General features: G+C 44.7%; 2 protein-coding genes and 1 long non-coding RNA gene across 3 annotated transcripts; 1 reads left to right on the top strand and 2 right to left on the bottom strand.

Moving 5' to 3' along the window:
* Positions 1-2,076: 2,076 nt before the first annotated feature.
* Positions 2,077-8,403, bottom strand: LOC121274123 (sialic acid-binding Ig-like lectin 13). Its single transcript, XM_041181298.1, has 6 exons — positions 8,292-8,403; positions 7,803-7,884; positions 6,513-6,881; positions 4,901-5,197; positions 3,145-3,306; positions 2,077-2,438 (listed from the first exon to the last, which is right to left on the bottom strand). Exons 2-5 carry the CDS (start codon positions 7,840-7,842, stop codon positions 3,167-3,169), a joined length of 846 nt encoding a protein of 281 aa, XP_041037232.1. The 5' UTR covers positions 7,843-7,884; positions 8,292-8,403; the 3' UTR covers positions 2,077-2,438; positions 3,145-3,166.
* Positions 8,404-26,193: 17,790 nt separating this feature from the next.
* LOC121274128 lies at positions 26,194-41,179 on the bottom strand. The gene is made up of 3 exons (XR_005942172.1): positions 41,067-41,179; positions 39,706-39,802; positions 26,194-26,250 (listed from the first exon to the last, which is right to left on the bottom strand). It is a non-coding gene; the product is annotated as an uncharacterized LOC121274128 (long non-coding RNA).
* A 9,742-nt stretch (positions 41,180-50,921) lies between these two features.
* LOC121274132 (sialic acid-binding Ig-like lectin 10) lies at positions 50,922-68,196 on the top strand. Its single transcript, XM_041181305.1, has 11 exons — positions 50,922-50,966; positions 51,374-51,455; positions 54,060-54,356; positions 58,615-58,896; positions 60,127-60,402; positions 61,396-61,689; positions 62,574-62,670; positions 63,392-63,473; positions 64,973-65,205; positions 66,371-66,452; positions 67,942-68,196. The coding sequence occupies exons 2-11, from the start codon at positions 51,416-51,418 to the stop codon at positions 68,194-68,196; spliced, it is 1,938 nt and encodes a 645-aa protein (XP_041037239.1). The 5' UTR covers positions 50,922-50,966; positions 51,374-51,415.
* Positions 68,197-72,089: the final 3,893 nt, after the last annotated feature.

The raw sequence follows: 72,089 nt of genomic DNA, 5'->3' as shown, positions 1-72,089 counted from the left end.
TCTCTCTACACTGACTGGTTTGAGCGTCGGTTTAACTTTCAGTTATTTTACTTCCATATTGTGGTTGCTATGGTGAAACTGTACAGGAAGTGTGAAGCTGGACTCTCTGTCTATTCTCACTGCAGCTGTGATGTGGTCGTGGTGATTCTCAGTAAAATGAAACCCTCTGATCTCCTCCATCCCCGAGGTTTAGGGAGTGAATTCCAGAGCTCAGGCCCCAGGCAGCTGAAGGCCCGGCCGCCAGTATTGGAGTGATGGGAATCGGGGGATGGTCAAGAGGCCGGAATTGGAGTAACACAGAGATCTGGGACGTTGGTTGGGAGAGAAGCAGGAGGTTACAGAGATAAGGAGGCAGTGTGAGGCAATGGAGGCATTTGAACAAAGAGATCTGAATTTTAAGTTTGAGATGTTGTAGGACCAAGAGTCAGAGAGCTTAGTGGTGATTGGTAAATGGGACTTAGTGTGAGTTCATACACTGGCTCACTGCTGAATCGGTTCCCAATCACAGCTCAATAAGAATGATCTTTTACAAAGACTATTAACCATAAATCTGTCCGAGCTGACGATGATATTACCTTGGAGAAGTGACAGGAGGAAGTACGATTTCCTGATCATTATCCACTCCCAGATATTTCATCAGATTCTCACTCTCAAGCTCTAAAAGAGAAAGGAGTTAATGAGACCTCACCTCTTGTCCAACAGCTCTCGAGAGATCAGAACTGCTTTTAGACAATGTCTTCACTGACTAATTTAATTCTCTGTGGGATGATAGGTGCTCTGCAGAGAGTTACAAGGCTTTAAGAAAGAAGAACAATGAAGGATTTGCATTTCTATAGCATCTTTCACCAGCTCAGGATGTCCCAAAGCTCATGTCCCTGTACTTCCCTCATCCCTTGAGCTAGAAAGCTGTTCAGTACAACACACTTGAGCCTCACACCCAGGTCTCAATAATCAGTAGAAATCTTTCAAAGGCATCAATCATTGGAATCTGTCTTTATAAAGTAACAACATCAACAGAGGACGGTGTTGGTCGTGGAAGTGAATTCCAATCGTTCCTTGTGCTGAATGACCTCTTCCTGTGCTTCTGCCTCTGTGTATTTAATTAGAAAGGGTTGATGTGTCACTGTGAGACAAAATGAGGAAGTAGCAAACGAGTGAGTAAACAGGCAGTAGGAATGAGTGCGCAATACCACAATGCGTTACAACAGAATCAAACTGTTGGCCAATTCATCACGACTCTGTGATGTTTCTTTTCTGTTGTTTGCTGTTTGTTAACTTCAAATTTCTACCATGGCTCTGAGGGTTTATATTTAAAAATGCTGTTGGAGGATAAATCCTGAGCATGGGCTGCACTGTCAGAGGGTCAGTACTGAGGGAGTGCTACCCTGCCAGAGGTTCAGTACTGAGGGTGTGCTGCACTGTTGGAGCGTCAGTATTGAGGGAGTGCTACACTATCGGAGGATCAGTATTGAGGGTGTGCTGCACTGTTGGAGGATAAGCAGCGAGGGAGTGCTGCACTGTTTGAGGAACAGCACTGACGGAGTTCTGCACTGTCAGAGTGTTGGCACTGAGGGAGTGCTGCACTGTCGCCCGGTCAGAACTGAGGGAGACCTGCACTGTTGGAGGTTTGAAACTGAGGGATTGCTGCACTGTTGGAGGGTCTGAACTAAGGGAGTGCTGCACTGTTGGTGGGTTTAAACTGAGGGAGTGCTCCACTGTCGTAGGATCTGCACAGAGGGAGTGCAGCACTGTCTAAAATACATTGCACAAATTGCACAAAATTGCATCTGACGTCTGTGTCTGATGCACACATGAAGTTCATGCACACAACAGGAATATTTCTCTCCCTTTCTGAGCAGCAAGACAGCCTTCATATCGCACCATCCACTGGCAAGTGTGTGCAGCTACAATGTGACATGTTCACCTTAGAAATTTACATTATAAAGATGGGCACAGGAATTCATCTGATTGGAAAATGTGACAATATGAAGCTATGTCTTTGAGCCAAGAATTTGGCTGCAAAATAAGAATTTTAATCTATAAATATCTACAGAACAGGCTGAGCATTTTAATCACTTGTGTTAATCAATGTAATTTTATTCATAACCCAAATGCTTCTTACAATCTATCGCAGCATGAGAAAGGTGCAGCATTCAGAAAGCACATTCCAATCAGAGGACAGAGTTTAGCAACATCACATTTCTGTTGATTCCTATTCGACCATGTTGGCCGCACACAGCCAGACAATGCCGTGGTTATGATGTGTCCACACAGCAGGATTGGGGAGCACCAGGTATAAGGAAAAGTTTCAGCTTGCTGAGGAGAAGAAGGAGAATCTCTCGTTCCAGGTTTCTCTCCGTACATTAAGAAGCAGGCATGCCGATGTTTCATTGCACTCTGTCTGCTGATGGGAGTCCGCTTGGAAATTGCTGTTTGTGCTGATGGAAAGAATAAGCTTTTCATAAATCGAGGGATTGAGTACAAACACAGGGAGGTTATGCTGAACATTTATAAAGCTCTGGTTAGTTCACAACTAGAGTATTGTGGCCAATTCTGGTCTCCTCACTTTGGGAAGGTAGTGAGGGTCCTTGAGAAGGTGGGGAGGAGATTGAGCAGAATGGGTCCAGGGATGAGCGATTTTACCTACAAAGTTGGGTTGGAGAAGCTGGTGTTGTTCTCCTTGGAGCAAAGGAGATTGAGGGGGGATCTGATCGAGGTGTACAAGATGATGACGGGTTTAGATAAGGTAGACAAAGAGAAGCTGTTGCCATTAGCTGATGGTACAAGGACTGGGGGACACAGATTGAAGGTTTTGGGCAGAGGGGGTATGTGAGGAGGAACTTTTTTACACAGCGAGTGGTAATGAGCTGGAACTCGCTGTCTACGAGGATGGTGGAAGTGGAACGATGAACGATTTCAAAAGGAAATTGGATGGACACTTGAGGGGAAATAAACTTGCAGGGACACGGGGAAATGGGACTGAGTGGATTGCTCTACAGAGAGTCAGCATAGACTCAATGGGCTGAATGGGCTCCCACTGTGCTGGAATGCCTCTCTGATACGAAAGTGATTCTAACCAGGACATTGACCAGTTTCATTACAACTTAACCCAACATCGCACGTTATTTGTCTGCACTGACTGACCAGATTGTTGCTGTACAAAGCTTCAAACAGTCTGTCGACTTCCTTTCACTGTTTGTCCCTCCCAGACACAGACTCCAGCGATAGTGATAACCACAGCCACAAGGAATATCACAGCTCGTATTCCCAGGATCTGGATCACGTGCAGAATCTCTCCGCCACTGTCTAGAGAACACATAGAAAGAAATCATCACTGACTCTCCGCTTTCAATCTCTCACTCTGGCTGAACAATCAAGCTTCATATCACTGCAAAATTTGCTGTAATATTAACCCATCCACTGGGATTCAATGTGGAATGAATGTTTTCATTGTAAACACTCTAAGAGTGGACAATCTGAACTTTCCCCTTAGCGTGGAACATTGGTGAGAATGGATCATTGTGCTGTTTGACTCCCTGTCCAATGTTTCTCTCCATCGCTGTGTACAGGATTGTGCTGTAGAAAATTCTGGAAATGTTTAATGCAGGATGGAAATCCATCTCGGACACGTGTGCAAATAGGGCAGGATCGAGATGGACTCCCTCACGGACTTACACGCCCCGCTTAATTAACAGTTCCAATCTTTACCCAGAGAGATGGGAGAATGTGGAACTCGCTCCCACAGGGATTGGTCGAGGTGAGTAGTAGCAAATTGGGAAGTGAAATTGCTTGAAAAGCTGGGAGATGCAAGGGTTAAGTCCAACAGTGCCACCACTGGTGGGAGACTGTAACTACAGCGTGATGTTGACATAGGCAATCCCCATTATGAACAAGGACATTGGACATCATGTGAAATATGTGCACTGGAAAGGTGAGAACATGATGTAAGCTTTTCACCAACAGGAATTCCCTTCCTAAACCTCTCACCCTCTCTCTTACTCTCAGATACGCAAACAAAATTTCACACAGATTCACAGAAGGAGGAGTTGGGACAGGTGCCTGGTCAAAGGGTTTGGTTTGAGGAAGATTCTTCAAGGGAGAGAGAGGGTTGGAGAGGCAGAGAGTATCTGCGAGTATCTCTGTGCATCTGAGTATCTAATAGACTTTGCAATTTTCATGTTCTTCCAGAAATATGAATGGGAACACAAATCCCAGGATCTAAGTCAACTCTCCGGTGCAGCACTGATGGAGGTCAGGTAACCCACGGGGGAGAATGTTTTACTGTGTTTGTTTGTGAGTGTGTCTTTGCGTGTGCTCATACATGTGGGATTGTGTGTCTACAGGTGTCTATTTAGGTCTGTATATTTGTGTGCATTTGTGTCATGTTTCAATCTGAGAGAGATGTTGAAGTCTGTGTACACTCAAGTTCCACAGTGATGGTTATGAACCCCTCCACTGCTCCATTTTCATTCTCTGAACACACTGATAGTCTCCAGTGTCCTCGGATATAACGTGAGGAATCACCAACCACAGCTCATTGTTGGAACTTGTTCTGTTCATTGTGATATTCAGATGTTAGGGCTGGACTCAACAAGACAGATCGCAGTTTTACAAACAAAAAGTGAACAACAATTTATACTTGATGGGAAGAGAGTGCTGATTGGTTGGTAAGTGGTCTCTGATTGGAGGAGGTGTTGCCATGGAAAATAATGTGTGCGAGATGTAAAGGTTAGACAGCTTGTCTCTTCATTCAGCAATAATCAAATAAAGATCAGTTAACTTCTATCGACTGTGAAGCACTTTGAGAGGCCTGAGAATGTGGATACTGAGAACGGGATGCACTGTCAGAGGGTCAGCGCTGAGGGAGTGCTGATGTAGAATGAAGCATATCATAACTTACCTTGCATAGTTAGTACGAGGGACCGCTCCGATGAAACAGATGGATATCTCACTCTGCAGCTGAGAGTGTGTCCGTGGTGTTTGAGTGATGGGATCAGGGTCAGAACAGAAGTATAGGTCAGAGTGACACCATGCTGAGTTACAGTGTTTGAGACTGATCCAGGTACGTCAGTGGGAGTGTCCCAGGTTAAGACAGGTGCTGCTGTTCCATTGCACGTTGTGTTGAAGGTGCAGCTTACATCCACACGCTTTCCTGCAATAATTTCAGCAGGAAATATCGTGGGTTTATCTGTGAAATCTAACACACAGAGAATGGATCCTTTTAGAGAAATATAGCGTGAAGCATCAGTTCAAATAGAAACCACAGTCCCACAAGAGAAAGCACTTTTACAAGGATGATATCAGAACTGAGAGGTTACAATGATCATTTTAGAATTGTCTATTTTTACACTTGTTTTATCTCTGTCACTCAGCTTAATACATTTTCACTCAGTGACCCTTGATTTGACCAGACTGGGTGAGGGTGGAGGAACAGCTCACAGATCGGGGAGAACAGACTCAGCATTTGGAAAAGGATATAGAGACACTGGAGAGGGTGGTGAAAAGCTTCACAAGGATGATCTCAGCAATGTGAGGCTTTACCTATCAGGAGAGGATGTACAGTCTGGGTCTCGGTTCTCTTGAACAGAGAAGGTTGAGGGGTGACCTCATTTGATCTTTGAAGTAATGAAAGGTTTTGATCGAGTAGACATGGAGAGAGTGTTTCCACTCCTCACAATGAACAAAACCAGAGGCTGACAATATAAGATTGTCACTAATAAATCCAATGGGGAATTCAGGAGAAACTTCTTTACCCAGAGAGTGGGGAGAATGTGTGCTTCAAGAATCACTTCATTGGCTGTGAATCGATTTAGGATCGTCCTGAGGTGGTGAAAGGCGCTATAGAAATGCGAGACTTGCTTTTGTATTTTGAAAGCAGGTTTCCAAGGATGAGATGGGAACTGAGAGGTTACAACAATCAGCAGCAACTTTCCTATTTTCAAACTTGGTGGGGAATTTGTCACTGAGCTGAATACACTTTCACTCCCAGACCCTTGAATTGCCAACACTGGGGTGTGGGTGATGGAGCAGCCCACAGCTCATGGAACCCTGGCTCATCATTCTCTCAGAGATCTGGGTCACTGATCCCATTGCTCTCTGTGGGAGATTCCTGTGCACAAACTCACTGCCACGTTAGACAGTGACTATACTTCAAGAATTTCTTCATTGTCTGTGAAGTGATTTGAAGTTTGTTGAGGTGGTGAAAGGCGCTATAGGAATGCAAGTCCTTCTTTTGTCAAATTGTTAGACTTTTAAACAGGATTAGGGAGATTGATGGGAGTGGATAACCTGATAAAATTGATGGACACAGTCAATACATTTAATCATTAATATTAAAGTGAATATTAGAGGTTGCTTTAGGACTGAACTGGAAGCTATCACCAGGTTATTGAGAATCAGACAGTGTGTTATAATAAGCTGTGTTTTGTGTTAATATGTAAATGTCACAGTTTGTGTTATTTCCCATTGAGTGTTGAATGTGAATTGTTGAGTAATTATAACACAGCACTTACCAGAAACGTGAAGCTGGGTTACAGGGTAATAGTTATGGCTCGGACCATTGTCAAATTCTATCCTGAAAAAATAAGGTCCTGCATCTTCCCGTCTGATGTTGTTTATAATCAGGGAACAGTCGCCATTTTTCAGGTCTCCAGACAGCCGGGTCCGATGGTGGAACCGTGGTAACTCGTGACTGTGATCCTTGGAGTGAAAGGCTATGGGAGCCCGCAATTTGTATTTCCCCTTATTTAACCAGATTCCGACTCGTCGTTTGTTTTCAAAATGTGCTGGATAACTGTAATGACACGGAATCTGTACACACGAACCTTCCTGCGTTGTCACCTCTCGTGGAGTGTTACCTTTCCACTCTTGTGACAGTCCAACTGGAGAGAGAAATACCAATATTTAACCCTGGATCCTCATTGTCTAAGGAATCTCTTTGGATCCTCATTGTCTGAGGAGTCTCTTTGGATCCTCATTGTCTAAAGGATTATTTCTGATCTAAACCCCATATTGTTGTATTGTTGATTCCGATGCAGCATTGTAGACTGACTTGTCCCCAATCTCAGCACTGACCCTACTCCAGCAGGCACTGTGAAACACAATAACAAAGCGCCTCCAGCCTGAGCTCTGCATGTGTCAAGAGCAAAGACAAATATGCAAACTGAATACTGACACCTTTACACACGGACAGCTTTGTCTTCCTTCTCTCTTTCAGTTATCTTGCTCCCTTATTGAATTTTCTAGCATGGTGAGAATGGACAGCAAGTGTGAGGTTGAACAGCCTGTCTATTCTCGGAGCTGCTGTGTTGTCTTCATGGGAAATTCGATTAAAATCAGCAAACGACACTAATTTCAGGCCATTGCTGTCAGAATCCTAGCCACAAGATAGATTTCATCCCCTGAATTTTGTGTCCGATTTTCTACTCAAACTTTCACCTCCCCACAGCCGCACCCACACCCCACAAGTCACTCGCTGACCTACACTGGCTCCCAGTCCAACAACAACTCTATTTGATTATTTTCACATTTGATATCCAATCCCTCCATCACTCTGCTCCACTCACTATCTCTGCAAACTCCTCCTAATCTACAACCCTCTGAGATCTCTGCTCTCCTCCAATTCTGCTGTCAGACAGGGAGTCAGTGAATATCAGTGAGCACAGGGGTGATGGGTGAACGGGACTTGGTGTGAGTTTGTACACTGGATCACTGCTGAATCAGTTACCAATTATAGCTCAATAAGAATGATCTTTTACAAAGACTATTAACCATAAATCAGTCCAAGCTGATGGTGATATTACCTTGGAGAAGTGACAGGAGGAAGTAAGATTTCCCGATCATTGTCCACTCCAAGATATTCCATTCAGTTCTCACTCTCAAACTCTGAAAGAGAAAGGAGTTAATGAGACCTCACCTCTTGTCCAAAGCTCTCGAGAGATCACAACAGCTTGTAGACAATGTCTTCAAAGACTAATTTGATTCCCTGTGGGATGATAGGTGCTCTGCAGAGAGTTACAAGGCTTTCAGAAAGAAAAACAATGAAGGACTTGCATTTCTATAGCACCTTTCACCCTCTCAGAATATCCCTAATCTCATGTCTCTGCACTTCCCTCATCCCTTGAGCTAGAAAGCTGTTCTGTACAACAGACTTGAGCCTCACACCCAGATCTCAATAATCAGTGGAAATCTTTCAAAGGCATCAATCATTGGAATCTGCCTTTAAAAAGTCAAAACTTCAACAAAGGACGGTGTTGGTTGTGGAAGTGAATTCCAATCGTTCCGTTACTTACCCAGGACCTGTCCGACTGCTCGCCTGGGGAGGAATTGCCCACACGCTCTACTTGGGCTGAATGACCTCTTCCTGTGCTGCTCCCTCTGTGTATTTAATGAGAAAGGGCTGATGTGTCTCTGTGAGACAAAATGAGGAAGAAGCAAAGGAGTGAGTAAACAGGCAGTAGGAATGAGTGCGTAATACCACAATGTGTTACAACATAATCAAAAGTTTGACCTATTTATCGTGACTCTGTGATGTTTCTCTTCTGTTGTTTGCTGTTTGGTAAAGTCAGTTTTCTACCATGGCTCCGAGGGTTAATATTTAAATGTGCTGTTGAAGGGTAAATACTGAGCAAGTGCGGCCCCATCAGAGGGTCAGTACTGAGGGAGTGCTGCACTGTCAGAGGATCAGTACTGAGGGAGTGCTGCACTTTCAGAAGGTCTGTACTGAGAGAGTGCTGAACTATTGGAGATTCAGTACTGAGGGAGTGCTGCACTGTCAGAGGGTCAATACTGTGGGAGTGCTGCACTGTCAGAGGGTCAGTACTGAGGGAGTGCTGCACTTTCAGAAGGTCTGTACTGACAGAGTGCTGTACGTTTGGAGAGTGAGTACTGAGGCAGTGCTGTACTGTTGGAGAGTCAGTACTGAGGGAGTGCTGCACTGTTGGAGGGTCAGTACTGAGGGAGTGCTGTACTGTTGGAGAGTCAGTACTGAGGGAGTGCTGCACTGTCAGAGGGTCAGTACTGAGGGAGTGCTGCACTGTCAGAGGGTCAGTACCGAAGTAGTGCTGCACTGTCAGAGGGTCAGTACTGAGGTAGTGCTGCACTCTTGGATGGTCTGTACTGAGGGAGTTCTGCACTGTCAGAGGGTCAGTACTGAGGGAGTGCTGCACTTTCAGAAGGTCTGTACTGAGACAGTGCTGCACTGTCAGAAGGTCAGTACTGGTGTAGTGCTGCACTGTCAGAGGGTAAGTACTGAGGTAGTGCTGCACTGTCAGAGGCTCAGTACTGAGGTAGTGCTGCACTCTTGGATGGTCTGTACTGAGGGAGTGCTGCACTGTCAGAGGGTCAGTACTGAGGGAGTGCTGCACTGTCAGAGGGTCAGTACTGAGGGAGTGCTGCACTGTCAGAGGGTCAGTACTGAGGGAGTGCTGCAGTTTCAGAAGGTCTGTACTGAGTGAGTGCTGCACTGTTGGAGAGTCAGTACTGAGAGAGTGCTGTACTGTTGGAGAGTCAGTACTGAGGGAGTGCTGCACTGTCAGAGGGTCAGTACTGAGGGAGTGCTGCACTGTCAGAGGGTCAGTACCGAGGTAGTGCTGCACTGTCAGAGGGTCAATACTGTGGGAGTGCTGCACTGTCAGAGGGTCAGTACTGAGGGAGTGCTGCACTTTCAGAAGGTCTGTACTGACAGAGTGCTGTACGTTTGGAGAGTGAGTACTGAGGCAGTGCTGTACTGTTGGAGAGTCAGTACTGAGGGAGTGCTGCACTGACAGAGGGTCAGTACCGAAGTAGTGCTGCACTGTCAGAGGGTCAGTACTGAGGTAGTGCTGCACTCTTGGATGGTCTGTACTGAGGGAGTTCTGCACTGTCAGAGGGTCAGTACTGAGGGATTGCTGCACTGTCAGAAGGTCAGTACTGGTGTAGTGCTGCACTGTCAGAGGGTAAGTACTGAGGTAGTGCTGCACTGTCAGAGGCTCAGTACTGAGGTAGTGCTGCACTCTTGGATGGTCTGTACTGAGGGAGTGCTGCACTGTCAGAGGGTCAGTACTGAGGGAGTGTTGCACTGTCCGAGGGTCAGTACTGAGGGAGTGCTGCACTGTCAGAGGGTCAGTACTGAGGGAGTGCTGCAGTTTCAGAAGGTCTGTACTGAGTGAGTGCTGCACTGTTGGAGAGTCAGTACTGAGAGAGTGCTGTACTGTTGGAGTGTCAGTACTGAGAGAGTGCTATATATTGGAGAGTCAGTACTGAGGGAGTGCTGTACTGTTGGAGGGTCAGTACTGAGGGAGTGCTGTACTGTTGGAGAGTCAGTACTGAGGGAGTGCTGCACTGTCAGAGGGTCAGTACTGAGGGAGTGCTGCACTGTCAGAGGATCAGTACTGAGGTAGTGCTGCACTGTCAGAGGGTCAGTACTGAGGAAGTGTTGCACTCTTGGAGGGTCAGTACTGAGGGAGTGCTGCACTGTCAGAGGGTCAGTGCTGAGAGAATGCTGCACTGTCAGAGGGTCAGTACTGAGCGTGTACTGCACTGTCAGAGGGTCAGTACTGAGGGAGTGCTGCACTGTCAGAGGGTCAGTACTGAGGGAGTGCTGCACTGTCAGAGGGTCCGTACTGAGGGAGTGCTGCACTTTCAGAAGGTCTGTACTGAGAGAGTGCTGTACTGTTGGAGAGTCAGTACTGAGAGAGTGCGGTACTATTGGAGAGTCAGTACTCTGGGAGTGCTGCACTGTCGGAGAGTCAGTACTGAGGGAGTGCTGTACTGTTGGAGAGTCAGTACTGAGAGAGTGCGGTACTATTGGAGAGTCAGTACTCTGGGAGTGCTGCACTGTTGGAGAGTCAGTACTGAGGGAATGCTGCACTTTCAAAGGTTTGTACTGAGAAAGTGCTGCACTGTCAGAAGGTCAGTACTAAGGTAGTGCTGCCCTCTTGGAGGCTCAGTACTGAGGGAGTGCTGCACTGTCAGAAGGTCAGTACTGAGGGAGTGCTGCACTGTCAGAGGGTCAGTACTGAGGGAGTGCTGCACTGTCAGAGGATCAGTACTGAGGTAGTGCTGCACTCCCAGAGGGTCAGTACTGAGGGAGTGCTGCACTGTCAGAGGGTCAATACTGAGGGAGTGCTGCACTCCCAGAGTGTCAGTACTGAGGGAGTGCTGCACTCCCAGACGTTCAGTACTGAGGGAGTGCTGTACTGTCAGTGGGTCAGTACTGAGGGAGTGCTGCACTGTCAGAGTGTCAGTACTGAGGGAGTGCTGTACTTTCAGAGTGTCAGTACTGAGGGAGTGCTGCACTATCTAAAGAACATTGTACAAGATTCACAAAATTGCATCTACTGCCTTTGTCTCACTAACTTCGTGTGTACAACAGGAATATTTCTCACTGTTTCTGAGCATCAAGGCAAATTTGATATCACACCACCCAATGGCAGGAGTGACTAATTACAATGTGACATGTTTACATGGGAAGTTGCCATTATAAAGATGGGCACAATGATTCATATGATTGGAAAATCGTCACAACATGTAGTAATGTCGTTGAGCCCAGCATTTGCAGCAAAATGAGAATATTAATCTATAAATATCTACAGAACAGGCTGAGCATTTTAATCACTTGTGTTAATCGAAGTAATTATATTCACAACCCAAATGCTTCTTACAATCTATCGCAGCATGAAAAAGGTGCAGCATTCAGAAAGCACATTCCAATCAGAGAACAGAGTTTAGCAAAGTCACATTTCTGTTCATTCCTATTCGACCATGTTGGCTGCACACAGCCAGACAATGCCGTGGTTATGATGTGTCCACACAGCAGGACTGGGGAGAACCAGGTATAAGGAAACGTTTCAGCTTGCTGAGGAGAAGAAGGAGAATCTCTCGCTCCAGGTTTCTCTCCGTACATTAAGAAGCAGGCATGCCGATGTTTCATTGCACTGTCTGCTGATGGGAGTCCGCTTGGAAATTGCTGTTTGTGCTGATGGAAAGAATAAGCTTTTCATAAATCGAGGGATTGAGTACAAACACAGGGAGGTTATGCTGAACATTTATAAAGCTCTGGTTAGGTCACAACTAGAGTATTGTGTCCAGTTCTGGTCTCCTCACTTTGGGAAGGAAGTGAGGGTCCTTGAGAGGGTGGGGAGGAGATTGAGCAGAATGGGTCCAGGGATGAGGGATTTTAGCTACAAGGTTGGGTTGGAGAAGCTGGGGTTGTTCTCCTTGGAGCAAAGGAGATTGAAGGGGGATCTGATCGAGGTGTACAAGATGATGATGGGTTTAGATAAGGTAGACAAAGAGAAGCTGTTGCCATTAGCTGATGGTACAAGGACTGGGGGACACAGATTGAAGGTTTTGGACATGGGGGAGATGTGAGGAGGAACTTTTTTACACAGCGAGTGGTAATGAGCTGGAACTCGCTGCCTACGAGGATGGTGGAAGTGGAGATGATGAACGATTTCAAAAGGAAATTGGATGGACACGTGGAAATAAATTTGCAGGGATACAGGGATTGAGTGGAGGAATAGGACTGAGTGGATTGCTCTACAGAGAGACAGCATGGACTCAATGGGCTGAATGGGCTCCCACTGTGCTGGAATGCCTCTCTGATACGAAGTTGATTCTAACCAGGACACTGACCAGTTTCATTACAACTTAACCCAACATCGCACGTTATTTGTCTGCACTGACTGACCAGATTGTTGCTGTACAAATGCTTTAAACAGTCTGTCGACTTCCTTTCACTGTTTGTCCCTCCCAGACACAGACTCCAGCAATAGTGATAACCACAGCCACAAGGAATATCACAGCTCGTATTCCCAGGATCTGGATCACGTGCAGAATCTCTCCTCCACTGTCTAGAGAACACATAGAAAGAAATCATCACTGACTCTCCGCTTTCAATCTCTCACTCTGGCTGAACAATCAAGCTTCATATCACTGCAACATTTGCTGTAATATTGACCCATCCACTGGGATTCAATGTGGAATGAATGTTTTCATTGTAAACACTCTAAGAGTGGACAATCTGAACTTTCCCCTTAGCGTGGAACATTGGTGAGAATGGATCATTGTGCTGTTTGACTCCCTGTCCAATGTTTCTCTCCATCGCTGTGTACAGGATTGTGCTGTAGAAAATTCTGGAAACGTTTAGTGCAGGATGGAAATCCATCTCAGACGCTTTTGCGAATCAGGCAGGATCGAGATGGACTCCCCCACGGACTTACACCCCCCGCTTAATAAACAGTTCCAATCTTTACCCAGAGGGAGGGGAGAATGTGGAACTCGCTCCCACAGGGAGTGGATGAGGTGAACAGTATCGATGTATTTAAGCGGCAGGTGGGTCGGTAACCAGAGGGACACAGATTGACGAACCGGAGGGGGAGATGAGGAGAATTTGTTTCGACAGAGCGAGTTGTTGTGATCTGGAAGGTGCTGCCTGAAAGGGCGGTAGAAACAGATTCAATAGGAACTTTCAAAAGGGCAATTGGATAAACACTTGAAGGAGGAAGATGGGGGCAAAGTGGAGTGGTGGTTAATGGATCTGATTGGATAGATCATTGAAAGACCTGGCACAGGCACAATGGGCTGAATGGCCTCCTCCTGTGCTGTATCATTCTCCGCTTCCATGATCTCTCCCCCAGTCAGTAACCACTCCAGATCCCTCTTGAAGGCGACAGAGAATCAGCAACCACCACACCCACTGACAGCACATTCCCGAGGATCCCTACTCTCTGGGAAAAGATGAACTCCCCAACATCCAGCCTATTCCTGCTTCCCGGAGAGTGTAAACCCTTCAGGGAGGCACTGAGGAAGTTTTCAATAAAATGACATCAAATCTACCGTTTGAGAAATAATTTTATTCTGATGAACTCACAGCTTGTGTAGCAAACTGGGAAGTGGAGTTGCTTGAAAAGCTGGGAAACACAAGGATTAAGTGCTACAATGCCACCACTGGTGGGAGGCTGTAACTACAGCGTGACGTTTACATAGGCAGTCATCATTATAAACAGGGGCATTGGACATACTGGGAAATATGTGCACTGGAAAGGTGAGAACAAGATGTAAGCTTTTCACCAGCAGGAATTCTCTTCCTAAACCTCTCCACCTCTCTCTTACTCTCAGATACACAAAGAAAATCATACAGAATCAGATAAGGAGGAGTTGGGACTGGTTATTCGTCAAAGGCTTAAGTTTCAGGTAGCTCCTTAAAGGGAGAGAGAGAGTTGGAGAAGCAGAGAGTACCTATGAGTTGCTCCATGCATCTGAGTGTTTGTAATAGTAATTTCCATATTCTTCCATAAATATGAATGGAAACACAAATACCAGAATTCAGGCCAACTCTCCAGTGCAGTACTGAGGGAGGTCACATAACCAATGAGGGAGTCTTGTGCTAGTGTGTTTGTTTGTGAGTGTGTCTTTGTGTGTGGTCATATATGTGTGTCTGCATGTGTCTATTGAGGTCTGCATGTTTGAGGGTGTTTGTGTAGTGTTCGGATCTGAGAGAGTTGTTGAAGTCTGTGTCCACTCACGTTCCACAGTGATGATTATTAATCCCTTCACTGCTCCATGTTCATTCTCTGCCACACACTGATAGTCTCCAGTTTCCCTGGATGTAACGTGAGGAATTACCAACCACAGCTCATTGTTGGAACTTGTTCTGTTCACTGAGACATTAAGATGTCAGGGCAGGAATCAAGAACCCCGTTCGCAGGATTACCAACAGAAAGTGAACAACAATTTATACTTAATGGGAAGAGAGTGCTGATTGGTTGGCAAGTGGTCTCTGATAGGTGGAGGTGTTGCCATGGACAATGCTGTGTGCGAGTTGTAAAGTTTAGAAAGCTTGTCTTTTCATTCAGCAATAATCAAATAAATATCAATTAACTTCCATTGACTGTGAAGACGTTTGAGAGACCTGAGAATGTGGACACTGAGAATGGGCTGCACTGTTAGAGGGTCAGCACTGACGGAATGCTGATGTAGAATGTAGGGTGTCAGTACTTACCTTGCACAGTAAGTATGAGGGTCCGCTCCAATGAAACAGATGGATATCTCACTCTGCAGCTGAGAGTGTGTCCGTGGTGTTTGAGTGATGGGATCAGGGTCAGAACAGAAATATAGGTCAGAGTGACACCATGCTGAGTTACAGTGTTTGAGACTGATCCAGGTACGTCAGTGGGAGTGTCCCAGGTTAAGACAGGTGCTGCTGTTCCATTGCACGTTGTGTTGAAGGTGCAGCTTACATGCACACGCTTTCCTGCAATAATTTCAGCAGGGAATATCGTGGGTTTATCTGTGAAATCTAACACACAGAGAATGGATCCTTTTAGAGAAATATAACGTGAAGCATCAGTTCAAATAGAAACCACAGTCCCACAAGAGAAAGCACTTTTACAAGGATGATATCAGAACTGAGAGGTTACAATGATCAGTAAAGAATTTCCTGCTTTGAGACTTTGGTGTTTCTGTCTCTCAGCTTAATACATGTTCACTCCGAGACACTTGAACTGATAATAATGGGTGAGGGTGGAGGAGCAGACCAGAGTTTGGAGTGCACAACCCCATCATTCACTCAGTGATGTGGGCCATTTATTACTTTGCAATTTGTGGGAGCCTGCTGTGCGCAAATTGGCTGCTGTGTTTCCCACATTACAACAGTAACTACAATTCAGGAATCAGCTCATTGGCTGTGAAGTGATCTGGTCCATGCTGAGGTGGTGAAAGGTGCTATAGAAATGTGAATCTTTCTGCTGTCAATATGTCAGACTTCGAGACAGGATTAGAGAGATTGGTGGGAGTGGATAACCTGATAACATTGATGGACACAGTCAATACATTTAATCATTGATAATAAAGTGAGTATTAGAGGTTGCTTTAGGACTGAACTGGAAGCTATCACGAGGTTATTGAGAATCAGACAGTGTGCGATAATAAGCTGTGTTTTGTGTTAATATGTAAACGTCACAGTTTGTGTTATTTCCCATTGAGTGTTGGATGTGAATTGTTGAGTAATTATAACACAGCACTTACCAGAAACGTGAAGCTGGGTTACAGGGTAATAGTTATGGCTCGGACCATTGTCAAATTCTATTCTGAAAAAATAAGGTCCTGCATCTTCCCGTCTGATGTTGTTTATAATCAGGGAACAGTCGCCATCTTTCAGGTCTCCAGACAGCCGGGTCCGATGGTGGAACCGTGGTAACTCGTGATTGTGATCCTTGGAGTGAAAGGCAATGGGAGCCCAGGGAATCTGTTCCTCATTATTAAACCTGACTCCACCTCGTGGTTGGTTTTCCAGACACGATGGATAACTGTAATGACATGGAATCTGTACACAGGAACCTTCCTGCGCTGTCACCTCTCGTGGAGTGTCACCTTTCCACTCTTGTGACAGTCCAACTGTGGAGAGAAATCTCAATATTTAACACTGGATAGTTTGTGGATCCACTGAACCCAATATTTACAGATGAGGCTGAATTGGGGGGATGGTCAATACTGAGGAGGACTGCAACAAATTATTTTGGCAGGAAGAATAGAAAAACAGAATATTATTTAAATGGAGACAGGCTGCAGAATGCAGTACAGAGGGATCTGGGTGTCCTTGTACATGAATCACAGAACGTCAGCGTTCAGGAGCACCTCGGAATGAGGAAGGCAAGTGGAATGTTGGCCTTTATTGCAAAGGGATGGAGTATAAAAGGAGGGAAGTCTTGCAACAGCTGCACAGGGTGAGATTGTATCAGGAGCACTGTGAACAGTTCTGGTCTCCTTACTTAGGGAGGGAGAGACTTGCATTGGAGGCAGTTCAGAGCAGGCCATGACCCCTGTGCAGAGCCCCTCCAGCGCTGCAGCCTCTGTACAAACCCCTCATGCGCTTGTGGAGAGACACAAACAAGGCTGCACATTACCGAGGAGAGTCCCCTCTACGGACTAAGGGGCTGACTCATCACCTTAAACTCAGCAAATGAGGAGGCTCTCGCTCGGTATCGGGGCTTGGCATTCGCTCAATAAAAATAATCAAATTACATTTTGGACAGAAATCTAAGGAGGTTGTACATTCCCTCAAAAATAAGACTCGAGCTGGGGTCGAGGATCAAAGGGCAACAACTTATATTTACACAACTTTAACATGACAAATCACCCCAAGGTGCTACACAGGAGCGTCATAAAACAAAGTATGTCACCCAGACACATGTGGAGATATTAGCGGCCGCTGACCAGAAGAGGTCGGTGTTATGGAGAATCTTAAAAGAGGGATGAAATGGATAGTGAGAGAGAGAGAGAGATAGAGAGAGTGAGAGAGAGGGATGGAGAGGGTTTGAGGGAGGGTATTACAGAGCTCGGTCCCCAGGCAGCTGAAGGCGATGTTGGAGTGATGGGATCAGGGGATGGTCAAGAGGCTGGAATTTTAGGAGCACAGAGACCTCAGAGGATTGGAGGGGATGGAGGAGGTTACAGAGATAGGGAGGGTTGTAGGGGTTGGAGGAGGTTACAGAGATAGGGAGGGTTGTAGGGGCTGGAGGAGGTTACAGAGATAGGGAGATTTGTAGGGGTTGGAAAAGTGAATAGAGATTGGGAGAGTGTAGGGTCTGGAGGAGTTTGCAGAGGTAGGGAGGGTTGTAGTGACTGGGGCAGGTTACAAAGGCAGGGAAAGTTGTCGGGACTGGAACAGGCTACAGAGATAGGGAAGCTTTAAGGGGCAGGAGGAAGTTACAGAAATAGGGTGGTTTGTAGTGGCTGGAGGAGGTTGCAGAGATTGGTAGCTTTGTTGGGCAGGATGAATTTACAGATATAGGGAAGCGGTAGAGGCTTGAAGAGGTTACAGAGAATGGGATGGTTGTAGTTACTGGAGGAGGACGAGGAGATTACAGAGATAGTGAGGAAACAAAGATGAAAATTTTGACATTGAGACTTTGCTTGACCAGGAGCCAGTCTCGGTCATCGAGCAGAGTGGGTGATAAGGGAATGGGACTTGGTGTGAGTAAGGACCTGGTCAGCAGTTTTGGATGGCCTCAAGTTTATGGAGTGTAGAGCGTGTGTTGGAACAGTCGAGTCTGGAGGTAACGAAGGCGTGGATGAGGGTTTCAGCAGCAGATGAGCTGAGACAGGGTGAAGTCGTGCGATGTTACGGAGGTGGAAATAGACGGTGTTAGTGAGGGCGCAGATATGAGGCCGGAAGCTCATCTCAGGATCAAATGGGACAACAAAGCTGTGAACAGATTGGCTTCAATCTCAGAGAGCTGCCAGGGAGAGGAATGGAGTTGGTAGCGAGGGAACAGAGTTTGGAGCAGGGAATGAAGACCATGGCTTCAGTCTTTCCAATATTTAATTGGAGGGAATTTCTGCCCATCCAGTACTGGATGTCGGATAAGCAGCCTGATAATTTAGCAGCAGTGGAGGAGTCGAGAGAGGTGGTGGTGAGGTAGAGCTGGGGATCCTCAGTGGACAGGTGAAAACTAACACTGTTCAGATGATGCTGCAAAGCCATTGCAAGTGATTCTCTGGCTACGATGAGATGGATAAGAATGGATCCAGGGGAGAGCAGTCCCACCCAGCTGGACGACAGTGGAGAGGTGTTGGAGGAGGATGGTGTGGTCGAGCGTGTCAAAGGCTGCAGACAGATCGAGAAGGAGGAGGAGGGAAAGTTTACCTTTGTCACAGTCACACAGGATGCCATTTGTGACCTTGATAAGAGCTGTTTCAGCACAGTGGCTGGGGTGGGAACCTGATTGGAGGGATTCAAACATGGAGTTCCGGGAAAGATGGGAACGGATTCGGGAGATGGAAACACGTTGAAGGACTTTGGAGGGGAAAGAGAGGCTGGAGATGGGATGGGGTTTTACACGGACAGTGTGAGGGGTGGAAGGTGTAGTGGGGAGGAGACACTTCACTCAGGGGGGAGGCGTCATCACCCCTCAGCTCGGTTTACGTTACAGCTATGATGTGGATTCAATCACACACAATAAGCTCATGGATCTGGGAGCAGAAATAGACAAATCATTAAAAATAGTGACGCTGGTTAACACGGCCAAAAAACAAGCAAATCAAACACTATTATTTCCCATTGAGTGTTGAATGTGAATTGTTGAGTAATTATAACACAGCACTTACCAGAAACTTGAAGCTGGGTTTCAGGATAATAGTTATGGCTCGGACCATTGTCAAATTCTATTCTGAAAGAAAAAAAAATCCTGCATCTCCCCATCTGATGCTGTTTATAATCAGGGATCAGTCGCCATCTTTTAGGTCTCCAGACAGCTGGGTCCGATTCTGGAACCGTGGTAACTCGTGATTGTGATCCTTGGAGTGAAAGGCTATAGATGATGTATTCCAATTGTCCCTTCTCATATTCCAGATTCCGACACATGTTTTCTCTGACAAATGTAATGGATAATTGTAATGACTTGGAATCTGTACACACGAACATTTCTGTGCTGTCACCTCTCGTGGAGTGTTACTTTCCCATTCTTGTGACAGTCCAACTAGGGAGAGAAATATCAATATTTAATTCTGGATGTTTTGTTGATCCACTAGACTCGATATCCAACCCCTCCATCACTGGGGCACAGTGGCTGCAGTGTGGACCATCTACAGGACACACATGGAACTCCACAATGTTTCACAATGGATGGAAGAGAATCCTGGACACAAGAGTTGACAAGGTCATTCTACACTGGTTCATGTTCCTCAGGACCCTGTTTGTGGACAAGCCTGCTCTCCAACTGAACAGACGTTGGGGAAATTCCATTTGGAATTCCACTGTCCAGGGCATTGGGTTAACTTGCTGAGTTTTGTTTTAAAACTAACATCTAATTTTGGTCTGTTGCCTTAAAGGGAGTGTAACTGGGAGACAGGTTAATAAGGAATTTTAGGAGTTATTATATCAGTAATTGTAATCTTTGGTATTTGCTTGAAATCTTTTATTTTGATGACAAATATTTTAATTTATTTTTTTAAATCTCTAAAGTTCTTGGAGGACTTATTGCTTCTGAATTTAGTGCACACATCTCATAATAAATACAAATTGCAAAATCATTGTGATTGTGTGACCATCTTTCTCTCATGGACTTGGTCTGCCTGGCACACATCACCTGCCAAGTGATAACACTGTTGTAATATGCCTTTCAGGGATAGCAGCATGACATCACTGGAGGGGAAGTGTGTCATGTGATTTTTAGGAACTGCGGTTGGCTTATGTCAGTTCTATGTGTCTATTTCTCTGTTAGGCATAAAGTCTATCTTTAAGTTCAAGTTTAGTTTGTATTTCTGTATTTGAGTGTTTAGAAAAGAGGGAATTTGAAATTTAAAGAAGCCAGCATTCCATTGAGGTTTTATGACTGTTGAAGGGAAGTCAAAACAAACACAAGGTGTAAGAAACTGTGCTGTTGCCTAGCAACAGTGATCCTGAGGGAAGGACCCACAGAGACAGAGAAAAACAGAAAAGTACTTTCAGTTCTGTTGAAAGGAGTTGCCAGGAGAAGCAGCAAAGGAGTGGGACAGATAGTCAGTCCCAAAGTAAAGATGAAGCCAAAACCATCGAGTGGAACAGGAGAAAGGACCCAAGAATATATTCTAGTCAAATCTGGAAAAGGCCCTGTTAAGTGAAGTTAAGAGTGAGGAGCAGAAGAAGGCTTCAAGCATAAAGGAAGAAAGCAGCAGGACACAGGCCTAAAGCAAAATAGGCTTGCGAGAAGCCAGAAGATCCTAGGAGACACCACAGGTTGGTGACTCATTACTCCGGCCATGTGAATCCTGGTGTGCCATTGACACGCCTGAGCATTGGAGAGACAGGGCGTGGAAGGAAGGCTGAATGCACGTGGCGATCCAGGGGGCAGCAACATGGGAAGGAGAGTTTGAAATAGTGAAAGTGGCCCCTTGTGGAAGGTGTCTGAGTGAAAGTGTCATGTTGGAGAAGATTCCAAAGTGAGTTCTTGGAGAGTGGAGATTGGAAACCCTCATATGGATATCTCAGTTCAGTGAGACTGGTTGCCTCACAGTGTAACAAGCGTCTGGGGTCAGATGAGGAGGGAGCCACAGCATTTGTTTCAAGTGGGTTCTGTCAATTTCTTTCAGAATGTGGTGTCCCTGACCACAGGTCGCCTATTGGTTTACATGGACTGTGTACTTAGTGTGAACATGAGAGTATAAGATAATTATTGTAACTTGCGTTATCTTTATGAATCTGTATTTATCTGTAAAGGTATAGGTCTGGGTGAAGGAGTAATGTAATATAGTTTGTCTTTCCTAGTTTAATAAATGTTTTATTCTTTTGTTAGAAGTTCATCAGATGACTCCTATGACTCTGTTCAGTAGCCGCACTCCACATTCCTAAATAAAAAATAAAAGTTAGGACCTATCAAGCTGAGTCCCACCCTGGGATCTGACTTGCCCAGTAGTAACATCAGCTGGGATGATAACACCATCCAGTCCAAGTTTCACTTTGGCCTGTGAGCAGAACACAGCTCACACAGTTTGGCTGCAGGTGTCTCCCAGCTTTCTATCCTTGTATATCTGTTCTCATGTCCCTATTCTAAATAACTGAACCCACAATGTGTTTACCCAATTCTGTATCAGTGGCTGGTGCCTTTATATCATTATAAAAACACAACATGGTGATCAGCGGTGGCCAAACATTCTGGCAGCAAGATTCAGTACAGCTATGACGTGGTGAACAGCCTTAGATCGAGCTACATGACATGAGATGACCCTCGAAGCTTTGGTCAGACCACAACAGAGACACAGCATCAGAGAGGGTTAAAATCGCAGTGTACTGAATGCTCAGGAAACCTTTGAAGACACAGTGATGGGAAAGAGCTCAAGTAAAGAGCTGGGGAGCAGACGGATCCCTCGTGGTGAGATCTGCTAGATAAGACCAAAACCTATAGCATTGAAGAGCCACTCAAGGATGGACATATATACAAAGTGATCCTCGCAGGTTAAAGAAGCTTACAGGTCCTCAGTACAACATCAAATGTTGACACACTCACTAGAACATCCAAACCTAGTGAGATGTGTGGAAGGTGTGGCCTTCTGCAGGCATCAAGGAAATGCCCAGCTTTCCACCAATCCTGCAAGGCTTGTGGCAGAAAAGGCCATTGACAGCGGCAGGGCACTAGAGCAAAGGCTGATGCAGCTACAAAGAGCCGTGCGCTGATCCAAACAGACCCTACACAATGGGAAACCTTCAAGCAATAAGAATGAGCATCCGCTATCCCATCAGGAACATAGACATGTGGTGACTGACAAACCAGGAAATAGCGATGATGTACACGTTGAGATGAGGAGCGGTGATCGATGTTCCACCTCTCACACATATCCTGACGTGGCTTGCCAATAAATTGTGGATTGTTGTCTTTAAAGATCTCTCTGGGCACATCAAATAAACTGAAAATGTCCCATAGGGGTGGGATTTTCTGGCCCCACCCACTGCCAGGATTGTCCGGTCCGACCGAAAGCCACTGGATTTATGTTTGTCCCAATCTCCCATGGCAGGTCCCACCATGACTGGGCTGGAAAACCCCAGCCTAGAGTTTGTGCAATAGTTGTGCTCAACGTATTGTACAATTGTTGAACAATTTCACACCTTTCACACCATCAATCTCACGGAGAACAGATGCTGTCACATCACCTGCACTATTGGCCAAGATTCCAATTATCTGCCCTGAGAAAGTTGCAACCTCCCCTTTATTGGCCAAGATTGACACAGGGGCAAGTGCCAACATTCCCCTCCCCCAGCCCATCCCAACAAATTTTCAAAGACATGTATCCAAGGACATGGGAGGACATGGGGAAACCTACTGCTGTGTACAACACTTCACCAACTACATGCGCAGAATCCATAGTCCTGGGGTGCAAGTACAATCAATCCTCCTGGGTGTGACAGATGTTCTACATTGTGGAGACTCAAGGCTGAGCAATTGCAAGTCTACCGGCATGCGGTGACCTCACACTAGTGACAATCCATGGAATCTGTCAGACCTCACATGGGTCAACCTCAGAAACTACCCCGTCAACTCAGTTCATGGACATAACATTGAAATATGTCGAAAGTTTCAACAGCATTGGCAGTTTCAAGGGAGCTGCAACATTACACCTGCAGGAGAATGCAGGTCTGTCAATTGATCCAGTACATTTGGCACAACAGAAATGCCAGCAGCTACAAGAGGGAACAGTGAAAAATTCTACAGGAACTGTGGAAATATCATTGAAAGGGTGGCCTGATTCAACTTGACCTCATTGGGATAAGCGAGGCATCTCCCAGGGAGCCATTTTTAATGGCAGGCATCGCATCATACCGGAACCTTTGTGATCATATATTCTTCAACAACTTCATCCCTCACATATGGGCACAGATCAGACAAGGAGACTCACAAGAGATATAGTCCCTGGCCAGGTACGAACAATGACCATGAAGTCGTTGTAGGGAAGTACTAGGCTTGTCAAGAGGATGAGCCAAGTCAACACAAAGAACCACTGATTCCACAGGAAATTCCTGCCCATTCTTAGTCCAAAATCACATCTGAATCCTTTCATGTCCATGTCACCGACTTCATCGTCATCGTCGACAGCTTTACCAGATATCCCGTTATTCAAAAATAGCACAACACACCAAGCACAACTGGTGCACACACTCTAAGCACTATTTTCAGTTTATTTGGTGAACCTAGGGACATGATTACAGATAATCTGGAATATCAATCACACTACTTCTTCTCCTCATTACCCCAGATCTAACAGCCTAGCTGAATGAATGATTCACACAGTGAAATCCCTGATTCTCAAATGTAGACAGGCCAAGCAAGATCCACACATTGCAATGTTACATCCGAGATCAACACCTACAACTGCAACTTTGTTAAATTCATTCATGGGATGTGGGAGTCACTGGCCAGGCCAGGATTTATTACCCATCCCTAATGTAAGAGTCAACCACATTGATGTGGAGTCTGGAGTCACATGTCGGCCAGACAATTTTGTTCCCTAAAGGGCACTGATGAACCAGGTGGGATTTCCAACAATGGTTTTGTGGTCATCACTAGACTTTGAATTTCATATTTTTATTAAATTCAAATTCCATCATCTATTATGACAGGATTTGAACCCATATTCTCAGGACATTACCCTGGGTCTCTGAATAACTCGTCCAGCAACAATACCACTACACCATCACCTCACCTTATTCCATCACTGACAGAGATCATGTTTGGTGGGCCAGTAGTGACCAATTTCGCTACTCTTACCCATTCTACTCTCTCAGAAACCAGAGGGCAACTTTTAAAACTACAAGAGAAGATAAGGAATGTTCATGATAAAAATGGAGGTGCAGAGTTGCCAAGTTTACAGTTGGGACAAGTTCACATCCAGGATCCCACAGAAGGTTCATGACCACCAGCCGAGGTGACAAGGATTTGTTCAGAACCAAGGGCCTATGGAGTCAAACACACAAGGGCACAGCAGTGAGGCGGAACCGAGGATAAATCAGATCCATTCCCGCTCCTATTCCATCGAGGAGAAGATCCCACATGAAATCAGGAACAACATCCAAGGGTGACAATCCCACAGATCACTGTGAGCAGTTAAAGACACCTCCAGACAAAAAACCATCACAAGATCTGGGTGTACCAGAAGGTTAAATCCACACTTTAGAGACTCAAATATTCAACAGTTCCATACACTTATGTAATTGTCAATAAATATGAACATATTATGAGAAACCTCTTGTTCCCTGTCCTTCTCAAAGATCCATTCCTGCAGCAGGAGCCTGAAGAGTTATTGAAAAGGGACTTAATTTATCGGATTGTAGAATGATCCGGAACAGAAGGAAGCCATTTGGCCCATCGAGCCTGTGCTGTGCCTTTGAAAGATCTGTCCAATAAGCCCCACTCTCACCTCTGCTGTCTCCTCCACAGCCCTGCAAAATGTCCCCTTCAAGTATTTATCCAGTTCCCCTTCTGAAATTTCCTGTTGAATCTGCTTCCACCGCCCTTTCAGGCAGTGAGTCAATGGTCTCTCTCTGAGTTGCAAAGTGATAAGATTCAATGAAATATAAACTCTGCAGCAGATCAGAAACAATCATGATAACTCAGAATATTTGACAGTTTTACATACAGACAGCTTTGCCTCCCTTCTCTCTATCAGTTATCTTGATATCTTATTTTCTAGCATGGTGAGAAGGGACAAGAAGTGTGACGCTGAACTGCCTGTCTAATCTAAGAGCTTCTGTGTTGTCTTCATGGGAAATTCTGACTAAAATCAGCAAGAGAGAAAAATTTCAGGGCATTGATATCGGAGTGCTTGCATCAGGATAGACTTCATCCCCCAGTTTTTATCCCTGCTTCTCTATTCAGCCGATCGCTCCCCTGTCACTCGCTGACCTACACTGGCTCCCAGTCCAGCAATGCCTCAATTTTCAAAATCTCTTCATTGATTACTTATCCCTCCATCCTCCCTCTCTACTCCCTATCACTGTCACCTCCTCCTGCCCTGAAACCCTTTGAGGTCTCTGCTGTCCTGCAGTTCTGCTGTCAGACAGGGAGTCAGTGTGTATCAGTGAGCACAGGGGTGATGGGTGAATGGGACTTGGTGTGAGTTTGTACACTGGCTCACTGCTGAATCGGTTCCCTTTCAGAGCTCAATAAGAATTTTCTTTTACAAAGACTATTAACCATAAATCTGTCCGAGCTGACGATGATATTACCTTGGAGAAGTGACAGGAGGAACTAAGATTTCCCAAACATTGTCCACTCCCAGATATTCCGTTAGCTTCTCACTCTCAAGCTGTGAAAGAGAAAGGTGTTAATGAGACCTCACCTCTTGTCCGACAGCTCTCAAGAGATCAGAACTGCTTTTAGATAATGTCTTCACAGACTAATTTGGTTCTCTGTGGGATGATAGGTGCTCTGCAGAGAATTAAAAAGCTTTAAAAAAATAAATCAATGAAGTACTTGCATTTCTATATCACCTTTCACCACCTCAGGATGTCCCAAAGCTCATGTCTCTGTACTTCCCTCATCCCTTGAGCTAGAAAGATGTTCTGTACAACAGACTTGAGACTCACACCCAGATCTCAATAATGAGTAGAAATCTTTCAAAGGCATCAATCATTGGAATCTGATTTTATAAAGTCACAACATCAACAAAGGACGGTGTTGGACGTGGAAGTGAATTCCAATCGTTCCGTTACTTACCCAGTACCTGTCCGAATGCTCGCCTGGGGAGGAACTGCCCACACGCTCTGCTTGGGCTGAATGACCTCTTCCTGTGCTGCTCCCTCTGTGTATTTAATTAGAAATGGTTGATGTGTCACTGTGAACTAAAATAGGAAGTGGTTAGTACCAAGTGAGAAAGCAGCTCTTTGCCTCGCACTGTTAGAAAACTGTTAACCCTTTGCTTGCCAATAATGTGGCTGAAGGGCCATCGACTGTTCACATGCAACAAACTCGAGGGGGTTCAACGGGCCTCCTCCTGTTCCTGTGTAACAGGCTCAAGGGGCTGAATGGGCCTCCTCCTGTTCCTGTGTAACAGACTCGAGGGGGCTGAATGGGCCTCCTCCTGTTCCTGTGTAACAGGCTCGATGGGCTGAATGGGCCTCCTCCTGTCCCAGTGTGACATGCTGGAGTGTCTGAATATGCCTCACCATGTTCCTGTGTAACAGGCTTTGGAGGGGCTGAATGTGCCTCCTCCTGTTCCTGTGTAATAGGCTCCAGGGGCCTAATGGGCCTCCCCCTGTCCTTATGTAACATGCTTGAGAGTCTGAATGTGCCTCCTCCTGTTATTGTGAAACAGGCTCACGAGGCTGAATGGATCTCCTCCTGTTCCTCTGTTACAGGTTAGAGGGGCTGAATGGGCCTCCTCCTGTTCCTCTGTTACAGGTAAGAGGGGCTGAATGAGCCTCCTCCTGTTCCAGTGTAACAGGCTCAAGGGGTTGAATGGGCCTCCTTCATATCTTGTGTGAGAGGCTCTTGGGCCTGAATGTGCCTCCTCCTGTTCCTGTGTAACAGGCTCAAGGGAGCTGAATAGCCTAGTCCTCTTGATGTCTAACAGGCTCATGGGGCTGAATGGGACTCCTCCAGTTCCTGTGTAACAGGCTTGAGGGGCTGAAAGGACCTCCTCCTGTTCTTGTGTAACAGCCTTGAGTGGCTGAATGGCCTCCTCCTGTCCCTGTCTAACAGTCGAAAGGGGGCTGAATGGGCCTCCTCCTGTTCCGGTGTTACAGGCTCATAGGGCCGAATCGGTCTTCTCCTTTCCTTTGTAACAGGCTCGAGGGGTCTGAATGGGCCTCCTCCTGTTCCTGCATAACAGTCTTGAGTGGCTGTATTGGCCTCCTCCTATTCCTGTCATACAGGCTTGATGGGCTGAATGGACCTCCTCTTGTCCTTGTGTAACAGGCTCGAGGGTGCTGAATGTGCCTCCTCCTGTTCTTGTGTAACAGGCGCAAGGGACTGAATGGGCCTCCCGTTCTCCCTGTGTAACAGGCTCGAGAGGCTGAATGGACCTCCTCTTGTTCTTGTGTAACAGCCTTGAGTGGATGAATGTGCCTCCTCCTGTTCCTTTGCAACAGGCTTGAGGGACTGGATGGGCCTCCTCCTGTTCCTGTGTGACAGTCTCAGTGGGGCTGAATGGCCTCCTCCTGTTCCTGTGTAACAGGCTCGAGGGGGCTGAATGGGCCTCCTCTTGTTCCTGCATAACAGTCTTGAGTGGCTGTATTGGCCTCTTCCTATTCCTGTCTAACAGGCTTGAAGGGGCTGAATGGAGCTCTTCATGTTCCTGTGTAACAGGCTCGTTTAGCTGAATGGGCCTCCTCCTGTTCCTGTGTAACAGGCTCCAGGGGCTGAATGGGCCTCTTCCTATTCCTGTGTAACAAGTTGAGGGGGCTGAATGGATCTCCTGTTCCTGTGTAACAGGCTCAAGGGAACTGGTTGGGTCTCCTCCTGTTCCTGTGTTACAGGCTCATGGGACTGAATCGCCTTCTCCTGTTCTTCTGTAAAATGCTCAAGGGACTGAATGGGCCTCTTCGTGTTCCTGAGTAACAGGCTCAGGTGCTGTATGGGCCTCCTGCTGTTCCTGTGTAACAGGCCCAAGGGACTGAATGGCCTCCTCTCATTAAAAATAAATACTGCAGATGCTGTAAATCTGAAATAAAAACAGAAAATGCTGCATTAACTCAGCAGGTCTGGCAGCAGATGTGGAGAGAGAAACAGAGTTTTGGCTTTGAGACTGTGAAGAAGGGTCATACGGACTCGAAATGTTAATTCTGTTTATCTCTGCACAGATGCTGCCAGACCTACTCAGTTTCTCCAGCATTTTCTGTTTTAATTTCAGGTGCCATCTTGTTCCTGTGTAGCAGGCTCGAGGGGGCTGAATGGCCTCCTCCTGTTCCTATTCAATGAGCAGTCAAAGCATGTGTCTGATTTTGGACCTCGAAACCAAATCTGTCCTCACCTCATTAACAGAGAAAATGACCAGTTACAGATCAATGCAGGAAGATTATTTATTTTCCCAATCTTTGATCCAAGCATCTCATCAAACACAGAGCGGAACCAGGATCGAGGATGTTTGTCTCTGTAATCTGTAACACATCGCACAGTTCACCCATCCACTCAGCCTTCAGGATGGATGCTAATTGTACTCTCCAAGAATGAAAGACTAAAATGGTGGTTTATTGCAGTTATATCTCATTCTGTTATCAAAGCTGTCTCATCCATCCATGACATACTGAAGAAGATAAACCTGCAACCAATTTTTCACATCATAATTTCCTATGTTCATTGGCAACATCAATGTAAACATGTCACGCTGAAATGATGTCCTCCCACCAGTGGTGGCACTGTAGCACATCTGTTATCCTCCAAACTGCAGGGAATTTCTCAAATCTCCAATCAAATTGTTTCCCTGTTTCCCAGATTGTTGTTCGTTTCGCTGTTTAACGATGAAGTGTAAAATCCAAATAAATATCTGAAAATACATTTGACTGTAAAATGGTGAGTAAATTATCCCGATGTCCTCTGCTGCAATTATCCACCGATCCTGCATTTCCTGAAGTCTACACTGGCTGATGAATATTCTGTAAACACTGACAGACAGGAAGGTGAATAACAGAATGAAAATTAACTCATAATCACAGACACGGGATTTAATTTGTCCGTCCTGTCCTGGTACATCATCGAACAATATCTAAAGACATTTACAATCAGAATGGAGAGAAGGATGTTTCCAACAGTGAGGGACAATTTTGAAGGAGGATGTTCAAATTGAAACCCACAGACAACCAACCTGGATAGATCATTCCGAAGAAATTCCATCAGATTGTAACAAGAGGTTTAAATCTATTTCCTGGGAGTGAGTTCCTGTGGATATTAGGAAGGTAAATTGGAGTTTTGAATGATTCTCCCGTTCTGTATTCTCCCCACACTGTGTGTGTCTCATTCTTGCTCAGTTTATAAATTCCCATAAACAGAATCCTCGGCAAAATCACAGTTTGCGTAAAGATCATCATCTGTATCAGGATTGACTCCGCGGTTAGATTTCATTTCCAGAACCTTCTCATCTTTCTTCTGTAATAGAAACAGAAATGATCAGATTGACAATCAGAGTGATCAGTGTTTAGTATTATTGATCCAAATCAAAAATTCCACCCACAATAGATACATTAATTATTGACACTGAACGGTGTTTGATTATTGATACTGAACGGGGTTTGATTATTGATACTGAACAGGGTTTGATTATTGATTCTGAACTGGGATTGATTATTGATTCTGAACAGGGTTTGATTATTGATTCTGAATGGGGTTTGATTATTGATACTGAACAGGGTTTGATTATTGATTCTGAACTGGGATTGATTATTGATTCTGAACAGGGTTTGATTATTGATATTGAACGGGGTTTGATTATTGATACTGAACGGGGTTTGATTATTGATACTGAACAGGGTTTGATTATTGATTCTGAACTGGGATTGATTATTGATTCTGAACAGGGTTTGATTATTGATTCTGAATGGGGTTTGATTATTGATTCTGAATGGGGTTTGATTATTGATACTGAATGGGGTTTGATTATTGATACTGAACGGGGTTTGATTATTGATACTGAACGGGGTTTGATTATTGATTCTGAATGGGGTTTGATTATTGATACTGAACGGGGTTTGATTATTGATTCTGAACGGGGTTTGATTATTGATACTGAACAGGGTTTGATTATTGATTCTGAACTGGGATTGATTATTGATTCTGAACAGGGTTTGATTATTGATTCTGAATGGGGTTTGATTATTGATTCTGAATGGGGTTTGATTATTGATACTGAATGGGGTTTGATTATTGATTCTGAACGGGGTTTGATTATTGATTCTGAATGGGGTTTGATTATTGATACTGAACGGGGTTTGATTATTGATTCTGAACGGGGTTTGATTATTGATACTGAACAGGGTTTGATTATTGATTCTGAACTGGGATTGATTATTGATTCTGAACAGGGTTTGATTATTGATTCTGAATGGGGTTTGATTATTGATTCTGAATGGGGTTTGATTATTGATACTGAATGGGGTTTGATTATTGATACTGAACGGGGTTTGATTATTGATACTGAACGGGGTTTGATTATTGATTCTGAACGGGGTTTGATTATTGATTCTGAACGGGGTTTGATTATTGATACTGAACAGGGTTTGATTATTGACACTGAACGGGGTTTGATTATTGATACTGAACGGGGTTTGATTATTGATTCTGAACGGGGTGTGATTATTGATACTGAACGGGGTTTGATTATTGATACTGAACAGGGTTTGATTATTGATTCTGAACGGAGTTTGATTATTGATTCTGAACGGGGTTTGATTATTGATTCTGAACGGGGTTTGATTATTGATTCTGAACGGGGTTTGATTATTGATACTGAACGGGGTTTGATTATTGATACTGAACAGGGTTTGATTATTTAATACTGAACGGGGTTTGATTATTGATACTGAATGGGGTTTGATTATTGATACTGAATGGGGTTTGATTATTGATACTGAATGGGGTTTGATTATTGATACTGAACAGGGTTTGATTATTGATTCTGAACTGGGATTGATTATTGATTCTGAACAGGGTTTGATTATTGATTCTGAATGGGGTTTGATTATTGATACTGAATGGGGTTTGATTATTGATACTGAACGGGGTTTGATTATTGATACTGAACGGGGTTTGATTATTGATACTGAATGGGGTTTGATTATTGATACTGAACGGGGTTTGATTATTGATACTGAACGGGGTTTGATTATTGATTCTGAACGGGGTGTGATTATTGATTCTGAACGGGGTTTGATTATTGATACTGAACGGGGTTTGATTATTGATTCTGAACGGGGTGTGATTATTGATTCTGAACGGGGTGTGATTATTGATTCTGAACGGGGTTTGATTATTGATACTGAACGGGGTGTGATTATTGATTCTGAACAGGGTTTGATTATTGATTCTGAACGGGGTTTGATTATTGATACTGAACGGGGTTTGATTATTGATTCTGAACAGGGTTTGATTATTGATTCTGAACGGGGTTTGATTATTGATTCTGAACGGGGTGTGATTATTGATACTGAACGGGGTTTGATTATTGATTCTGAAAGGGGTGTGATTATTGATTCTGAACGGGGTTTGATTATTGATACTGAACGGGGTGTGATTATTGATACTGAACAGGGTTTGATTATTGATACTGAACGGGGTTTGATTATTGATGCTGAACGGGGTTTGATTATTGATTCTGAACGGGGTGTGATTATTGATTCTGAACGGGGTTTGATTATTGATACTGAACAGGGTTTGATTATTGATATTGAACGGGGTTTGATTATTGATACTGAACGGGGTTTGATTATTGATACTGAACGGGGTTTGATTATTGATACTGAACGGGGTTTGATTATTGATTCTGAACGGGGTTTGATTATTGATTCTGAACGGGGTTTGATTATTGATACTGAACGGGGTTTGATTATTGATACTGAACGGGGTTTGATTATTGATTCTGAACGGGGTTTGATTATTGATTCTGAACGGGGTTTGATTATTGATACTGAACGGGGTTTGATTATTGATTCTGAACGGGGTTTGATTATTGATACTGAACAGGGTGTGATTATTGATACTGAACGGGGTTTGATTATTGATTCTGAAAGGGGTTTGATTATTGACACTGAACGGGGTTTGATTATTGATACTGAACGGGGTTTGATTATTGATTCTGAACGGGGTTTGATTATTGATACTGAACGGGGTTTGATTATTGATTCTGAAAGGGGTTTGATTATTGACACTGAACGGGGTTTGATTATTGATACTGAACGGGGTTTGATTATTGATTCTGAACGGGGTTTGATTATTGATTCTGAACGGGGTTTGATTATTGATACTGAACGGGGTTTGATTATTGATACTGAACGGGGTTTGATTATTGATTCTGAAAGGGGTTTGATTATTGACACTGAACGGGGTTTGATTATTGATACTGAACGGGGTTTGATTATTGATACTGAACGGGGTTTGATTATTGATTCTGAACGGGGTTTGATTATTGATTCTCAACGGGGTTTGATTATTGATGCTGAACGGGGTTTGATTATTGATTCTGAACGGGGTTTGATTATTGATTCTGAACGGGGTTTGATTATTGATACTGAACGGGGTTTGATTATTGATACTGAACGGGGTTTGATTATTGATACTGAACGGGGTTTGATTATTGATACTGAACGGGGTTTGATTATTGATACTGAACGGGGTGTGATTATTGATTCTGAACGGGGTGTGATTATTGATTCTGAACGGGGTTTGATTATTGATTCTGAACGGGGTGTGATTATTGATTCTGAACGGGGTTTGATTATTGATTCTGAACGGGGTGTGATTATTGATACTGAACGGGGTGTGATTATTGATACTGAACGGGGTTTGATTATTGATTCTGAACGGGGTGTGATTATTGATTCTGAACGGGGTTTGATTATTGATACTGAACGGGGTTTGATTATTGATTCTGAACGGGGTGTGATTATTGATTCTGAACGGGGTTTGATTATTGATTCTGAACGGGGTGTGATTATTGATTCTGAACGGGGTTTGATTATTGATACTGAACGGGGTGTGATTATTGATACTGAACGGGGTGTGATTATTGATACTGAACGGGGTTTGATTATTGATACTGAACGGGGTGTGATTATTGATACTGAACGGGGTTTGATTATTGATACTGAACGGGGTTTGATTATTGATACTGAACGGGGTTTGATTATTGATACTGAACGGGGTTTGATTATTGATACTGAACGGGGTTTGATTATTGATACTGAACGGGGTTTGATTATTGATACTGAACGGGGTTTGATTATTGATACTGAACGGGGTTTGATTATTGATTCTGAACGGGGTTTGATTATTGATACTGAACGGGGTGTGATTATTGATACTGAACGGGGTTTGATTATTGATACTGAACGGGGTTTGATTATTGATACTGAACGGGGTTTGATTATTGATACTGAACGGGGTTTGATTATTGATTCTGAACGGGGTGTGATTATTGATTCTGAACGGCGTTTGATTATTGATACTGAACGGGGTTTGATTATTGATTCTGAACGGGGTGTGATTATTGATTCTGAACGGGGTTTGATTATTGACACTGAACGGGGTTTGATTATTGATACTGAACGGGGTTTGATTATTGATACTGAACGGGGTTTGATTATTGATACTGAACGGGGTTTGATTATTGATTCTGAACGGGGTTTGATTATTGATTCTGAACGGGGTTTGATTATTGATACTGAACGGGGTTTGATTATTGATACTGAACGGGGTTTGATTATTGATACTGAACGGGGTGTGATTATTGATACTGAACGGGGTGTGATTATTGATACTGAACGGGGTTTGATTATTGATACTGAACGGGGTGTGATTATTGATACTGAACGGGGTGTGATTATTGATACTGAACGGGGTTTGATTATTGATACTGAACGGGGTGTGATTATTGATACTGAACGGGGTTTGATTATTGATACTGAACGGGGTTTGATTATTGATACTGAACGGGGTGTGATTATTGATACTGAACGGGGTTTGATTATTGATACTGAACGGGGTTTGATTATTGATACTGAACGGGGTTTGATTATTGATACTGAACGGGGTTTGATTATTGATACTGAACGGGGTTTGATTATTGATACTGAACGGGGTTTGATTATTGATACTGAACGGGGTTTGATTATTGATTCTGAACGGGGTTTGATTATTGATTCTGAACGGGGTTTGATTATTGATTCTGAACGGGGTTTGATTATTGATTCTGAACGGGGTTTGATTATTGATACTGAACGGGGTTTGATTATTGATACTGAACGGGGTTTGATTATTGATTCTGAACGGGGTTTGATTATTGATACTGAACGGGGTTTGATTATTGATTCTGAACGGGGTTTGATTATTGATACTGAACGGGGTTTGATTATTGATACTGAACGGGGTTTGATTATTGATACTGAACGGGGTTTGATTATTGATACTGAACGGGGTTTGATTATTGATACTGAACGGGGTTTGATTATTGATTCTGAACGGGGTTTGATTATTGATACTGAACGGGGTTTGATTATTGATACTGAACGGGGTTTGATTATTGATACTGAACGGGGTTTGATTATTGATACTGAACGGGGTTTGATTATTGATACTGAACGGGGTTTGATTATTGATACTGAACGGGGTTTGATTATTGATACTGAACGGGGTTTGATTATTGATACTGAACGGGGTTTGATTATTGATACTGAACGGGGTTTGATTATTGATTCTGAACAGGGTTTGATTATTGATACTGAACGGGGTTTGATTATTGATACTGAACGGTGTTTGATTATTGATACTGAACGGGGTGTGATTATTGATACTAAACGGGGTTTGATTATTGATTCTGAACGGGATTTGATTATTGATACTGAACGGGGTTTGATTATTGATTCTGAACGGGGTTTGATTATTGATACTGAACGGGGTTTGATTATTGATTCTGAACGGGGTGTGATTATTGATACTGAACAGGGTTTGATTATTGATTCTGAACGGGGTATGATTATTGATACTGAACAGGGTTTGATTATTGATACTGAACAGGGTTTGATTATTGATACTGAACGGGGTTTGATTATTGATACTGAACAGGGTTTGATTATTGATACTGAACGGGGTTTGATTATTGATACTGAACAGGGTTTGATTATTGATACTGAACAGGGTTTGATTATTGATACTGAACGGGGTTTGATTATTGATACTGAACGGTGTTTGATTATTGATACTGAACGGGGTTTGATTATTGATACTGAACGGGGTTTGATTATTGATACTGAACGGGGTTTGATTATTGATACTGAACGGGGTTTGATTATTGATTCTGAACGGGGTTTGATTATTGATACTGAACGTGGTTTGATTATTGATTCTGAACGGGGTGTGATTATTGATACTGAACGGGGTTTGATTATTGATACTGAACGAGGTTTGATTATTGATACTGAACGGGGTTTGATTATTGATACTGAACGGTGTTTGATTATTGATACTGAACGGGGTGTGATTATTGATTCTGAACGGGGTGTGATTATTGATACTGAACGGGGTTTGATTATTGATACTCAACGGGGTTTGATTATTGATACTGAACGGGGTTTGATTATTGATCCTGAACGGGGTGTGATTATTGATTCTGAACGGGGTTTGATTATTGATTCTGAACGGGGTTTGATTATTGATACTGAACGGGGTTTGATTATTGATACTGAACGGGGTTTGATTATTGATTCTGAACGGGGTTTGATTATTGATACTGAACAGGGTTTGATTATTGACACTGAACGGGGTTTGATTATTGATACTGAACGGGGTTTGATTATTGATTCTGAACGGGGTTTGATTATTGATACTGAACGGGGTTTGATTATTGATACTGAACGGGGTGTGATTATTGATACTGAACGGGGTTTGATTATTGATACTGAACGGGGTTTGATTATTGATACTGAACGGGGTGTGATTATTGATACTGAACGGGGTTTGATTATTGATACTGAACGGGGTGTGATTATTGATGCTGAACGGGGTGTGATTATTGATACTGAACGGGGTTTGATTATTGATCCTGAACGGGGTGTGATTATTGATACTGAACGGGGTTTGATTATTGATTCTGAACGGGGTGTGATTATTGATACTGAACGGGGTTTGATTATTGATTCTGAACGGGGTGTGATTATTGATACTGAACGGGGTTTGATTATTGATACTGAACGGGGTTTGATTATTGATTCTGAACGGGGTTTGATTATTGATTCTGAACGGGGTGTGATCATTGATACTGAACGGGGTTTGATTATTGATTCTGAACGGGGTGTGATTATTGATACTGAACAGGGTTTGATTATTGATCCTGAACGGGGTATGATTATTGATACTGAACGGGGTTTGATTATTGATTCTGAACGGGATTTGATTATTGATACTGAACGGGGTTTGATTATTGATTCTGAACGGGGTTTGATTATTGATCCTGAACGGGGTTTGATTATTGATACTGAACGGGGTTTGATTATTGATACTGAACAGGGTTTGATTATTGATACTGAACGGGGTTTGATTATTGATACTGAACAGGGTTTGATTATTGATACTGAACAGGGTTTGATTATTGATACTGAACGGGGTTTGATTATTGATACTGAACGGGGTTTGATTATTGATACTGAACGGGGTTTGATTATTGATACTGAACGGGGTTTGATTATTGATTCTGAACGGGGTTTGATTATTGATACTGAACGTGGTTTGATTATTGATTCTGAACGGGGTGTGATTATTGATACTGAACGGGGTTTGATTATTGATACTGAACGGGGTGTGATTATTGATTCTGAACGGGGTGTGATTATTGATACTGAACGGGGTTTGATTATTGATACTGAACGGGGTTTGATTATTGATACTGAACGGGGTTTGATTATTGATCCTGAACGGGGTGTGATTATTGATTCTGAACGGGGTTTGATTATTGATTCTGAACGGGGTTTGATTATTGATACTGAACGGGGTTTGATTATTGATACTGAACGGGGTTTGATTATTGATTCTGAACGGGGTGTGATTATTGATACTGAACGGGGTTTGATTATTGATCCTGAACGGGGTTTGATTATTGATACTGAACGGGGTGTGATTATTGATACTGAACGGGGTTTGATTATTGATACTGAACGGGGTTTGATTATTGATACTGAACGGGGTTTGATTATTGATACTGAACGGGGTTTGATTATTGATACTGAACGGGGTTTGATTATTGATACTGAACGGGGTTTGATTATTGATACTGAACGGGGTTTGATTATTGATACTGAACGGGGTTTGATTATTGATACTGAACGGGGTTTGATTATTGATACTGAACGGGGTTTGATTATTGATACTGAACGGGGTGTGATTATTGATACTGAACGGGGTTTGATTATTGATACTGAACGGGGTTTGATTATTGATACTGAACGGGGTGTGATTATTGATACTGAACGGGGTTTGATTATTGATACTGAACGGGGTGTGATTATTGATGCTGAACGGGGTGTGATTATTGATACTGAACGGGGTTTGATTATTGATCCTGAACGGGGTGTGATTATTGATTCTGAATGGGGTGTGATTATTGATACTGAACGGGGTGTGATTATTGATCCTGAACGGGGTGTGATTATTGATACTGAACGGGGTGTGATTATTGATACTGAACGGTGTTTGATTATTGATTCTGAACGGGGTTTGATTATTGATTCTGAACGGGGTTTGATTATTGATACTGAACGGGGTTTGATTATTGATACTGAACGGGGTTTGATTATTGATTCTGAATGGGGTGTGATTATTGATACTGAACGGGGTGTGATTATTGATCCTGAACGGGGTGTGATTATTGATACTGAACGGGGTTTGATTATTGATACTGAACGGGGTGTGATTATTGATACTGAATGGGGTTTGATTATTGATACTGAACGGGGTGTGATTATTGATCCTGAACGGGGTGTGATTATTGATCCTGAATGGGGTGTGATTATTGATACTGAACGGTGTTGGGTGTGAGTTTGGTTGGGTTTGGGAGTGACTGTATAAAACATTGCAGATACAGGACTGGAGCAGCCATATCAATAACCAGGCTACTGGAGCAGCTGAGAGGCTGGGGATCCTGTGGTGTGTGACTCACCTGATTCCTCAAAGCCCAACCACGCTCACAGTTTTCATAAACAGGACCTCGATATTCATCAACACGATGGTTCGATTTGATTCCTGCTTTCCCCTCGCCTCTCTTCTGTAATAGAGATGGAAATGGACAGAGGGACAATCAACATGATGTGTATTTGGTGTTGGGTTTGATTATTGGGGAGAGAGTTCCAGATTTCCACTCCCCTTTGTGTGAAGAAGTGCTTCCTGACATCACCCCTGAACGGCCTGGCTCCAATCTGAACTTCCAGCCCCCTTGTTCTGGACTCCACCCGACCCCCACCACCCACCCCCACCCGAGAAAGTAGCTTCTCTCTATCGACCCTATCGAGCGTTTAATCATTTTGAACCCCTCAATTAGATCACTCCTTAATCTTCTAGACCCGAGGGAATATAATCGTAGACTGTGTATAACCTGTCTGCATAATTTAACCAGAAAGATGTTCTGTACAACAGACTTGAGCCTCACACCCAGACCTCAATAATCAGTAGAAATCTTTCAAAGTCATCAATCATTGGAATGTGCCTTTATAAAGTCACAATAAAGGACGGTGTTGGTCGTGGAAGTGAATTCCAATCGTTCCGTTACTTACCCAGGACCTGTCCGAAAGCTCGCCTGGGGAGGAACTGCCCACACGCTCTGCTTGGGCTGAATGACCTCTTCCTGTGTTGCTCCCTCTGTGTATTTAATGAGAAAGGGTTGATGTGTCTCTGTGAGTCAAATCAGGAATCGGGGAACAATTGTGAAAACCCTTTCAATGAAACGTAGGGCCTTAGTGTTGTGTTGTAACAAACTGTTAACCCTTTGTGTCCTGACTCTGTGACATGATTCCTGTGTAAAGCTGAGCAGTCGTTGAGCGAGTTTCAATTCACTGCTCACTCCAGGTGTTGAGGTGGATCTTCTGAAGGAGCAGATGTTGCTCAGCGCTACTTTAAAATGTGAGAGACTGAACAACGTGTAAGAGCAAGAGAGAAAGAATGAGAAGGAGAGCATTTTAGTGGAGTTAAGAGAGAGAGCGAATGAGAGAGAGAGAATGAGAAGGAGAGCAGAAGTGGAGCTAAGAGAGAGTGTGAATTAGACAGTGAAAATGGAAAGAGATTGCATTCACTAACAAAAGAAATGTCTTCATTTATATATCCCCTTTCACATCCTCAGGAAGTCACAAGGTATTTTATGGTCCAGGTCAACACTGCCTTTTACAGGACTGAGTTGTGAAACATTGAGTGTTGGATGAGATGTTAAACAGTGAGTTAACATCAAAGCTCTTCAGGGGTTGTGAAGGGTTTTGGGTTGTGAAAGGTGCTATAGAAATGCAAGTTCTTTCTATAAGGAGAGAAGGATTAAGAAAATATGTTCAAAGACAACCAATTAAACCTTCACACTTACTTTCTCACACACATGAAGATGAAGAATCCACTCAGTCCAACACTCAAACAGATTCCAGCTCCAAGCAATCCTGCTTTCCATTCATTGGAATCTCGCCCTGTAAAATCAGCCAATGAATGACTCCGGTACAGTTTGAGAATGGTTCCCTATGTACATGTAGTAATTCTGAACTTGTGAAGTGATATTGTCTATGCATGAAAGGTCTATTCAAATAACATTTATCTATGTAATATTTATTGATAATATCCATGTACATGCAGGTTTCTATAAGGAGGATTCACATATAACAGAGGTGCCAAGCTGCTGAGGTGACACACAGGACTACATACACGCCAAACAGCGGAAACAACATGCTATAGACAGAGCAAAGCGATCCCACAACCAACGGGTCAGATCTAAGCTCTGCAGTCCTGCCACATCCAGTCATGAATGGTGATGGACTATTAAAGATCTAACAGGACGAGGATGTTCCACAAATATCCCCATCCTTAATGATGGGGGAGCTCAGCACATCAGTGCAAACGACAAGGCTGAAGCATTGGCAACCATGTTCAGCCAGAAGTGCTGAGTGGATGATCCATCTCGGCCTCCTCCAGAGGGTCCCAGCATCACAGATGTCAGCTTTCAGACAATTCGATTGACTCCACGTGACATCAGGAATCAGCTGATGATACTGGATGCAGCAAAGGCTATTGGCCCTGGCAACAACCCGGCAACAGGAAATAATTTGGCTACAAGAGCGGGTCAGAGGCTGGGAACTCTGCGGTGAGTAACTCACCTCCTGACTCCCCAAAGCCTGTCCCCCATTGACAAGGCACGAGTCAGGAGTGTGATGGAATAATCTCCAATTGGCTGGATAAGTGCAGCTCCAACAACACTCAAGAAGCTCGACAGCATCCAGGAGCAGCTTGTTTGATCGACAGCCCATCCACCAGCATAAACATTCATACCCTCCACCACTGGCACACAATGGCAGCAATGTGCACCATCTACAAGATGCACTGCAGCAACTCACCAAGGCTCCTTCGACAGCACCTTCCAAACCCTTAACCTCTTCCGCCAAGACTGTTCCAAGTCAGTGAGGTGTGTGACTTGGAGCCGAAATTGAGGTGGTGGTCTGCCCTGTGACTTGGAACTATATCGGCCATTCCTTCACCGTGACTGGGACAAAATTCTGGAACTCCCTCCCTAACAGCATTGTGGGTGCACCTACACCACATGGAGTGCAGTGGTTAAAGAAGGCAGCTCACTACCACCTGCTCAAGGGACAGTTACAGATGGGCAATAATTTCTGGCCTTGTCAACAATGCCCACATCCCATGAGCTAATAACAAGAGAATGTAGAATTCTGTGTAACTCACGTTCCACAGTGATGGTTATGAACCCCTCCACTGCTCCATGTTCATTCTCTGCCACACACTGATAGTCTCCAGTGTCCCTGGATGTAACATGAGGAATCACCAACCACAGCTCATTGTTGGAACTTGTTCTGTTCATTGGGACATTAAGATGTCGCCACGTCAGGTTAGAAGCTGGGAGGCTCTCGACAGAGCAGATTATCATTGCAGAATTCCCCTCAATTATGTTGATCGATGAAGCGTTAATCATATCAAACAAAGTAATTGAGAGGTTCTGTGGGGCATCTAAAAACATATAAAGATTTTAATGTGAGCAAGCACAGTGCACAGCAAGACTCCATGTATCATCTCTTTGTACCTGATGTCTGAATACAATTCCAGGCACCTTTCCTCAGCATGAGTTCTTCTGTCACATTTATAATGGACACTGCCTATGTAAACTGTCACACTGCAATTGCATTCCCCCACCAGTTGAGGTGCTGTCAATCTAGAATGAAAGAAACTTCCATTCTCATCCTCAGGATTTCGCCAAGGGCATGACAGACAATGAATTGTATTTGATCGATGGAGCACAGAGGGGTAAATCTACAATTCTCTGTTCAGGAGGTTGTTCATCCAATTCAGGTTCTTGTTGATCTGGAGTTTACCTTCCTTCAACACAGAATCAGAGCTGATACCGAGACTCCAGTGCAGTGAGTGTTTGTGTGTGCGTGTGGGAGTGCATTTGTGTATACGTGTTCTAATCTGAGAGAGAAGTTGAAGTCTGTGTACACTCACATTCCACAGTGATGGTTATGAACCTCTCCACTGCTCCATGTTGATTCTCTGCCACACACTGATAGTCTCCAGTGTCCCTGGATGTAACGTGAGGAATCACCAACCACAGCTCATTGTTGGAACTTGTTCTGTTCATTGGGACATTAAGATGTCGCCACATCAGGTTAGAAGCTGGGAAACTCTCGACAGAGCAGATTATCACTGCAGAATTCCCCTCAATTATATTGATCCATGAAGCATTAATCATATCAAGAGAAGTAATTGAGAGATTCTGTGGTGTGTCTGAAAACAAATAAAGATCAGTTACTTACATTGTCTGTGAAGCACTTTGAGAGACCCTGAGAATGTGAAAGGTATGATATCAATGTAGGTTCCTGCACCACAAAGCACTTAATTCAGGCAGACACTACAGCTCAGTGCTGAGGGAGTGCTGTACTGTCGGAGGGTCAGTACTGAGGGAGTGCTGCACTGTTGGAGGGTGGGTACTGTGAAAGCTGCACTGCCGCATAGTCAGTACTGAGTGAGTACTTCACTGTCGGAGAATCAGTACTGAGGGAGTGCTGCACAGTTGGATGGTCAGTACCGAGGGAGTGCCACACTGTCAGAGGGTCAGTACTGAGGGAGTGCTGCACTGTTGGATGGTCAGTACTGAGGGAGTGCTGCACTGTCGGAGGATCAGTACTGAGAGAGTGCTGCATTGTCAGAGGGTCAGTACTGAGGGCGTGCTGCACTGTCGGAGGGTCAGTACTGAGAGTGTGCTGCACTGTCAGAGGGTCATTACTGAGGGAGTGCAGCACTGTTGGATGGTCAGTACTGAGGGAGTGCTGCACTGTCAGAGGGTCAGTACTGAAGGAGTGCTGCACTGTTGGATGGTCAGTACTGAGGGAGTGATGCACTGTCGGAGGGTCAGTACTGAGGGAGTGCTGCACTGTCGGAGGGTCAGTACTGGAAGAATGCTGCACTGTCGGAGGGTCAGTACTGGAAGAGTGCTGCACTGTCAGATGTTCAGTACTGAGGGAGTGCTGCTCTGTCGGATGGTCAGTACTGAGGGAGTGCTGCATTGTCAGAGGGTCAGTACTCGAAGAGTGCTGCACTGTCGGATGGTCAGTACTGAGGGAGTGCTGCTCTGTCGGAGGGTCAGTACTGAGGGAGTGCTGCACTGTCGGATGGTCAGTACTGAGGGAGTGCTGCACTATCGGAGGGTCAGTACTGAGGGAGTGCTACACTGTCGGAGGATCAGTAATTAGGGAGATCTGCACTGTTGGAGGGTGATAAGACCATAAGACCACAAGACGTCAGTTCAGAAGGAGGCCATTCAACCAATCAACTCTGTTCCGTCATTCAATGAGACCATGTCTGATGTGACAATCCTCAACTCCACTTTCCTGCCTCTTCCCCATAGCCTTTGATTCCCTGACTGATTAAAAAACTGTGTATCTCAGCCTTGAATATAATTAATGACCCAGCCTCTGCAGCTCTCTGCAGTAAAGAATTCCACACATTCACTACCCTCTGAGAGAAGAAACTCCTCCTCATCTCTGTCTTAAATGGGTGACCCCTTACTCTGAGATTATGCCCTCTGGTCCTAGACTCTCCCACAAGGGGAAACAACCTCTCAGCATCTACCCTGTCAAGCGCCATAAGAATCTTATATGTTTCAATAAGGTCAGCTCTCATTCTCCTAAACTCCAATGAGTACAGGCTCAACCTACTCAACCTCTCCTCATATGAAAATCCCTCCATTACTCGGATCAACCTAGTGAATCTTCTCTGGACTGCCTCTAATGCCAGTACATCTTTCCTTAGATAAGGGGACCAAAACTGCTCACAGTATTCTAGGTGTGGTATAACTAGTGCCATGTATAGTTTTAGCAAGGCTTCCCTATTTTTATACTCCATTCCCTTTGAAATAAAGGCCAACATTCCACCAGCCTTCCCTATTAACTCTTGAACTTGTATGCTTTTTGAGGACCCCCAAATTCCTCTACGCTTCAGCTTTCCAGTGTCTTTCTCCATTGAAATAATATTCAGCTCCTCTATACATCCTGTCAAAGTGCAGAAGCTCACATTTTCCCACATTATATTCCATATGCCAAGTTGATGCCCACTCACTGAACCTTTCTATGTCCCTCTGTACACTCTTCGTGTCACCCTCACCTCTTGCCATCCCACCTATTTTTGTGTCATCCGCAAACTTGGCGAAAGTACATTAATTTCCCTCATCCAAGTCATTAATATATATTGTAAATAATTGTGGCCCCAGCACTGATCCCTGTGGCACTCCACAGGTTGCCATCCTGAAAATGCCCCCCTTGTCCCAACTCTCTGACTTCTATTAGTTAGCCGATCCTCTATCCATGCTAATATACTACCCCCAACACCATGGGCTGTTATCTTATTAAGTAGCCTTATATGTGTTAATTTACTGAATGCCTTTTGGAAATCCAAATATATTACATCTACTGGTTCCCCTTTATCTATCCTGTTTGTTACCTCCTCAAAAATTCTAATAAATTTGTCATGCATGATTTCCCCTTCATGAAGCCTGTGTGTGATTAAATTATGCATTTCTAAATAGTCTGCTATTACATCCTTTATAATGGACTCTAACATGTTCCCAATGACAGATGTTAAGCTAACTGGCCTATAGTTACCTGTTTGTTGTCTCCCTCCCTTTTTGAATATGGGTGTTACTTTGGCAGTTTTCCAATCCGCTGGGACTTTCCCAGAATCTAAGGATTCTTGGAAGATTAAAAACCAGTACATCCACTATCTCTGCAGCTACTTCCTTAAATATCCTAAGATCCAACCTATCAGGTCCAGGGGACCTTTCAGCCTTGAGACCCATGAGTTTCCCTAGTATTATTCTCTAGTACTGGTTTTGTATTTATTTCCTCCCCCCGCCCCCCTTTTGCCCCTTGATTATTTAGTATTTTTGGAATGCTATTAGTGTGTTCTACCATGAAGACTGATGCAAAGTATTTATTCAACTCCTCTGTCATTTCCTGGTTCCTCATTATTATTTCCCCATCCTAGTTCTCTAAGGGGCCTATGTTCACTTTGGTCTCTCTCTTCCTTTTTATATATTTAAAGAAGCTTTTACTGTCCTTTTTTTTATAATTTGCTAGTTTACCTAGTTTTCTCCCTCTTTATTTATTTTTTGGTCATATTCTGTTGGTTTTTAAAACGTTCCCAATCCTCTGGCTTACCACTAATCTTTGTCATATTGCATGGTTTTTCTTTCAATTTGATACACACCTTAACTTCTTTGGTTAACCGTGGTTGGTTTATTCTCTTCCTACAATCCTTCTTCCTCACTGGGATATATCTTTGTTGTGAGTCATGAGCTATTTTCTTAATGATCTGCCATTGTTCATCCACCATCTTTTCTGCTAAACTCCTTTCCCAGTCCACTCTAGCCAACCCTGCCCTTATTCCTTTGTAGTTACACTTATTTAAGTCCAGCACAGTTGTTTCCGACCCAAGTTTCTCAGTCTCAAACGGAATGCTGAATTATACCATGTTATGGTCACTGTTTTCCAGGGGATCATTTATTCTGAGATCATGTATTAAACCTAAAACAAAAACAGAATTACCTGGAAAAACTCAGCCGGTCTGGCAGCATCGGCGGAGAAGAAAAGAGTTGATGTTTCGAGTCCTCATGACCCTTCAACAGAACTAGGTGAGTCCAAGGAAGGGGTGAAATATAAGCTGGTTTAAGGTGTGTGTGTGTGTGTGTGTTGAGGGGGTGGGGTGGTGGTGGGGGGAGGGCGGCGGGGTTGGGTGAGGGGAGAGAATTGGAGGGGGGGGTGTTGTTGTAGGGCCAAACAAGCAGTGATAGAAGCAGATCATCAAAAGATGTCACAGACAACAGAACAAAAGAACACAGAGGTGTTGAAGTTGGTGATATATATCTAAACAAATGTGCTAATTAAGAATGGATGGTTGGGGAATTAAGTTATAGCTCTTGTGGGGGTGGGGGGAGCATGGCAAAACCTCCTCCAATCAGAGACCACTTGCCAACCAACCAGCACTCTCTTCCCATTAAGTATAAATTGTTGTTCACTTTCTGTTGGTAATCCTGTGAACGGGCTTCTTGATTCCTGTCCTGACATCTTAATGTCCCAATGAACAGAACATGTTCCAACAATGAGCTGTGGTTGGTGATTCCTCACGTTACATCCAGGGACACTGGAGACTATCAGTGTGTGGCAGAGAATGAACATGGAGCAGTGGAGGGGTTCATAACCATCTCTGAGGAACGTGAGTGTACACAGACTTCAACAACTCCCTCAGATTCGAACATTGCACAAACATCCTCAAACATACAGACCTAAATAGACACGTGCAGACACACATATATATGACCACACAGAAAGACACACTCACACACAAACACACTAACACACACTCCCCTGTGGGTTACCTGACCTCCCTCAGTACTGCACTGGAGAGTTGGCCTGAAATCTGGGATTTGTTTTCCCATTCATATTTATGGAAGAATATGGAAATTACTATTACAGACAATTTGATGTATACAGGCAGTCACAGATACTCTCTGCTTCTCCAACTCTCTCTCGCACTTTAAGGAGCTACCTGAAACCTAACCCTTCAACCAATCACCGGTCTCAACTCCTCCTTATCTGATTCTGTGTGATTTATTTTGTGTATCTTAGAGTAAGAGAGAGGTGGAGAGGTTTAGTAAGAGAATTCCTGCTGGTGAAAAGCTTACATCTTGTTCTCACTATTTACGTGCACATATTTCCCATTATTTCCAATGCCCCTGTTTATAATGATGACTGCCTATGTAAACGTCACGCTGCAGTTACAGCCTCCCACTAGTGGTGGCATTGTAGCACTTAATCCTTGTGTTTCCCAGCTTTTCAAGCAACTCCACTTCCCAGTTTGCTACACAAGCTGTGAGTTCGTCGGAATTAAGTTATTTCTCAAACGGTAGATTTGATGTCATCTTATTGAAAACTTCCTCAGCGCCTCCCTGAAGGGTTTACACTCTCCGGGAAGCAGGAATAGGCTGGATGTTGGGGAGTTCATCTTTTCCCAGAGAGTAGGGATCCTCGGGAATGTGCTGTCAGGGGGTCTGGTGGTTGCTGTATCTCTGTTGCCTTCAAGAGGGATCTGGAGTGGTTACTGACTGGGGGAGAGATCAAGGAAGTGGAGAATGATATAGCACAGGAGGAGGCCATTCAGCCCTTTGTGCCTGTGCCAGGTCTTTCAATGATCTATCGAATCAGATCCATTAACCACCACTTCACTTTGCCCCCATCTTCCTCCTTCAAGTGTTTATCCAATTCCCTTTTGAAAGTTCCTATTGAATCTGCTTCTACCGCCCTTTCAGGCAGCACCTTCCAGATCACAACAACTCGCTCTGTCAAAACAAATTCTCCTCATCTCCCCCTCCGGTTCGTCAATCTGTGTCCCTCTGGTTACCGACCCTCCTGCCCCTTAAATACATTGATACTGTTCACCTCAACCACTCCCTGTGGGAGCGAGTTCCACATTCTCCCATCTCTCTGGGTAAAGATTGGAACTGTTTATTAAGCGGGGCGTGTAAGTCCGTGGGGGAGTCCATCTCGATCCTGCCCGATTCGCACACGCGTCCGAGATGGATTTCCACCCTGCACTAAACGTTTCCAGAATTTTCTACAGCACAATCCTGTACACAGCGATGGAGAGAAACATTGGACAGGGAGTCAAACAGCACAGTGATCCATTCTCACCAATGTTCCACACTAAGGGGAAAGTTCAGATTGTCCACTCTTAGAGTGTTTACAATGAAAACATTCATTCCACATTGAATCCCAGTGGATGGGTCAATATTACAGCAAATGTTGCAGTGATATGAAGCTTGATTGTTCAGCCAGAGTGAGAGATTGAAAGCGGAGAGTCAGTGATGAATTCTTTCTGTGTGTTCTCTAGACAGTGGAGGAGAGATTCTGCACGTGATCCAGATCCTGGGAATACGAGCTGTGATATTCCTTGTGGCTGTGATTATCAGTATCGCTGGAGTCTGTGTCTGGGAGGGACAAACAGTGAAAGGAAGTCGACAGACTGTTTAAAGCTTTTGTACAACAACAATCTGGTCAGTCAGTGCGGACAAATAACGTGCGATGTTGGGTTAAGTTGTAATGAAACTGGTCAGTGTCCTGGTTAGAATCACCTTCGTATCAGAGAGCCATTCCAGTACAGTAGGAGACCATTCAGCCCATTGAGTCCATGCTGTCTCTCTGTAGAGCAATCCACTCAGTCCTATTCCCAAGCTCTATGCCTGTATCCCTGGAAATTTATTTCCACGTGTCCATCCAATTTCCTTTTGAAATCATTCATCATCTCCGCTTCCACCATCCTCGTAAGCAGCGAGTTCCAGCTCATTACCACTCGCTGTGTAAAAAAGTTCCTCCTCACATCTCCCCCCGTCCAAAACCTTCAATCTGTGTCCCCCAGTCCTTGTACCATCAGCTAATGGCAACAGCTTCTCTTTGTCTACCTTATCTAAACCCATCATCATCTTGTACACCTCGATCAGATCCCCCTCAATCTCCTTTGCTCCAAGGAGAACAACCCCAGCTTCTCCAACCCAACCTTGTAGCTAAAATCCCTCATCCCTGGACCCATTCTGCCCAATCTCCTCCCCACCCTCTCAAGGACCCTCACTTCCTTCCCAAAGTGAGGAGACCAGAACTGGACACAATAATCTAGTTGTGACCTCACCAGAGCTTTATAAATGTTCAGCATAACCTCCCTGTGTTTGTACTCAATCCCTCGATTTATGAAAAGCGTATTCTTTCCATCAGCACAAACAGCAATTTCCAAGTGTACTCCCATCAGCAGACAGAGTGCAATGAAACATTGGCATGGCTGCTTCTTAATGTACGGAGAGAAACCTGGAACGAGAGATTCTCCTTCTTCTCCTCAGCAAGCTGAAACTTTTCCTTATACCTGGTGCTCCCCAGTGCTGCTGTGTGGACCCATAATAACCACGGCATTGTCTGGCTGTGTGCAGCCAACATGGTCGAATAGGAATCAACAGAAATGTGACGTTGCTAAACTCTGTTCTCTGATTGGAATGTGCTTTCTGAATGCTGCACCTTTTTCATGCTGCGATAGATTGTAAGAAGCATTTGGGTTGTGAATAATTTTACATTGAATAACACAAGTGATTAAAATGCTCAGCCTGTTCTGTAGATATTTATAGATTAAAATTCTCATTTTGCTGCAAAATCTGGGCTCAACGACATTACTTCATGTTGTGACGATTTTCCAATCATATGAATCATTTTGCCCATCTTTATAATGAAAACTTCCCATGTAAACATGTCACATTGTAGTTAGTCACTCCTGCCATTGGGTGGAGTGATATCAAAGCTGCCTTGATGCTCAGAAACAGTGAGAAATTTTCCTGTTGTACACATGAAGTTAGCGAGAAAAGGCAGTAGATGCAATTTTGTGAATCTTGTACAATGATCTTTAGATAGTGCAGCACTGCCTCAGTACTGACACTCTGACAGTACAGCATTCCCTCAGTCTGACCATCTGGGAGTGCAGCACTCCCTCAGTATTGACCTTCTGACAGTGCAGCACTCCCTCAGTACTGACCCTCTGACAGTGCAGTACACGCTCAGTATTGACCCTTTGACAGTGCAGCACTACCTCAATACTGATCCTCTAACAGTGCAGCACTCCCTCAGTACTGAGCCTCCAAGAGTGCAGCACTATCTCAGTACTAACCCTCTGAAAGTGCAGCACTCCCTCAGTAATGATCCTCTGACAGTGCAGCACTCCCTCAGTACTGAGCCTTCAAGAGTGCAGCACTATCTCAGTACTGACCCTCTGAAAGTGCAGCACTCCCTCAGTACTAAGCCTCCAAGAGTGCAGCACCACCTTAGTACTGATCCTCCAACAGTGCAGCACTCCCTCAGTATTGACCCTCTGACAGTGCAGCACTACCTCAGTACTGACCCTCTGACAGTGCGGCACTGCCTCAGTACTGAGCCTCCAAGAGTGCAGCACTACCTTAGTACTGACGCTCCGACAGTGCAGCACTACCTCAGTACTGACCTTCTGACAGTGCAGCACTTTCAAAGTACAAACCTTTTGAAAGTGCAGCAATCCCTCAGTACTGACCCTCTGACAGTGCAGCAATCCCTCAGTAATGACCCTCTGACAGTGCAGCACTACCTCGGTACTGACCTTCTGACAGTGCAGCACTCCCTCAGTTCTGACCCTCTGACAGTGCAGCACTCCCTCAGTACTGACTCTCCAACAGTACAGCACTCCCTCAGTACTGACCCTCCAACAGTGTAGCACTCCCTCAGTACTGACTCTCCAACAGTACAGCACTCTCTCAGTACAGACCTTCTGAAAGTGCAGCATTCCATCAGTACTGACCCTCTGACAGTGCAGCACTCCCTCAGTACAGACCATCCAAGAGTGCAGCACTACCTCAGTACTGAGCCTCTGACAGTGCAGCACTACCTCAGTACTGACCCTCTGACAGTGCAGCACTACCCCAGTACTGACCTTCTGACAGTGCAGCACTCTCTCAGTACAGACCTTCTGAAAGTGCAGCACTCCCTCAGTACTGACTCTCCAATAGTACAGCACTCTCTCATTACTGACCCTCTGACAGTGCAGCACTACCTCAGTACTGAACCTCTGACAGTGCAGCACTCCCTCAGTACTGACCCTCTGACAGTGCAGCACTCCCTCAGTACTGACCCTCTGACAGTGCAGCACTCCCTCAGTACTGACCCTCTGATGGGGCCGCACTTGCTCAGTATTTACCCTCCAACAGCACATTTAAATATTAACCCTCAGAGCCATGGTAGAAAACTGAAGTTACCAAACAGCAAACAACAGAAGAGAAACATCACCGAGTCATGATAAATAGCTCAAACGTTTGAGTATGTTGTAACACATTGTGGTATTACGCACTCATTCCTACTGCCTGTTTACTCACTCCTTTGCTACTTCCTCATTTTGTCTCACAGAGACACATCAGACCTTTCTAATTAAATACTCAGAGGGAGCATCACAGGAAGAGGTCATTCAGCCCAAGCAGAGCGTGTGGGCAGTTCCTCCCCAGGCGAGCAGTCGGACAGGTCCTGGGTAAGTAACGGAACGATTGGAATTCACTTCCACGACCAACACCGTCATTTGTTGAAGTTGTGACTTTTTAAAGACAGATTCCAATGATTGATGCCTTTGAAAGATTTCTACTGATTATTGAGATCTGGGTGTGAGGCTCAAGTCTGTTGTACAGAACATCTTTCTAGCTCAAGGGATGAGGGAAGTGCAGAGACATGAGCTTAGGGATATTCTGAGAGGGTGAATGGTGCTATAGAAATGCAAGTCCCTCATTGTTTTTCTTTCTGAAAGCCTTGTAACTCTCTGCAGAGCACCTATCATCCCACAGAGAATCAAATTAGTCTTTGAAGACATTGTCTAAAAGCTGTTGTGATTCTCGAGAGCTGTCGGACAAGAGGTGAGGTCTCATTAACTCCTTTCTCTTTCAGATTTTGAGAGTGAGAAGTGAATGGCATAACTGGGAGTGGACAATGATCGGGAAATGTTACTTCCTCCTGTCACTTCTCCAAGGTAATATCACCATCAGCTTGGACTGATTTATGGTTAATAGTCTTTGTAAAAGATCATTCTTATTGAGCTATAATTGGTAACTGATTCAGCAGTGAGCCAGTGCACAAACTCACACCAAGTCCCATTCACCCATCACCCCTGTGCTCACTGATATACACTGACTCCCTGTCTGACAGCAAAATTGGAGGAGAGCAGAGATCTCAGAGGGTTGTAGATTTGGAGGAGGTTGCAGAGATAGTGAGTGGAGCAGAGTGATGGAGGGATTGGAAATCAAGTGTGAAAATAATCAAATTGAGGTGTTGTTGGACTGGGAGCCAGTGTAGGTCAGCGAGTGACTTGTGGGGTGGGGGTGGGGCTGTGGGGAGGTGAAAGTTTGAGTAGAAAATCGGACACAAAATTCAGGGGATGAAATCTATCTTGTGGCTAGGACTCTGACAGCAATGGCCTGAAATTAGTGTCTTTTGCTGAATTTAGTCGAATTTCCCATGAAGACAACACAGCAGCTCCTAGAATAGACAGGCTGTTCAGCATCACACTTCCTGTCCATTCTCACCATGATAGCAACTTCAATAAGGGAACAAGATAACTGGAAGAGAGAAGGAAGACAAAGCTGTCCGTGTGTAAAGGTGTCAGTATTCAGTTTGCATATTTGTCTTTGCTCTCGACACATGCAGAGCTCAGGCTGGAGGCGCTTTGTTAGTGTGTTTCACAGTGTCTGCTGGAGTAGGGTCAGAGTGAGCTTGGGGACAAGTCAGTCTACAATGCTGCATCGGAACCAACAATACAACAATATGGGGTTTGGATCAGAAATAATCCTTTAGACAATGAGGATCCAAAGAGACTCCTCAGACAATGAGGATCCAAAGAGATTCCTTAGACAATGAGGATCCAGGGTTAAATATTGGTATTTCTCTCTCCAGTTGGACTGTCACAAGAGTGGAAAGGTGACACTCCACGAGAGGTGACAGCGCAGGAAGGTTCGTGTGTACAGATTCCGTGTCATTACAGTTATCCAGCACATTTTGAAAACAAACGACGAGTCGGAATCTGGTTAAATAAGGAGAAATACAAATTGCCGGCTTCCATAGCCTTTCACTCCAAGGATCACAGTCACGAGTTACCACGGTTCCACCATCGGACCCGGCTGTCTGGAAACCTGAAAGATGGCGACTGTTCCCTGATTATAAACAACATCAGACGGGAAGATGCAGGACATTATTTTTTCAGAATAGAATTTGACAGCAGGAATAGATACAACTACTATCCTGTAACCCAGCTTCACGTTTCTGGTACGTGCTGTGTTATAATTACTCAACAATTCACATCCAACACTCAATGGGAAATAACACAAACTGTGACATTTACATATTAACACAAAACACAGCTTATTATAACACACTGTCTGATTCTCAATAACCTGGTGATCGCTTCCAGTTCAGTCCTAAAACAACCTCTAATACTCACTTTAATATCAATGATTAAATGTGTTCATTGTGTCCATCAATGTTATCAGGTTATCCACTCCCATCGATCTCCCTAATCCTGTTTAAAAGTCTAACAATTTGACAAAAGAAGGAATTGCATTCCTACAGCGCCTTTCAGCACCTCAACAAACTTCAAATCACTTCACAGACAATGAAGAAATTCTTGAAGTATAGTCACTGTCTAACGTGGCAGTGAGTTTGTGCACAGGAAGCTCCCACAGTGAGCAATGGGATCAGTGACCCAGATCTCTGAGAGAATGATGAGCCAGGGTTCCATGAGCTGTGGGCTGCTCCATCACCCACACCCCAGTGTTGGCAATTCAAGGGTCTGGGAGTGAAAGTGTATTCAGCTCAGTGACAAATTCCCCACCAAGTTTGAAAATAGGAAAGTTGCTGCTGATTGTTGTAACCTCTCAGTTCCCATCTCATCCTTGGAAACCTGCTTTCAAAATAAAAAAGCAAGTCTCGCATTTCTATAGCGCCTTTCACCACCTCAGGACGATCCTAAATCGATTCACAGCCAATGAAGTGATTCTTGAAGCACACATTCTCCCCACTCTCTGGGTAAAGAAGTTTCTCCTGAATTCCCCATTGGATTTATTAGTGACGATCTTATATTGTCAGCCTCTGGTTTTGTTCATTGTGAGGAGTGGAAACACTCTCTCCATGTCTACTCGATCAAAACCTTTCATTACTTCAAAGATCAAATGAGGTCACCGCTCAACCTTCTCTATTCAAGAGAACAGAGACCCAGCCTGTACATCCTCTCCTGACAGGTAAACCCCGGCATTGCTGAGATCATCCTTGTGAAGCTTTTTACCACTCTCTCCAGTGTCTCTATATCCTTTTCCAAATGCTGAGTCTGTTCTCCCCGAGCTGTGAGCTGTTCCTCCACCCTCACCCAGTCTGGTCAAATCAAGGGTCACTGAGTGAAAATTTATTAAGCTGAGTGACAGAGATTCAACAAGTGTAAAAATAGACAATTCTAAAATGATCATTGTAACCTCTCAGTTCTGATATCATCCTTGTAAAAGTGCTTTCTCTTGTGGGACTGTGGTTTCTATTTGAACTGATGCTTCATGTTATATTTCTCTAAAAGGATCCATTCTCTGTGTGTTAGATTTCACAGAAAAACCCACGATATTCCCTGCTGAAATTATTGCAGGAAAGCGTGTGGATGTAAGCTGCACCTTCAACACAATGTGCAATGGAACAGCAGCACCTGTCTTAACCTGGGACACTCCCACTGACGTACCTGGATCAGTCTCAAACACTGTAACTCAGCATGGTGTCACTCTGATCTATACTTCTGTTCTGACTCTGATCCCATCACTCAAACACCAAGGACACACTCTCAGCTGCAGAGTGAGATATCCATCTGTTTCATCGGAGCGGACCCTCGTACTAACTGTGCTATGTAAGTACGGACACTCTTCATTCTACATTAGCTGGAATAGTATAAGATGTGCACAGCAAGCTCCCACATACTGCATTTTGTTGACCAACAGACCATTGGTCTTTAACTGCTAAAAAGTGACCCCTGACAGGCAGTACATCCTTACTACTGACTCTCCGACAGTGCATCATGGACTCATAGACTCATAGACACTTACAAGACAGAAGGAGGCCATTTAGCCCATCATGTCCATGCTGGTCAGCAAATCCCTCCAAAAGTGCATCACCTCACACTTTTCCAGGTTGAATTCCATTTGTGTCATGATCATTCCCCCTTTACTTAAGTCCATTTCATTTATGATACACCACAAACAGCAAGGGCCCCAGCACTGACCCCTGCGGAACCCCACTGGAAACAGACATCCAGTCACAGAAACATCCCTCCACCATCACCCTCTGCTTCCTGCCTCAGCCAATATTGGATCCAACGTGCCACTTTGCCTTGGATCTCATGGGCTCTTACTTTCTTGGCCTCTCTGCCATGAGGCACCTTATCAAAAGCCTTCCTAAGCCCATGTAGACCACATCAAAGGCATTACTCTCATCAACACTCCTGGTTACCTCCTCAAAAGATTTGATCAGGTTTGTCAAACACGACCTTCCCTTAACAAATCAATGCTGAATATCCCAGATTAATCCTTGTCTCTCCCAGTGCAGATTCATTCTGTCTTTCAGAATTCTTTCTAGTAACTTCCCCACCACCGAGGTTAGACTGACTGGCCTGTAATTTCCTGATCTATCCCTTCCTCCCTTTTTTAATAATGGGACAATATTAGCTGTCCTCCAGTCCTCTGGCACCTCATTTGTTACCAGAGAGGATTTGAAAATTACTGCCAGGGCCCCTGATATCTCTTCCCTTTCCTCCCTCGACAGCTTTGGATTCATCTCATCCGGGCTTGTGGATTTATCCACTTTTCAGGCCACTAAACCCACTAGTACCTCCTCTCTCTGTGTTAATTTCCTCTCATATTTCACTGTCCTCCACCCTGATGTTATACCTGCATCATCCTTTTCCATTGTGAAGACTGATGCAAAGTATTCATTGAGGAGTGTACCCACGTCTTCCAGGTCCACACACACATTACCTCGATGGTCCCTAATCGGCCCCACTCTTTACCGAGTTATTCTCTTGCTCTTTACATATTTAAAAAACCCCTCTGGGTTTTCCTTTATTCTACCCACCAGTGTTTTCTCATGCACTCTCTTATCTTTCCTAATGTCCTTTTTCAGTTCCCCTCTGCACTATTTATACTCCTCTAGGGACTCTGCTGTATTGAACCCTCAGTATATGCCATAAGCTTCTCTTTTTTCTCAATCCTAACCTTTATGTTCCTTGTCTTCCAGGGTTCTCCAGACTTGCTCTCTCTCTTTGTCTTTACAGGAATATATCTGCTCTGTACTCTCGCTATTCCCTCCTTGAATGCCTCCCACTGCTCTGACACAGTTTTATCTGCAAATAGCTTCTCCCAGTCCACTTGGGCCAAATCATATCTCATCATAGTAAAATTAGCCTTTCCCCAGTTTAGAATTTTTATTCCCAGCACAAACTTATCCTTCTCCATAACTGTCCTAAATCCAATTGAGTTACAGTCACTATCTCCCCTACTGATACGCTTTCCAACTTCCCCGGCGCTTTTCCATATATTAGGTCCAGAACTGCCCGCTCCCTTGTTGAGCTTTCTATGCACAGGCTAAAAAGGTTCTCCTGGATGCAACATCAGAATTTTTCTCCCTCCCTACCTTGCACACTAAAGCTGTCCCAGTTAATATTTGGGTAGTTAAAATCTCCGAGTATTACTGCTTTATTTTTCTTACACATCTCTGAGATATGATCACATGTTGGATTGTCCATCTCTCCCTGACTGTTTGTTGGTTTTATATCTTGAGTCTATGAGTTCACTGGTTGAGTAAACTCGAATTGCACTCCTTCATATACACTTGTTAGTTGATGATCGCTATCAATAACCAAGAGAGACCGACATTAGAACAAGCTGATTATTTACTGCAAGAGGGCAGAGCACTAAATTCTTGCATGCTCCCATAACCACCTCCAGCTCTAGACTTACAGTTAACCAGTAGCCCGCACTGTACAATGATTGGACAGCACTGTCACATGGTTTATCCACTTGCATTCTCTTAACTGTACATGGAACTCCACTTTACCACATCCTTCCCCCTTTACTTAAAAAGTGCAGTTGACAAACTTAATAACAAGTGAACTAATTACACTAATAACTATTTACAAATCAAGTCTCTCAGGAGGCTTTCTCGCATGTTTCTCCTTCCAAATTTTGGGACCTGTCCTCAACATGTGGCACAGACTCAAGTGTAGATGAAGACTTCATTTCTTCTTGTGGGACCAGCGTTATTTTGGGGAAATGATCCATGTGTCGTTTACTGATACATGATAGGAGAGGGACCCAGTTACTGCACTCACCTCGCCTAACAGCCAATTGGACCCATCTCCATAGTTCATCGCGAGGACTGCAACACCCACAGTGAAAGTTCTTTCCCACCATGACCATCGTGCGTCTCTTGGCTTTTCTCCAGCCTCCCCTTTAAATTCGGCTGGATAAGGGTCAGGTGGGTGGGGAGATGTAGTTCTGCAGGGCCAATGCTGGTCGTTGTTTGTGGCCTGGCCCAGTTTGTGAAGAGGAACCGGGACAATCTCGTGCCGATGGAATCCCCTTCCATCTTTCTCACCCTGGATTTAAAGGTTTGGATGCCCTGCTCAGCCCTGCCGTTCGATGCTGGGCGGTAGGGTGAGGGTTTGATATGGGTAATGAAGTGCTGAATAGTAACTGAGGGCTGTGGTCTCAGCTGGTTTAGAACAATTTTTATTCACTCGTCGAAAGTCTTCGAGTCGGAGATGGTCAGTGACGTGAGGCTGAGAATCAGCCCGGTCGTTTTGCTCCCACATGTGGATACAAGAATCCCCGTCTTCTTCTCCTCTCCCGTGATGTCATTAGCAGTAAAAAAGAACACTAGGCGTTCGACACACTGAGACCAGTCACCTGAAATGGGGTTGAACGGATCGACACGTCGGAACTGCAGCATCGTCAACGACTGCAAGGGGGCAGCGCTTCCGATGTCTTTCCAGTTAATGACCAATTCAGGTGTTTGTCTTACTGCAGCTTCCTTCACTGCCGTCGATCGATTCATCTTTTACCTTCCGCAGAGTTACCCGCTCTCTGGGGTCTCTTATAACATTGTGTCCACAGCCATTGTTCTTGCATGTACCTCTTTAAATGTATTGTTGCTTTAAGAACTGTCACCTTTTTGTTAACTCCCTCTTTGTTAACTCCTCTCTGTCGCTCTTGTCTTTTCTGTGCTGGGTTTCGTGCTCTCTTTGAGTTTTGGTGGGATCCCTGTGATCGCGATTCTGCAGGGTTTTTTCCCCAAATTCTAAGTGCAGCACTGCTCCCTGCTCTGACTGCAGCCTATTTTATACCCTCCGTACAGATTCTCTTTCTAATGTTCTGCTCGCTGGCATTGTGGGTCCTCACTCAGGGGCTATGTTTTTAGCTGTGTTCATCCTCACCTCCAGTTTTATGTCTTGAGTCTCTGAATTCACCAGTCGAGTAAACTCGAATTGCACACCTCCATATACACTCGCTAGTTGATTCTTACTATCAATAACGGACAAAGACAGACATAAGAACAAACTGTGATTATTTATTGCAGCAGAGGACTGAACACTGAATCCTTGCGCACCCCCACAACCACCTCCAGCTCGAGAAATACAGTTAACCAGTAGCCCAACCTGTCCAATGATTGCTCAGTACTGTCACATGGTTAGTCCGCTTGCATTCTCTTAAAGGTACATGGTGCTCCACTTGACCATAGAGGGCCTGAAGTATACAGCCAACAGTGTGTTTGCCTCAGTACTGACCCACCTACAGTGCAGCACTCCCTCATTATTGACTCTCTAACAGTGCAATGCTCCCTCAGTACTGTCCCTCCCACATTGCAGTTCTCAATCAGAACTGACGGTCTGACTGTGCAGCACTCCATCAGCACTGCACCTGCTACAGTGCAGCTCTCCCTCAGCACTGACCCTCCTACAGTGCAGCACTCCCTCAGTGCTGAACTGAAGTGTCTGCCTGGATTATGTGCTTTGTGGTGAAGGAAACTTCATTGATGTCACACCTTTCACATTCTCAGAGTCTCGCAAAGTGCTTCAGAGTCAATGTAAGCAACTGATCTTTATTTGTTTTCAGACGCACCACAGAATCTCTCAATTGCTTCTCTTGATGTGTTTAATGCTTCATCAATCAATATAATTGAGGGGAATTCTGCAGTGATAATCTGCTCTGTCGAGAGCTTCCCAGCTTCTAACCTGACGTGGCGACATCTTAATGTCCCAATGAACAGAACAAGTTCCAACAATGAGCTGTGGTTGGTGATTCCTCACGTTACATCCAGGGACACTGGAGACTATCAGTGTGTGGCAGAGAATGAACATGGAGCAGTGGAGGGGTTCATAACCATCAATGTGGAACGTGAGTTAATGCAAACTTCAACATCACTCACACACACAGCAGCACACACACACACACTCACACACAAACAGACACACACACACAGCAACACACACACACACACACACAAACACACACACACATGCTCACACACAGCAACACACACACTCACACACAGCAACACACACACACAAACAGAAACACACACACACACACAGCAACACACACACACACACACACAAACACACACATACATGCTCACACACAGCAACACACACACTCACACACAGCAACACACACACACACACACACACAAACACACACATACACACACACTCTCACACTCACACAAACATCACCTCATCTTGTGACTAGGCACTTTACAGATGGAGAGGAGACAGGAAGAGAAGGGGCAGGTGTTGCACCTTCTGCAATTGCATGGGATGGTGCCGTGAGAGGGGGATGAGTTGTTGGGAATGATGAACGAGTGGACCAGGGTGTCCTGGAGGGAATGGTCCCTGTGGAATGCCGACAGCGGCGGGGCGGTGAAGGGAAGATGTGTTTGGTGGTGGCATCATGCTGGAGTTGGCGGAAATGGCGGAGGACGATCCTTTGAATGCGGAGGCTGGTGGGGTGAAAAGTGAGGACAAGGGGGAACCTATCATGGTTCTGGGAGGGAGAGGAAGGTGTGAGGGCAGATGCGCAGGAGATGGGCCGGTCACGGTTGAGGGCCCTGTCCCCCACCGTGGATGTGAAACCTCGGTTAATGAAGACGGAAGACATGTCAAAAGGGCTGTTTTGGAAAGTGGCATCATCGGATCTGATAAGACGGAGGCGATGGAACTGAGGGAATGGGATGGAGTCCTTACAGGAAGAGGGGTGTGAGGAACTGAATTCGAGGTCTGTGTGGGGGTCAGTGGGCTTGTAATGGATATTGGTGGACAGTCTATCACCAGACGTTGAGACAGGGAGATCAAGGAAGGGAAGGGAAGTGTCAGTGATGGACCCTGTGAGAATGATAGAGGGGTGAAAATTGGAAGCAAAATTGACTCGGGGTCAGATTTTGTCCGAAGGAGGTGAGAAATGATGGAGGGAATTCCAGAGGTTAGGGTCCAGGCAGCTGAAGGCACGGCCGCCAATGGTGGAGAGATGGGAATGGGAGAATGTGCAAGGAATTGGAGTAGCGCAGAGATTTCAGAGAGCTGTGGGGTGTGGGGATTACCTGCTGATTGTTCTCTGTCCTTGTTCCAGATCCCCCACAGGAGACGATGGTGTCCATCAGCAGATCCTCAGGTGGGATAAGAGAGGGAAGCAATATCACATTAACCTGCTCCAGTCAAAGTGTCCCACCGATATCTCATTACACCTGGTTCAGGATTGAGGGGAACACCAGCACCCAGTTAAACACAAGTAGCCGCTCTCTCTCCTTCACTCCTGTAACACGGGAGAATGATGCAGGTTTCTACTGCACAGCGAGGAACCCAGTGGGTAACAGCACCTCCAACATCACCCACCTGAACGTACAATGTAAACAATTTACTCCCCCTGTCTCTGCTTAAAACTCAAACACTTTCTGTCTGAGGGAAGCTTCCTTGCTGTGGTTTAGCATAACTAGCATCACTTCCCTGCTTTTTTCACCCTGCGCCTCTCCGAGTTACATAAGGAGATAATAGAACAGGGACTGAAAGCTCAGAGAAGGAGGCCGGATTTCAAAGAGTGCCTGAAATGAGGAGAGAGATAGAAATGGAGAGGTTTACGGAGGGAATTCCAGAGCTCGGGGCCCAGGCAGCTGAAGGCACGGCCGCCAATGGTGGAGCGATAGGAATTGGGGGATAGTCAAGAGGCCAGAATTGGAGGAGCGCAGAGATCTCGGAGAGTTGTAGATCCTGGAGGAGATTACAGAGATAGGGAGGGTTGTAGGGGCTGGAAGAGGTTACAGAGATAGGGAGGGTTGTAGGGGCTGGAGGAGGTTACAGAGATAGGGAGGGTTGTAGAGGCTGGAGGAGGTAACAGAGATAGGGAGGGTTGTAGGGGCTGGAGGAGGTTACAGAGATAGGGAGGGTTGTGGGGGCTGGAGGAGGTTACAGAGATAGGGACGGTTGTGGGGGTTGGAGGAGGTTACAGAGATATGGAGGGTTATAGATGCTGGTGGAGGTTACAGAGATAAGGAGGGTTATAGGGGCTGGAGGAGGTAACAGAGATAGGGAGGGGGTAAGGAGGAATTTGAAACAATGTGAATTTTAAAACTGTGGCATTGCCAGACCGGGAGCCAATGTAGCTCAGTGACCAACAGGGAGTGATGGGTGAACGGGACTCGGTGTGAGTTAGGACATGGGGACAGAAGAGTTTGGGACGAGCTGATGTTTCTGGAGAGTGGAAGATGGGAGGTCGGGCAGGAGAGTGTTGGGATAGTCAAGTGCAGAGGTAACAAAGGCAGGAATGAGAGTTTCAGTGTTGAGATTCTATCTTACGCTCTAACTTTGCTCTGACGTTCTCTCATTGTTGTCCTTCCCTCCTCAGATAAGCCGGAGATTTCCCAGCAGTCGGAGTGCACTCGGAGGTCAGAGAGGGTCACCTGCAATTGTGTGGCCAACTCCAACCCACCCGGAGACCTCACCTGGCACCTGCCCAGTGCCAACATCAGTGGTAACCAAACACACGGAGGTTACGTGTCGTGGCAGGTCAGAGATGGGCATCTAGTGACTGGTTCCCTCACCCTGATGAGACCCCAGGATGAGGAGGGAGTGATGGCATCCTGCTTGGTTCAAAACCCACACGGGGAAGCCATGTTCAAGGTGTATCTGTGGGTCAAAGGTGAGAGACTCGCTCAGGATCGATCTCCACTCAGCTGGATTGATCCCTAAGCTCGAGAATTCCCTCCCTCAACCTCTCCACCTCTCTCTCTACCTCCTCTAAGATGCTCTTTACAACTTACCCCTTTGACCAAGCTTTGAATCACCTGACCTCATGTGACAATGGCAACACTTGGTCAAATTGGAGCCAGGCCGTTCAGGGGGTGATGTCAGGATGCACTTCTTCACACAAAGCGGAGTGGAAATCTGGAACTCTCTCCCCCAGATAAGCTGCTTCATTGGGTGCAAGACAGAAAGCTTTGACAAAATGTCCTTTCTCAGCAATACTCAGGTTCTCCTCCCAAACAACTAAATATTATATATAAATATTACATAGATTACATCGAGAAAAATTATATATAAATATTACATAGATTACACCGAGAAAAATTATATATAAATGTTACATAGATTACATCGAGAAACGCAACAGCTGATTTGTGCAGAGCAAGATCCCACAAACAACAGCGTGAAAATGAGGTGATAATTGATTATTTTAGTGAGGTTATTTGATACATATATATAGAAATTACACATATAATTACACATTTAGGGAGGGAAACCTGTCCATTTGAACAGGTCTGGGTGTGTATGTGACACCAGTCTCAAACACCAACATGGTTAACTCTTACCTGCCCTCTGAACTGCTCTCCCAGTTTGGGTCAAACCAGTGGTTCAGGAGGAAGACCCCCCACCACCTTCTCAAGAGGAAACTAGGGATGGACAATAAATGTCAGCATTGCCCGAGAATGAGTATTTAAACATTGAGTGAGTGTATCGCTTCTCGATATACATCGGAGCATCATTCTAAAACTGTAGTGCAGTAATTAATGGCTGTTTTTACAGGTAGAGACTCCAGTAAATGGACAGTAGGATTGCTCACGGCTGGGATCATGTTGAGTGTTTTCCTGGCTGGAATATTCATCTTCATCTGTGTGAGAAAGTACGTCTGATGATTTAACTTGATTTTAATATAAACATTTGCTTAGGACTAATTGGACAGTTTTTACAAAGGGCCAGCACAGGCATGATGGGCTGAGTGGCTTCGTCCTGAGCTGTGAGATCTTAAATTCTTTCATCGAATGTGGCTGTCACTGGTGAGGCCGCTATTAATTGCCCATCTCTAATTGCCCTTGAGAAGGTGGTGGTGAGTTTCCTTCTTGACCCGCTGCAGTCCATGTGGTGTAGGTACACCCACAGTGCTGTTAGAGAGGGAGTTCCAGGAGTTTGACCCAGCGACAGTGAAGGAACAGTGATATATTTCCAAGTCAGGATGGTGAGTGACTTGGAGGGGAACTTGCAGGTGGTGGTGTTCCCATGTGTCTGCTGCCCTTGTCCTTCTAGATGGTAAAGGTCGTGGGTTTGGAAGGTGCTGTCGAAGGAGCCTTGCTGAGTTGCTGCAGTGCATCTTGTAGATGGTACACACACTGCTGCCACTGTCTGTTCGTGGTGGAGGGAGTGAATGTTTAATGTGGTGTATGGGGTGTCGATCAATCGGGCTGCTTTGTTATGGATTGTGTCGAGATTCTTGATTCAGTGCTTTGTGCAGATGTGATTTAAAGAGACAGTCCAGTCGTTGGTGTAAGTTTACAGTGGGCTCTGTGTCTGTGCTGCACTGACTCTCTACTATATGATAACCACAGTGTGATATTGTGTTATTGCAGGAGAAAGACAGCGATGGAGGAGAGAGTTTCAGGGACCAGTGACATTGCATTGACCCCCAGTCCACTCTCTGTGAAGCACCAGGTACAGGAACTGTTTACACTCACTCCAAAGCTTCAATATCAGTGTGTAGACCACACGTGTCCCAGATTCCCAGCACAGTTACCCACTGATTTGTACCTGTGGAGTCAGCAATGGTTCAGTATCATGCTGTCTTTCTGTTATGACACTGCAACTGGTAAAGGCTGTTGTTTAAAATCCCAAAGGGAAACTAAAACAAATGTCATAACCTATATTTCCCAGTGGAATGTTTGAGATGCAGCTCTAAATTCAGGAATAAGACCACCAGTTCTCGAGATGGGTTTATATCAAACTACATGAGCCATTTATTAATTAACACAAGTTAAACATATGCACATGTCTACAAGCTAGTATTATCATCACTTTATAACAAATTCTCAAACTAATCTCCTCTAAGACAACACATAGAATTTAAGCAGATTCCAGGCAAAGCATTTTCACCTCACAAATTCCAAATGAGGTTCCTTTCACTTTGGTTCCTTTGCAGACAGGTGTAGGCTTACAGATGCTTTGATGTTAGAAGCCTCTGCTCTGCACACACAAAATTGGTCAAGTTATATCCAGCGCTTCTCTTTGGATGTAAATTCTCATTGTATCATCAGGACCTTTGAACTCCATCTCTTCTAACAATAAATCCTCTGTCATAGTATCAATTTTATCAATAAAATAAATGTTGATTGGTTTAAGATTTCACTCTCAGGCTTTGAATGCTCTGTTTAAAAATACAAATTTTTATCCCTCAGTTTACATCTCAAAACTACTAAACATCAAAATACCCTGACTGGCTAGCTTTAATCCTGTTAAAACATACACAGACACACCCACAGACTAAACCCCTATGTGAATAAAAATAATTTCCAATAACATGATATCAATTAATCGCATCATGACAGTCTCTCTCTCTATCCCTACCTCCCTTTCTCTCTCTCTCTCTCTCTCTCTCTGTCTCTCATCCTCTCTCTGATTACAAGGCTCATGTTAATGAGCTTCACACCAGACACTTGAGTGCAGAATCCAAGCCGTCTCTCACCAGAGCCATTACCGAGGGAGTGCGAGATTGACAGAGGGTCAGTACTGAGGGAGTGCTGCACTGTCGGAGGGTCAGTACTGAGGGAGAGCTGCACTGTCGGTGGGTCAGTACTGAGGGACCGTTGCAATGTCAGAGGGTCAGTACTGAGGGAGCGCTGCACTGTCGGAGGGTCAGTACTGAGGGAGTGCTGCACAGTCGGAGGGTCAGTACTGAGGGAGCGCTGCACTGTTGGAGGGTCAGTACTGAGGGAGTGCTGCACTGTTCGAGGGTCAGTACTGAGGGAGTGCTGCACTGTCGGAGGGTCAGTACTGAGGGAGTGCTGCACTGCCATAGGTGGTATCTTTCATATGACATGAGATTGAGGGTTAAACCCACTGAGACACGACTGACACTAACGATGCTGCACAATAATTTAACCCTATCAGTGCCAGTAAATGATGTGAGGATATCTTCTGTTTCCATTTCTCTGTAGGGTAAACAGAACGTGCTGATTACTGAGCCCCAGAACACAAACAGAGACACAACTGGCGAGGGGGAGACCCCAGCTCCCCGGGGTCTCTCTGAAGGTGCAGTGGGAGGCGATGCTGGACGTGGGAACACCGATAAACCTGAAGAGTTTCTCTACGCCAATCCCCAAGTCTTGAGGATGTCCAGTGGTGATGGGTCTGTCCACAGGGAAGAGGAGACAGAATACGCACAGATCAGGTTCGAGCATAACTGAATGAGAAATGGGGAGAGTGAGTGAGGAGGTGTGGGGGTGGGGGTAGGGATTGAGATTCCTGGGAACAGGAAACAACCCACTGGGGGAGAAGGGGAGAGAGGGAGGAAGGGATGGAATTGGGCTACGGTTGGTGTGGTTTGGAATGAAATGCTTCTCCAGAGAGGACTGGATGCTGAGCCATTGGGGACAGAGATTCACTGTCTCTCTCTCTGTCTCTCTCTCTCCCTCCCTGTCTCTGTCCTTCTTTCTGTGTCTGTCTCTCATTCTCTATCTCCAGCTCCTCCTTTAAGATGCCCGTTAATAACTGACTTTGTTGACTCAGCTGTTGGTTTCCTGTCCCTAATATCTCCTCATTTGCCTCAGAGTCAGGTGAAGATGTGACTAACAATCCCCAGATGAGCCTTGGGTCATTTTGCTACATTGAAGGTGCTATATAAATGCAAGTAGTTGTAGTAAGTCTGATCTGCTTCACTTAAGAATGGAACCACAAAGGCTCCTTCGACAGGGCATGTGGGCAGCAGGCTCACAATAAATACATTGAGCTGTGAGATTTTTAATTCTTTCATCGAATGTTTCTGTCACTGGTGATGTCAGCGTTAATCCCCATCCCTAATTGCCCTTGAGAAGGTGGTGGTGAGCTGCCTTATTGATCCACTGTGGTCCATGTGGTGTAGGTACACCCACAGTGCTGTTAGGGAGGGAGTTCCAGGAGTTTGACCCAGCGACAGTGAAGGAACAGTGATATATTTCCAAGTCAGGATGGTGAGTGACTTGGAGGGGAACTTCCAGGTGGTGGTGTTCCCATGTGTCTGCTGCCCTTGTCCTTCTAGGTGGTAGAGGTCGCGGGTTTGCAGGGGCTGTTGAAGGAGCCTTGCTGAGTTGCTGCAGTGCATCTTGTAGATGGTACACACACTGCTGCCACTGTGTGTTTGTGGTGGAGGGAGTGAATGTTTAATGTGGTGGATGGGGTGTCGATCAATTGGGCTGCTTTGTCCTGGATGGTGTCAAGCTGCTTGATTCTGTGCTTTGTGCAGAACTGATTCAAAGAGACAGTCCAGTCGTTGGTGTAAGGTTACAGTGGGCCCTGTGTCTGTGCTGCACTGACTCTCTGCTATATGATAACCACAGTGTGATATTGTGTTATTTCAGGAGAAAGACAGCGATGGAGGAGAGAGTTTTAGGGACTAGTGACATCGCATTGACCCCCAGTCCACTCTCTGTGAAGCACCAGGTACAGGAACTGTTTACACTCACTCCAAAGCTTCAATCTCAGTGTGTAGACAACACGTGTCCCAGATTCCCAGCCCAGTTACCCACTGATTTGCACCTGTGGAGTCAGCAATGGTTCAGTATCGCGCTGTCTCTCTGTTATGACACAGCAACTGGTAAAGGCTGTTGTTTAAAATCCCAGAGGGAAACTTTAAACAACTGTCATAACCTATATTTCCCAGTGGAATGTTTGAGATGCAGCTCTAAATTCAGGAATAAGACCACCAGTTCTCGAGATGGGTTTATATCAAACTACATGAGCCATTTATTAATTTACACAAATTAAGCATATGCACATGTCTACAAACTAGTATTATCATAACTTTATAACAAATTCTCAAACTAATCTACTCTAAGACAACCCATAGACTTTAAACAGATTCCAGGCAAAGCATTTTCCCCTCACAAATTCCAAATGAGGTTCCTTTCACTTTGGTTCCTTTGCAGACAGGTGTAGGCTTACAGCTGCTTTGATGTTACAAGCCTCTGCTCTGCACACACAAAACTGCTCAAGTTATACCCAGCGCTTGAGTGTAAAGAAGATGGAGATTGATAGGCTCTTGGTTGGTAAGGGGATCAAAGGTTAGGAGAGAAGGTGGGAGAATGGGGTTTGTGAAACATATCAGCCATGTATGAATGGTGGAGCAGACTCGATGGACCGAATGGTCTAATTTCTCCTCCTATGTCTTAGTCTTATGGCTTCTTTTTGAAGGTAAATTCGCAATGTATCATCAGGACCTTTGAACTCCATATATCAATAAATCCCCTTTCATCTTATCAATTTTATTAGTAATATAAACGTTGATTGGTTTAAGATTTCACTCTCAGGCTTTGAATGCTCTATTTAAAAATGCAAATTACCACTTTACATCTTTGTTTACAACTCAAAACTACAATACATCAAAGTACCCAGACTGGCTGGCTTTAATCCAATTCAAATACACACAGGCACACACACAGACTAAAGATCTGTTTAAAAAGACAGTTTGCAATTACAATACAAAGATTAATAGATTAATAACACTCTGTCTCTATCCCTCCTCTATCCCTCTCTCTCATCCTCTCTCTGATTACAAGGTTCATGTTATTGAGCCTCACACCAGGAACCTGAGTGCAGAATCCAAGCCGTCACTCGCCAGAGCCATTACCGCTTGAGTGCGAGACTGACAGAGTGTCAGTACTGAGAGAGTGCTGCACTGTCGGAGGATCAGTACTGAGGGAGTGCTGCACTGTCAGAGGGTCAGTATTGAGGGAGTGCTGCATTGTCGGAGGGTCAGTACTGAGGGATTGCTGCACTGTTGGAGGGTCAGTACTGAGGGAGTGCTGCACTGCCATAGGTGGTATCTTTTATACGATATGAGAGATAGAATTAAACGAGTCTGCACAATAATTTAACCCTATCAGTGCCAGTAAATGATGTGAGGATGTCTTCTGTTTCCATTTCTCTGTAGCGTAAACAGAACGTGCTGATTACTGAGCCCCGGGACACAACCAGAGACACAACTAGAGAGGGGGAGACCCCAGCTCCCCGGGAGCTCTCTGAAGGTCCAGTGGGAGGCGATGCTGGACATGGGAACCCCGACAAACCAGACGAGCTTCTCTACGCCAACATCAACTTTTCAAAGCTGCCCAGCGGTGACAGGACTGTGCAGAGGAGCGAGGACACGGAATACGCACAGATCAGATTCCAGAAAAAAAGAGTGTGAAACAGGGACCGAGGCTGTGGGGTGTGTGCAGCCAACATGGCCAAATAGTAATGAACAGAAATATCATTTTGCTGAACCTTTTTGATTAGTTCTGAGTGAGCTTTCTGAATGCTGCCCCTTTTTCCATGCTGTAAAAGATTGTGAGAAGCTTATGAATTATGTATAATTTTACATCTGTTAATACAAGGTGAGGTGAGAGTGACTGCCTTTGACATCAAGGCTGCATTTGACCGAGTGTGCCATCTAGGATCCCGAGCAAAACTGGAGTCAACGGGAATCAGGGGTGGGACGAAAGTATAATAATTTACATAATATTGTCCTGTTTTGTTGTAAACTAGGTTTCTGGGTGTGAGTGTAGATGGGTCTGTCTGTGTGGCTTAATTATATCTGGAGTCAGGTAGACTGCAAGTTTGAGATTATCAAAAGAAGCTAAGTGTAGAAATGTACTTGAAATGCTAATGAGTGAACATGGAGGCTGACTTAGCATGTAAGGTGTGAAGGGAATTTGCATTTTTAGATAAGTGATGGGATTGTTTGGATTTCAAAGGGCTGTTGGTCTGTTTACAACGAGGCCGATAAGTAAGGTTGAGCAGTGTGTTTATTTTTCCCCAAAGGTTATTGACAACATTGGCAACATTAAAATTTTTATATTATGGGAAATGTATAATTCCAAAGACATATGGAACAATGAAATTTACATCTCAAAGAGAGAGAAACATAAACAAAGGAGAATGAAAGGCTATTTTGGGGACCATGTAAAATCTTATAAGAGTGTGTGAATCAGCCTTCAAGAAGCCTCCAGGCATTTGTCCATAGGTCTGTTATGTTCAGTGACCATAGATCGAGAAAGCCATTTGGAATTCCACTCTCAAGTGTGTACTGTGTTAACTTGCTGGTTCTGTTTTTAAATCTGAAATCTATTTTGCACTGTTGCCTTAAACGGGATTGTACTACTCAGCTCTGGACTCCCCAATGCCTGTCCACCATCTTCAAGGTTAATTAGGAAGTTTAGGATTTGTTATAATAGTAACCGTGGCCTTATGTGTGTGCTTGAAATCTTGTATTTTGTTAATGAATATTGAAATTTAATTTTTAAGATCTCTAAATGTCTTGGTTGACACATTACTCCTGAATTCAGGTCACACATCTCATAATAAATACAAATTGCAAAACCGTTGTGATAGTGTGACCAAGTTTCCCTTGTGGATTTGGTCCCCCTGGCACACATCATCTACCACATTATAACAGAGGGAAAACTCTCCACTGGTTGGAGCCATACACAGCACAAAGGTAGATAGTTGTGGATGTTGGAGGTCAATCATCTCAGTTCCAGGACATCACTGCAGGAGTTACTCAGAGTAGTGTCCTCGGCCCAACCATCTTCAGCTGCTTCATCAATGACCTTCCTTCCATCATAAGGACAGAAGTGTGGATGTTCACTGATGATTGCACATTGTTCAGCATCATTCACGGTTCCTCAGATACTGAAGCAGTCCTTGTCCAAATGCAGCAAGACCTGGACAATATCCAGGCTTGCGCTGACAAGTGTCAGGCAATGACCATCTCCAATAAGAGAGAATCTAACCATCGCACCTTGATGTTCAATGGCATTAACATTGCTGAATCCCCCACTATCAACATCCTGGTGATTACCATTGACCAGAAATTGTACTGGACCAGCCATAAAAATACTGTGGCTACAAGAGCAGGTCAGAGGCTGGGAATCATGCAGTGAGTAACTCACTCCAGACTCCCCAAAACCTGTCCACCATCTTCAAGGCACAGGTCAGGAGTGTGATGGAAGACTCTCCACTTGCCTGGATGAGTGCAGCTCCAACAAGATTCAATAAACTCAACACCACTCAGGGCAAAGCAGCCCCACTACATTGGCACCCCATCCACAAACATTCACTCTCTGCACAACCGACAAACAGTAGCCGCAGTGTGTGTACCATCTGCAAGGTGCACTGCAGGAACTTACCAAGACTCCTTAGACAACACCTTCAAACACACGACCACTACCATCTCAAAGTACAGGGCAGCAGATAGATGGTAACACCACCACCTGGAAGTTACCCTCCAAGTCACTCACTATCCTGACTTGGAAATATATCGGCCGTTCCTTCACTGTCACTGGGTCCAAATCCTGGAACTCCCTCCCTAACAGCTCTGTGGGTGTACCTACACCACATCGACTGCAACTGTTCAAGAAGGCAGCTCATTACCATATTCTCAAGGGCAATTAGGGATGGGCAATAATTCTGGCCTAGCCAGTACTGCCCATATTCCATAAATGAATATAAAAAACAAGCAATTAAAATGCTCAGACATTTCTGTACATTGTTTATCCAATGAAATACCATACTCTGATGAATAATTCCATTCTCCAAGGCACTATTTCCTATTATCACATGCCCTTTTCATTATTTACAATCATGTACCTTCATTTGTAATGTAACATTCCCATGTAAACATGTCACACTGTAGTTACACCCTCCTGCCAGTGGCGGTGCTCTAGTGTCATAGTTTTACCTCTCAGAGGCTGGAGGAAATATGCCCACTGTGTTTACAATATTAGAAACACTCAGGGGAGACCAGGGGATTCTTTAGGTCATGTTTACGATGTTGTTAAGATACAAGAGGCCAGTGGGATTTTTCCTGTTGTGTTTACAATGTTGTTAAGACAGGATTCGGGTGAAAGATGACCTTCAACCCATCATCCCTCTCATGCCGAGAGGGAACAATAGCCTTAAGACAGGTCCTGGCAGTTTGTGGGAACAGTCCCTGTGCCCGATTGGATAGGCTCAAAGTGAACCCAGTGTTGGGTCTTGAGCCTCAAGATCCTGGAACAGGCACAGAGTGGACACCTCGGATGGATGTCAAAAACCCCATGGACACTTTTCGGGCAAAGTGTAGGGGGAAGGTACAGTGTCGGGTGGGGCAGTTATCCCCAGTGTCCTGGGACCAATATTTATCCCTAAACCAACATCATTAAAAAGAACAGATGTTCTGGGTCTGTATCCCACTGCTGTTTGTGGGATCCTGCTGTGCAGAAAATGTCTGCCCTGTTTCCTACGTTTCAACAGCATCCACTGTTCAAAAACATTTCTCAGGGAATGAAGGACTATCTTTGACGTGCGGATCCCCGTTGTAATGTAGGAAACACCACAGTCAATTTGCGCACAGCAAGCTCCCACAAACAGCAATGTGAGAATGACCCAGATCATCTGTTTTTAGGGATGTTAGTTGGGGGTAAATATTGGCCCCAGTATTCTAAGGCACTCGATACAGGGTTGAATTTAAGAAGTTTTTGAAGTGTGCGGCACAGTTTTCTAAAGCTTCTCTCAGACCCCACCTGTAGTCACTGGGTTCAGTCCTGGACCCTGCTCCTCAGGGAGGGTATATTGTCCTCGGAGGGGCTGCAGCCCAGAGTCACCAGAACGATCCCGGGGCTGAAAGGGTTAAATCCCGAGGACAGGTTGCACAGACCAGGCTTGTGTTCCCTCGAGTCTCGAAGATTAAGGGGTGATCTAATCGAGGGGTTTAAGATGATTAAAGGATTCGATGGGGTCGATAAGGAGAAACTATTTCCCCCGATGGTGGGGGTGAGGTGAGGGGGGGTCCAGAACAAGGGGGCAGAATCTTAAAATTGCAGCCAGGCCGTTCAGGGGGTGATGTCAGGAAGCAATTCTTCACACAAAGTCGGGGGGGTGGAAATCTGGAACTCTCTCCCCCAGAAAAAGCTGTCGAGACTGGGAGGGGTCAATTGTAAATTTCAAAACTGAGATTGAGAGATTTTTGTTGGGTCGGGGGGGTTAAGTGTCACGGAACCGAGGCGTGTGGATGGGGTTAAGATACAGATGGCCGTGATCTACTCAAATAGAGAAGGAGGC

The sequence above is a fragment of the Carcharodon carcharias genome, assembly GCF_017639515.1.
Source record: "Carcharodon carcharias isolate sCarCar2 chromosome 29 unlocalized genomic scaffold, sCarCar2.pri SUPER_29_unloc_9, whole genome shotgun sequence".
Classification (NCBI taxonomy): Eukaryota; Metazoa; Chordata; class Chondrichthyes; order Lamniformes; family Lamnidae; genus Carcharodon; species Carcharodon carcharias.
Note: the sequence above shows the minus strand (reverse complement) of the source record. Positions and strands in the feature narration are given on the sequence as shown.

What these genes read in the sequence shown, in the direction of transcription:
- LOC121274123 (XM_041181298.1), bottom strand. Translation starts at nt 7,842, where the DNA reads ATGATCGGGAAATCTTACTTCCTCCTGTCACTTCTCCAAG. An exon ending in CCTCCTGTCACTTCTCCAAG is followed by an intron (nt 6,882 to 7,802) that starts GTAATATCACCA and finishes TTCTCTCTCCAG; the next exon opens with TTGGACTGTCACAAGAGTGG. An exon ending in AACCCAGCTTCACGTTTCTG is followed by an intron (nt 5,198 to 6,512) that starts GTAAGTGCTGTG and finishes TCTGTGTGTTAG; the next exon opens with ATTTCACAGATAAACCCACG.
- LOC121274132 (XM_041181305.1), top strand. Translation starts at nt 51,416, where the DNA reads ATGATCGGGAAATGTTACTTCCTCCTGTCACTTCTCCAAG. An exon ending in CATAACCATCAATGTGGAAC is followed by an intron (nt 58,897 to 60,126) that starts GTGAGTTAATGC and finishes TCCTTGTTCCAG; the next exon opens with ATCCCCCACAGGAGACGATG. An exon ending in CACTCTCTGTGAAGCACCAG is followed by an intron (nt 63,474 to 64,972) that starts GTACAGGAACTG and finishes ATTTCTCTGTAG; the next exon opens with GGTAAACAGAACGTGCTGAT.